Genomic DNA, 71,771 nt, shown 5'->3' with positions numbered 1-71,771 from the left:
AAAGTCACAGTCCGGTAAAACAATATCTCTATCATACGTAAAGGAGTTACGTGGCAGACGCAATTTAAATACTCCACGCGTAAAACGTTTCATATTTTGTTGCCTCCCAAACGTAATTCCATATTGAGGCTCCATTATGATTAATAATGCTGATCTTGCAGTATTAAGTGCAGAATAATGCATTGTGCTATTCACAAAGAGGTCAGTTAAGAAATTCCGGACCTTCAACAATATTATGATGATACGGATCAATTGACTTACACAGGCAATAGTTCATCTATTCCTGATATGTATTAGGTATTGATTCCTTGTACCATCACCTAGCGACGAGCTAATAATATTGTTGGCTGCATGAGAGAGATTGTTCACATATTTAGCTTTCCAGACACTATCCCAATTAATAGGTCAAGCTTTCCTGCATTGGGTATGTTTTTTCAGAACGTGACGGTAAAGTCAGATGGTGTTTCCTAGGGGAAATAAGGATAGGATCTCCAATTAGCATGTCTTGGTATTGAAAATATAAACACTGATATGACCAGTTTTGCACAACAATTACTCCAGTAGCTCTGTCAAAAAATATGTTTCGCAAGACTTTCGGTATCAGTGAAAATGGTGGGAACGTATAGAATTTAAAATCTTTTCAATCAAATAAAAATGCATTAACACCCCCAAGCATCTGGGTCTGGCAGGAAATAAATAAATTTTTCCATTTGACAATTCGTCCTCGAAGCAAACACATCAATTGATAGAGGAATGTAGTACTTTGGAATCTAATTTCCATTCAATCAAACTTTCACTCTTTCTAGATTCTCTATCTGCAATGTGTTTTTCTTTTCCAGGCATATATGAAACAGATATCCATACATTTGCCAGAGTGCTGATTTCGAAAACTATGTCGTTGCAAATTAATGGATGAGAGGTACCCATCTTATTATTGCAAAAAACTGCTGTAGTGTTATCAGATTGCTTTAGTTCAAGAGCATTTATGCGTAAATCTCTTTCATTTTTGTCTCAAAATCCATTTATTTTGATGGATTCAGACACAGCACTCCATTCAGTATTTGATGCATCAGTTTCAATAACTAAGTCAGGGTTTGTATAACCAATTGTGCTAAAACCAATTGTGTTAAAACTAGTCAATATATTATCTACCCACCACTGCAGTTCCTTTCTTGATCTTGTTGCAATCTGCATTTTAGAATCAAATTTTCGTGAATTACTTATCATGCTTCAGAGTTCTGTAAAATAGTTTTCCAAATTTTTCTCCTGGAAAGCAACTGACCAGAGTACCAATGACAGATGGAGATATACATTGAATCAATTCTGTACATATTTTGATAATATTTTCTTTCTTTTCTTTATCTAAGTAAATTATCATTCTTTTAGAATCAATAATAAGGCCAAAAAGTGTAATCACTTGTTCTGGAATTAATTGAGATTTTGTAACATTTATAACAAATCCAATTTTGTCGAATATAATTTAATAATCTCAAGAAAGCTATTGGAGATTTTAGTAATTTTGTGAATTTTCTTGTACCAGAACATAACCCATTTGGTAAAGCTAAGTACTTTAAAGAACATCATTAAAAACAAATTTTAAGTATTTTTGTGCTTCACTCATTGGTACTGTGTAATAAGCATCTTTAAGATCTACTGTGGTAATATAACAAACAACCAGGTCTGATTAGCTTAAAAATAGTATTTAATGTATCCATTTTAAATTGCACATAGGAAAGGCAATTATTTCATTGTTTAAGATTAAGTATTAATATTAAGCTGTCCCCATCCTTGGTACTATTTTTTAATGCACCTGCCTGAAATCGCTTTATTTTGTGATTATAGTAATCAAAAAGATTATCCAAATTTTCTGAAAAATTACTTACATATTTTTTAGCGGGGCCTAAAAAAGGCTTTTTATATAAGTTAGGTGAGGGGTACTGGTTTTTCTTTACATAATTATTTTCATACTGGTTACTGATGTTTAATTAGTTTAGAGAAATCCTCATCTCCAAAAAGAGATTTAGATGTTGAAGGCTTATCAGCATCACAAATGCTCCTTACTTCATATTTTAGGGAAGGGCGTACATTATCCTTCCTTATTTTGTTTAAATTTTGATTTGCTTATGAAAAGAAATTTGCATCCAAACAGGCTTTGGCAATGAAAGAGTTTTTCTCTGCTGAAATTGAATTGAATCACATTTTTGTCAGCAGGTTCAGTTTGCTCAGCAGCGAGTACGTGCTGAGATAGCATTGCTATAGCAGTCATTGCCATCATGACATTCTTTTGAATATCGCTGCCTTTAAAAGTTTGTAAGGAAACTTTTTTTGGCAATGGCAGAACTATAGTCCACCTAACTTCTCTGATAGCAAATATTTCTCAGCTAAAGAATTTAAAGTTTCTTTTTTATTTATTGCCATATTCCATCGAGATATAATTTCATCACCCAACTTTTGATAAATGGCATGTCCCCATTGCAGCGAAAGTCTATCTTATTCTGCATATTTTCGTCACAAAGAATTATATTACCGAGATGAAGGCTCAGTGTTGGAGAAAAAATTAGCATAATACAAGCATAACTGAAAGTCCTTATTTTGCTGCATAGTTTTAGCATAACTAGCATACAGTACACGTCCGTAAATTTGAATACCGCTTAATTCGAACTTTCCGTAATTTCTTTCAATTTATCGATTAAGTTGACATTTCCAATAAAATAAAGTTTACAAGAAATTTGGAGGCCTTGCCCATCTCCAATTTCGTTAATTCGAACAAATAATTTAGTCCCTAGCATGTCAATTAACGGACGTCTACTGTATTTTCAGCACATTGCATCATTTTACATGTGTTTGATTGCTTTGGTCATTTTTGTTTGTTAATGTTTTAAAAATGTGACAGTTAAAAATGTGAAACTTCTTTATTATGGTTATTGGGTTTGGAACGGTAACGGAAATTTTGAGCATCTTTTGTAATTAATGCTAAATCCTGATTTCAAAAAGTCATATGCTAATAAACATGTATTTTTTTGCTTAATTTCGTCATGATTTGCTACCTTTTGTGCTTTTCCATTTAGAACTTCAGCCTTTATCTTCGAAAACCAAATAATACAAACAACAGATGATAACGACGTGCAACATACAGATGTTAATCTAGATTCTCAGGTTAGGCTTGTATATTTGTTAATGGTGCCATGTTAATAGCTGAGTTGTAAATTACCCTAAAATTGTGAACTAATGTAGAAAAAATGTAAATATATGCATTGCCTTAATTTAGGATAAAACATTTCTGCCTATTGATCACACACTAATTGAGAGTGATGTTTCAATCGAGAGTGATGAATCAATGATCCTGATGACAATTGTGTGGTGCCAACGCTTAGCTATGTTGCACTTGATTTACAGAATGAAAAAAATGCAACGGAATTGTGGGAAGATCCAGAAGCAGAACCAGAGGACGGCTTTAATGTTGTTGGTCAACATGCTAACCACCCTGGTACTGCAAGCAATGTTCATTTTGCAAGTTCATATTTTTCTCTCTGATAACACATTGGAAAGTATTTTAGGTTTTTCAAAACTGATTTGTTTATTGCTCAACAAAATGTTTGGTTTACACATTCTTGATGAAATATTGGAAAAATTTCCAAATTCATTATACATGGCTCGACAATATCTGGCTCTGAATCGGGATTCTTTTACAAAGTTTGTTGTGTGCACGTCATGTCAATCTCTGTATTCTTATAATTAATGCTGGAAAAAAGAAATTACTGTTGGAAAGACAAGCAGCAAAAGTAGTCATGTGAAATTCCCTAATCACCCGTTTTTTTGAAAAAAATATAAACTTATACCCAACGAAGGTTTATGCTTATCGGAGTATAAAGACTGGCCTAGAAGTGTTGCTAGCACGTCCAGGTTTCTTGGAATTATTATTTTCTAAACCTGATGAACATGTGAAAATGTCAGATATTTTTGATGGACAGATTTGGAAAAGTTTTCAGGACAGCATAAGGGAATTATATTTTGCAGATAAAAGAAATTTAATCCGTTCTGAATGCACAGTTTGACTTTCTTTGGTCAAAAGACAAATTCATGTATATAAATTCCATCATTAATAATGATTATAATTTTATTCTAGCCGACGATTAGAAGTCACAAGCTGCACATTTTTGTTTTGGTGCAAATAATGATAGTTATGGTAAGTTTACATTGAAGCATACTGGCACTACACAAAGTTGAAACTTGAACATACGGGTAAAGAAGCTACATTGAATTGCGCACAATATCGTTGTAACGTTGGCCCTCAATGGGGATATCATTCTTATGAAAAACAGTCGATTAAACCCGCTTAATTTTACTCATCGAAATTCGCCATATCTTCAATTTGATGATCTAAAGATAACTGAATGATATGGCGATGAGCTAGAGTCTCATGGAGGAAGGTCATGTGCTGACGTATATGATGTGTTTTACGATTAACTTAAATGTTTGCACAAAATTTAATTCACATGTAGCCTCTTCCGTTTATAGAAACTTGGAAATTTATTTAAAGGACAAATGAATTCCCGCCATTCTTTCGTTTGTTGTAAATTTGGATTTATGAGCTTTAACGTGCAAACATACAGAAGAGACAACAGGCGCAGAGAACGAGGTAGCGTCCATACATTTTTTTTTTTTTTTGAACATCAAGATTTTTTCAAACTCAACTTTTTAGGTTCTAAATATTTCTTAAAGTGATTTTTAAAACGCGGCTATTATAGGTAAAAAAAAGCGATCGCAAGTAGTTATGGACAAATTGCGAAGGCTCAAATATACTTTTTTAAACTAAAAGAAACGAAGCTAATCTTGCCATAAAATCAAATCCAGGGTTTCCATTATCTTGATAATTCTTCTTGTTTGCTATCTGCGTAAATACTCATATCGACTTAATTGATCAATTTTTTCATAAACACAAAGAGAACAAAATCAGTCAGAATTCCGGAGTTCTGGTCTTACTATTAATAACAAACTAAGACAAAGTCTGGAAATTTATCGTTTATAAGTGGGGTTAATAAAGTAACATAACTATCTGTTTTACCATTTAGTGAGTCTAGATGACGAATGGCTAGTGCACTCCGTTTGGTCTAATAATTTTCTCAAATTTTTTAGATCATTATTGCTTGTTACTTTAGCTAACTAGACAAATTTGTTCATGAATGAACTAATTAGAACTTGTTTCCGTACCGTTTTTCAAAAGAGTTACAGCTCTTCGGGGGGGCGTTTATTCGAACCATTACGGTATTATTAAATTTTGAAGGGTTATGGAAAGAGACATTAATATATAATGTTTAGTTAGTTCCCCGCAATTATATTCTAGAGGAAAAGAAAAATTATGAAACTTGACATTTTTCTCCAAAAGGATGTAAAGTAGAAAGTTAATGTGTGAAGGGCTGCAACTTTAGCACCATGAATAAATGACAACTTTCCTTCCCTTATCACTGAAAAACAGCAGGCAAGCTTACCTTTATTGTGGTCTCGTGCAGCCAAAACTTAGTCGCCGTCTGTTGACACATATTGTGGAAAATGTAAAAAATGATAAGGAGCGAAAACATCTTCTTAAAGCACTACGCTTAAAGGGGGACTTTTACCACAGCGTAAAAGTCCTAAGGACCAGTGGTGAAATGATAGTGGCTCGACGTCCCCCCAACGGAGTAAAATCCATACGAAGTGAATATTTGCCATGCAAATATTGCTATGCTTTTTTGCACCAAGTACAATTGTCAGGGCTAAAACAATACTTTTAAAGATATGAAAAGTTACGAACAGGAAAACCTAATAAAACAGTCAGAACTGTTGTTCTACCCTAAGAAGGCTAGTTTAGATTTGAAAGAGTTTGTAAACAGAAAAAGGAAGAAGGATAAGTTAACTGAGCTTGTCAAAAAAATTTCATCATCGTTACTTATGGATAATTTTTGACAAGGAAGAAAAGCAACAGGGAAAGTTTCGCAAAATCTTGAAGAAGGGCAAGAGCATGGGATTTTCTCCTATATATAATCTATATATAATCTCAACACTTTTTGCTTCAATGAGAATAACCAAGTAGTTTCTTCTTAATTGGCAAATGCTGATATATTGCAGAAGAGGTTCATGGTTAAGAGAACAACGGTCTCGGCCAAATAATGAAGCCACCTCTTTGTTTCTAATATAGCTTTTCCAGCTTGCTTCCCTATAATATAATTTTGGCAATGTTTCTACTTTCAAGAGTAATAGGGCTGGGTGATGAGTTATGGTATGGTACAACTGTTGAAAACATAGGAAGCTCCCCTACTGGTAGTGCTTTCATCTTTTGGAGTAGCAGAAAATACTCGACGCAGTTAAGGTGGGGTTCCGTAAAATACACGTTTTGGGGGGTTTTTCAAAACCTAAACTTTAAATCTGAAAAAAATGTTTAATAATGTGTCTCAGGCCTTGGAAGTGATATTATATCTGGTCTGCAAGCTTTCAACTTCTGAAAGAAGGCCTGGTTTAGATCAATGAAACGTTTTTGAAGGAGTTTTCCGTCTCAGAGGAGGGTACACTTTTGGGGGGTTTTTTAAAGATCGCACGCTTATATTAAAATATCCTGATACACCTAGCTTCTTTTTATGTCGACAACAAAGGTGGCTATTCGTTTCAAAAAAGTCTAGGGTTTTTTATGGCTTATATAAAGAGATAATTATGAAAAACATGCATGTTTTATTGCTATTTGGTACTAAAATGGTTCACAAATCTCTATATGCGCATGTAACCTAAATAGACTTGGTACCAAACGTTGCACTAATGCATGCCCTTTCTAAATATCACATAAATGTTATATGTTTAGTGTGAAATAAGCATGCGATAATTTGATAAAGACACCCAGTAGCTAGCTACATAAACAAACAGACAAAAACAGAAAAGTTTTGCTAAAATTATAATTTCCAGACCAGATCGGACATGCGTTTTTTGTCCAATCAAATCGCTGAACGTCATCGGACAAGGTGAATAATAATGGCGGTTTGGCGGCAATAATAATACGAGGAGGTACATGGAAATATAGTCAAACTTCTAAAAGCAAGGTATAGTATATCTGAATATTTCTTAATACTAAAACTTGTGTTATCAGCCAGGATTTTTTTCAGGAATATTCAGCAGTTAATTTGACGAGGTTAGCCAAAACTCTTAAAAACAAGAAGTTAAGCTAGCTAGCTTGTAGTTTAGCTTGTGAAATTTATTTAAAAAGAGATGTTTAGTGTTTTTTCTGAGCAATATAGCTAGCTATATTTTGTATTTATTTTGTTGAAAAAACAACAATAAATTTTCTCTGCGGAGCTATATATGTGTGTTTGCCTGCAAAGCAAAAATGGTCAATAAAAATAAGACAATATGAGGAGAGTGATGATATCATTCAGCACGTCGAATAAATAAATGCTAAAGGTCAACATTTACTCCCTTGGTTAAAAAATATATAGTCCAGGTTCAGGAATTTTATTCGCCTATCTCGCTTTTATCAAGGTAACATTATTATACAACTGAACTGATATATATATATATATATATATATATATATATATATATATATATATATATATATATATATATATATATATATATATATATATATATATATATATATATATATATATATATATATATATATATATATATATATATATATATATATATATATATATATATATATATATATATATATATATATATATATATATATATATTTATTTATTTATTTTTAGCTGTTAGTTACGATGTTGTTAGATCCATTGACTTGCGGATTTGCAAAAGTTATAGACTTGGGAAAAATGTTAGCAAGTCAGATACTGCAGTTTGTTATCACGAACATTTTAACAACTTCATAGTTTTATTTAAAGATGGAAATGGATTTGTTGATTTTTCGTATGAACAGTACAAAAAATCGGCATTGAAACTGAAACAGATGTTTGTAAATATTGGAAAATCTTCTGTATCTCGAAAAAATGCCATTTTAACAGAATTTTCCCTCGATGCATGGAGAAAATTGAAGCTGAAAGATGAAGAAAGCCACTCGTTCCTTGTTTGCAAGGCCTGCATACGTAACGAAAAATTTAGGCTGCCACTTTCTTTCTTTCAAACTAAATCCAAATGTGGGAAAAGGAAAGCAGAGGATGCGGGTTTGTATAAGCCTCACAAACAAAAAATAATAGAGGTGGCCTCTGATACTGTGGCATCTTTAAATCAACAGTTTAAGAAGGATCACAGTATCACTTTTACGAAAGCCATAACTCTGTCAAATTGTGTTAAGGAAAAAGAAACGAAGAGAGATTTATGTAGGGCCATAAAATCTGATATGGAAAAGCAGTGGAAAGAAACATCTGTTGCCAGGTATTTGAAAAGGGTATTACAGTAACTGAAACAGTATATACTTAGCTAGATATAGATTATTACTTTATTCCTCGAAACCTATGAGAAAAACTTTCAAAATTTTTGAAAATCTGTTTGAAATCTGTTTTGGAATTGGAGAAGTTCATAGATCTGTTATCTAAAAAGTGTAATGAAAATATAAGCTTCAAGTTACACATTTTTTTTTTTAAGAAACTGGTTTTGCAAGGCAGGCTCAATGTTTCTTAAAAAATGCATTTGAGCATGAAATGTTTCTTAAACTCTCTTTTTTTCTTTTTAATAAACTTTGATTCTTTCTATTTCTTCTGTTTTTATGATATGTTATTCATTAAAGTTATGTTGCATTCGCCCTTAAATTAAGACTTGTTTTTACAACAAATATGAACATTATGAAAATAAAATAAGAAATTCAAATGGGTATAAAGAAGTAATTATTTACCACCATTGTTTGATTTTTTGTTATTTTATTCAGGTTATATGAATCCACAACCTCAAAACGCCAACACAATAGAAATCGTATTTCAAAATCATTTGAAACTTACAAAAGTGCAATATGTAGATCCGTCAACAACAAAGATGACATTGCTGCTGGGTTAAAGCAACCGCATGATCATGTAGGTAATCCTGCTAATTATAGTTGGGATTCAGTTGGCTGTCTTGCTAAAGTTGGCAGCTTGCCTGATGGTCATGCAGTTAATTACACCCAGCTTGCCAATGAATTCACATTGTTAAATGCAAAAGGGGATACACCCAAGAATGCTGGCCAAGTGATTAAGACATTTTTAAATGATAGTGGTTGTGATTTGAACCGACTCAAACCATTCAGTGCAAAGCCAAGGGTTAGAAGGATGAAGAGAAGGTATACAACTTTAGAACTTCTTTTACATGTACCTTTTCGTATGAAATGCGCTTCTAAGGTTTGCATAGGTAGTTTTCCTCCTTACTTAAATCATGTGTATAGCCCAGTGTCCTGTCAGTAAAATATTTTTTTAAGTTCTTTAAAGTTTACAATTTCTTTAAGTGACACTAATAGTGCCCTAATAATACAAGTATAACTTTTTCGTATTTATCATTGTAGACTGCTTGGTACTAATATCACTATGCCGACCGAAGAAAGAAGTGAGGAAAAAGAAGCAAAAATGAAAGAACTTGTGGCAAAGGTAATTGTTTTAATTAAGAAATTGCATTTTTTAAGACTTAAAGACGCTTACTCAAAAAAGTTTTTTTAAGGGTGTATATTCAGTTGGAGAGTTGTTGGTCCCGCAAGAGTTTGAAAGTTTGTCCCTTGTCGATGGAGAAATTAAATTTTTAGGGTCTATATTTCGGTTAAGTCTGTACTTATTTTGTTGACAAAAATTAGGCCGAAGTTAGCATTATGTTGTAAAAAGCAAAACTAGTATTTTTACTGTCATGACAGATGCTCATTGTTTGACTTATTTTGTGTAATAGGCAGAAAAACGATATCACAACAATATGTCAGTCTTTGGCGAAAAAGCACAAACCGTATTACCGATTACACCCAGATTCTTTTTACGACAAAATCGATAATGAAACACTGGTTATCGAATTAAACAGATTGGACCTGTGCGTTGATGACCAAGACTTCGACGCGTCTGTAGCACTTTTGAAGAAGCTGCAACGGCAACGTCATTTCGGGAATTGGCATGATACATCGTCATCTTCTAATCACTCGCATCTACTTATTACAATGTTCTGTTTATTTGACAAAGCTGTTTTTTACACTGATGAAGAATATTTTGAGAAGACAGGTAAGGTTTTAGACGTTTTAGGTACTATTTAGGAGCGAAAAAAGTTCTTAACTGTATGTTCCTCGTATTTTCGAAATACATATTATAACTGGATAATATCCGGTTGATAAATAAAATTGTTATTTATTCTTTTCTTGAGTTAAAGACCCCCCCTCCTCCCCCAAAGCGGACACCTACAGTTTTTAATGAAATCATCCTCAAAAGTTTCGGTAGAAGGATTTTCAGGCAGAGTTTCAAAATTTGTTTTTTGACTAACTAAACACTATAAAGAAATACATTAGAACTAGAACTAACATTTGTACTGAATTTCACATAACTTCTGAAATAAACGGTCTGGTCACAATCAAGAAACGGCACAGGCTCTATAAATAAGGACGTTCCGTATACTGGTATTACGAAACAAAACAGTGTATTAAACAAGATATAAGTCATTTACATTTGGACAATTTGTTAATGGGCCTGCAGTCTGATTACACAACAAACAGGGAGAAATATCACAGAATGTTGTTCAACAACTGCAGCAGAAAGTAACTAAATATAAAAAAGCGAAAACAGGAATAGCTACTGAGAGAAACCTCGATGCGAGATCCCGATCATGCGCACCCGAGATCTCGGTAAACGGGTAAATGTTTTTCCTTGTATAAACGCAATTAAAATTTCAATTAAAACAACCCGACATCTTAACTTGAAATCAGAAACTAAACCAGTTCCCGAGGCGGTCAAAAAGTTAAGGAAGTCCTAAACAAAAATGTTTAATAAACGCGTGCGGAAATTGCAACGGAAACTTTACCAACATCGTCCCAAATGTAATACAAGTCGTTTTTTGCCCGAGTAATACTACGGAACATTTTTTCAACCGGATGCTAATTGCCGTTTAAGTGGCGCGACATTGCCGTAAATGGCCGATTAGGCGCCCTGGACGCAGGGGCGAGCGCTTAATGGATTAAAAGACCAATTGTTTGCGTGTAAAAACTGGTATTGTCATGTCATTTGCAAATTTATCTAGTTCTCTCTTATACTTGATTCTCCAAATATAGCGGTCACATTTTTCTGTAATTAGCGCACAAAGAAAAAAATCCATTTTATCTTACATTTTATGCACTCAATAGCTTTTCCATGCCTCTCTAAGTGCAATTTACGGTTTCTAAACAGACTTTTATAATTTTTGCTTTCTTAGGTTTACACGTCGACGTACAAAGTACTGTAGAAACCCCCGAGTTATACATGTTAGCTCGATGTCCTTCCAACGATCAACAAATAATGTACAGCGAAGTTCGCATGGATGACATACGAAATTTGACCACGACAAATGTGGAAGGCATCGAAATTTCGAATATACTGCGAATATTTAAGGGTAAGAAAAACGTCAGTGTTTAGCTACGTTGTCAGTTTCCTGGAAAAAAATTATAATTATCAATATTTATCATAAAAAAGCACTAAAATCCCGAAATTTTCTACAAAAGCAAAACAAATTTAGCTTTATCAACGCTTGCAAAAATGCCCTTTTCCTTTTACACATGGACGTTGTTCATTCGATCCACAGTATAATTAATTCATAATTTGTATAAAATTATTTTTTAGGTGATGCTCCCGCTTGTCAGTTTGAGGCTGGCCATCAAAAGGGTGGGCACTACTTTTGTTGGGCATGCGGAATGCACGCCGAGAGATCTAAGGAGTTAGTGCATATATTTAATTTATCGCATACGTCATTACAACAGAAGCTGCAATCATTATCAGCTACGATATACGGTCGAAATGCGCTGAACAAAAAATATTTACATTACACAGATAATATATCTAAGGTAGATATTATAGCAGATTTACACGAACGCGAGGTAAAACTTGGATGCGAAAATAAAAAGGATGCCCTCCTGAAGATGCTTGACAGAGAATTGAAAGGGAGTCAACGTGCTCCAGCACTGTTGTATGCATCACCAAATTGTTCTTTGTCGCAGTCTGGTCTCGCCAATTACGAAATCCTTCCTTGCGAGCCGTTACATTGTATTGCTGGCCATTTAAAAAATTTATACCATGAATTGCCATTCCACCTAAACAAGAACGATAGGAAGTTATTTGAAACAACGGTTGCAGCCTCCTTCAGCGGTAAAGAAGCTAAACGTGCTGCTGATTATAGATTAAGCTTGGTAGACTGCACAAACCACTTACACGGGAAGGTAGATCAAAAGGTTTTTGAAGTTCTGGAAACAGCTTGTGAAATTCAGGAAATCATGTACAGTCCAGAGCAGTGCCGCACACCTACATCCATATTGCGACTGCACAATACCACCTTCTTACATGCGTTGGCACTGAACGAAGTGATTAAAAGCCCAAAATCATTAACCAAACGCAAACTGTATGGTCAGTATTACCACTCATTGATTGCACATGCACCAGAACAATACCGTATCTTCTCTGGACCTACAACAAATACAGAAAATGAGGAAAGAAGCTTCAACTTCCTTAAAGTAATTTCTTCGCAGACCTCAAATCACCACCCTGCAAATGTGATCCTAAATGCATTTTTGAGACTGCAAGTTAAAGAGGAAAACTCCAATCATACCATCTTATCTGGTATTGAAAGCAAAATAAGTAAACACAGTAATGGAATTTTAAGTAGAAGAAGAAATACAATTATACCTTACCATGTAATTGAAAAACATCCGTGGACATACCAAGCCCACCTCGAGCGCATTGCTGATTATTTGGTAACACCTCAATTTTGGAAAGAAGCAGACAGTGGCATTGAATTTTTCGACACCAACGAGGCACTAAACACAACCAAAAAAACTCATCACTTTCGGCAACACACAATAGAAACAGAAAAGGAATTTTTAAAGTTGTGCTGGGAAAAATGTTTAAGCCATCCAGAAAATATACCAGCCTTTAAAATAAAAATTGAAAACAAGAGTGATGCCACATTAATTAAGTTTCTGGACACCATAAGCTTTGCTTCCACTATGAGAGAAGAAACAACACTTACAGAACCAGCCACTAGCATTGATGCAGTATTAGCATCGTCACCAATGAACACCTCAATACTGGATTTTTCAAGCCATCATTCTGCAACACCAATGACTCCTCTGACAAGCACTCCAAAAGCAGCACCAACAATACCAAAAGAGTTGCCATCAAATCATATGATCTCCTTAAAAAAAGTGCATACAACAGAAATGAGCAAGACAGCAAATTTGCTTGTAAAGATATTAGGAGATTGCAAGTTAGTCAGTGAATACGACAACATTAGAAAGTGTTTCAAAACCCACCCCAACATGTACAGACAACAATTATGTCAATTATCAGCCCAAATAGAAGTAAAGTTAGTGGTAGCAAGAAACAATATTAAAAAACAACTTAAGGAGACTGAAATGAAACTGCTGCAATCACAAAAGGGGATTGACATTGTGTCTAAAAACGAAGAAGATCAAATGGTTTATAACAAAAATGTTAAAAAATTGTCAATAATTACACAATTAAAATCACAGTTTAATTTGTAAATAACTTTTGACACTTAATTTTTGTTGTTCTTAAAAAGGAAAATCCGAGGTGGTAAATGCCGGATTTCCACTTGAAGTAAAACATATGTAACACAACGTATTATTTTGGTGTCAATGCTTCGGATCAAAACTTTGCATCGATTTATTAAATCTTTTGCATTTTAATACATTCTTTTTCGTATCACTAAAATTATAAAGTTCGTGTAAAGTTCGTATAATTTGAAATGAAGTTTGTATGTAATTTGTATATACAAAGAATAATAAAGTTTGTTTCGTTATACGGAATTTGGTGACAGGCCTTATAAAAAACTTTGTTTAAGTTCTAAAGATAATTTGTTTATAAAGTTTTTATATATGAACATCGGTTAAAATTTGAAGCACTTTGTATGGCTTTCGTTTAACGAAACGAAATAGTTCATAAAATATTGACAGGCAATTGGAAAAACAGGAAATATAATGCAGAATTTAAGTATAGAAAGTCGTACTATGGTTAAAAACTTGCGCTGTGCCTAGTAGCATCATTTTACTGACATATGTTCTAACTGTAAATCCAAGGTCTGGGAATATAAACAACACAACATCACACAGGAATTCATCTATATAGACTATTTTGGAGTAAAAACATTAGCTCTGCTATTGGACACTATGAACAAGCAATATTCAGTGTATTTTCTGATAGCCAGCTACAGCTTTAAAAAATTAGTATATGTCTGTACTGGATAGGTAGCTGTGACTAGGTAGCTATATGGAGTATAGTTATAGGTATAGCTATAGTTATTTTGTGGTAGCTATTTAGCTAGCTAGCTATAGAAATCGTATCATGTAAATATATATAGAACTTTACTATTCCCGAAAACCTTATGTCACTGTAAAGAATATTATTATCAGTAAATACGAAAATGAACTAGATTAGCTAGATATATATACCTGTTTTCTTGAATCTTTGTCACTGCTTGCACGTATTCCCTTGCCCTTGACTTCTTGCTGAGCTTTGGAAAAACGTGGCGAAGACGTCGCTCATAATTTTCCGGACCGAAATACAATGGCTTCACGCACGAAAAAAGAAAGTTAATATGTTGTGGTAAGTATAGTCCACGGCATATGATCGAGCATCGCAGAACATGACGTAATTTAATTTGCTTTTTTATTATTATCCAATGGAGACACGTGGTACACAAAAAAGCTGCGATGTCTTCCTTAATTGCGTCAAGCAGTTACTTCACTCAAGAACCATTATTTTGTAACCATGTTTTAATACTGTTTTTTATGACTCTGACGTGAATTGAACACACAACCTTCTGATCTGGAGTCAGACGCGCTACCATTGCGCCACAGAGTCCGTAGCCATTCACAACAGTCACAACCTGGAGCAAGATTTTCTTCTTACAATTACTTCACATAAGAACCATTATTTTGTAACCATGTTTTAATACTGCTTTTTATGACTCTGACGTGAATTAAACGCGCAACCTTCTGATCTGGAGTCAGACGCGCCACCATTGCACCACAGAGTCCGTAGCTATACAACTGCGTAAGACTGGGACACAGAGTAGTTAAGTTATTACTACATGTGTCCCGAATCCAAAAGGCTTTAGATACACTTCAACAATGGGCTCAACTGGGATTTGAATCTAAAGCAAGAATCATGCCACTAGACCATTGAGCCTCTATGTCACGTGCTCTTTATTATATCCTTAGAGACGACGAAGACAGTCCTTATCTTTAACATTAGTTACACTTCAACAATGGGCTCAACCTGGGACGTGTCCCACCCAAATCGAGAATCATGCCACTAGACCATTGAGCCACTATGTCACGTGCAACATGTCCCAATGTTGAAAGACCTAGTAAGAGTGTATTAGGAAATATAGGGACTGTCTCCGTCGGCTCTAAGGATGTAATAAAAAGCTTCAGTTCGCAATTGTGAAGTCACAACCTGGAGCATGACTTTTCCTTACAATTGATTGACTTATAACACATTATTTTGTCAGCATGATCTAATACTGTTTTTTATGACTCTGACGTGAATTGAACACGCAACCTTCTGATCTGGAGTCAACGCGCTGCCATTGCGCCACAGAGTCCGTAGCTATTCAACAGCGTAAGACTGGGACACAGAGTAGTTAAGTTATTACTACATGTGTCCGAATCAAAAAGGCTTTAGATACACTTCAACAATGGCCTCAACTGGGATTTGAATCTAAAGCAAGAATCATGCCACTAGACCATTGAGCCTCTATGTCACGTGCTTTTTATTATATCCTTAGAGACGACGAAGACAGTCCTTCTCTTTAACATTATTTACACTTCAACAATGGGCTCAACCTGGGGACGTGTCCCACCCAAGTCGAGACTCATGCCACTAGACCACTGAGCCTCCATTTCACATGCAACATGTCACAATGTTGAAAGACCTAGTAAGAATAGATTAGGAAATATAGGGACTGTCTTCGTCGTCTCTAAGGATGTAATAAACCGCTTCACTACGCAATGGTAAGGTCACAACCTGGAGCATGAGTTTTTCCTTACAATTAATTGACTCATAACACATTATTTTGTGAGCATGCTTTGATACTGTTTTTTATCACTCTCACGTGAATTGAACACGCAACCTTCTGATCTGGAGTCAGACGCGCTACCATTGCGCAACAGAGTCCTTAGCTATTCAACTGCGTCAGACTGGGACCCAGAGTAGTTAATTTATTACTACATGTGTACCTGTCCTGAATCCAAAAGGCACGTTAGGGATGTTAGGCGCATGTGATAACACCTACAATAAGGGGCACTCTTAACTTCAGGGCAAAACTTGTGTTTCAGTCGAGTTTGGTTTGTTCTCTGCAGTAAATAGCATTACGAATGTGTTATTTCGAGTGTCTTTGTAAAAAGCAAAACAAACGGAAATTGCACTTACAACATTAGTTACATTTCAACAATGGGCTCAACCGGGATTTGAACCTAAAGCAAGAATCATGCCACTAGACCATTGAGCCTCTATGTCACATGCATTTTATTATATCCATGGAGACGAAGAAGACAGTCCCTATCTTTAACATTAGTTACACTTTAATAATAGGCTCAACCGGGATGTGAGCCCGGGACCTCTCGCACCCAAAGCGAGAATCATGCCACTAGACCATTGAGCCTCCAAGTCGCGTGCAACATGTCACAATGTTAAAAGACCTATTAAGAATGAATTTGGAAAGATAGGGACTGTCTTCAGGGTGTCTAAGGATATAATAAAACGCTTCATTACACAATAGTGAAGTCACAACCGGGAGCATGATTTTCTTCTTACAATCATTATGGTAACTAAGTTAGTTAATAAAGTCTAGTTAGTAAGAAAGTACAGTTGAACTCAACCGACGACATTCATTGTGATGCGGTGTATTGTCTGAAGTTTCAAGATGTACTGATGTAGATGTACTTTCTGAATGCACACTACTTTAATTATTTTTTTAAAAAAGGGTACATTCATTGAGTTACGATCCAGATGTCTCTTTGGAAAAACACCAGAAAGGCAAGCAGGTTTAACTCCTGCCTGGATCTGATCACGTTTTATGCGGATATTATAAATCATTTTGTCAAAATTCATTGCAAAAAGCATGAAACACTGTGTAGTAATTTCTAGTTAAATTTTTCATTTAAAAACTTTATTCAGCTCAATTTTTCCTTGCGCACTTGACAAGTAGTTCTCCATGTTTGTTGTGTTTTTCAGAGAAAAAGAGAATTTCAGCCTCATTGTTCCTATAAAATTGTTACAGAAAAAGGTGTAAATATTGTTACGAGCCACGTCTATGACTTTCATGTATTTTATGTTTTATTTTAGTTTCAAACAGCATGTCTTTGTTAGATCCACTCACCTGTTGATTTGCAAAAGTGTATGTGTATGAGTTGTTGATGAAGGATAGTGATAGACTGGGGAAGAACTTTAGAACAGACGAGCAAAAAACATTTCATCAAAATAAAAGACCATGTATTTGCACTTGGGAAAACATCTGCTGAAAAGAAAAAACATGTTTTAGAGTCGTTTTTATCACGAGGTTGGAATAAGCTAACTTCTGGAGATAAACAAAAACATTGTCTTTTGGATTGTAAAGCATGTTTAACAAATGAAAAATATAGGATACCACTGTCTTATTTCCCAGTAAAAGTAAGCTATCTGAAAAAAAGAGCGATAGAGGCTGGACCCTATAAATCAGCAAAAAGTTTTGTTAGACATCACCAAATCTACCATCAAATCATTAGACCAGAAGTTTGAGGAGCAACACAGTGTAACATTTGCAAAGGCTGTTAGTTTATGTTGCAGCACAAAGAGAGCTGAGAAACAAATAGACATTTGAAAGATATAGAAAATCAGTGGAAAGAAACATCTGTATCAAGGTATTTTTTCACTGTGACTAAAGTTATTAGGATATATTATAGCAAAAAAAATTGTATTGAAAGTGTTCAGGCAGCATAAGTAAAAAATAAATTATTCAATGTTGTATTTATATTTTGTATAACATTACCACTCAATATTGATTATTATTTGTTAATTATTTTTTAATATTTTTCTCAGACTGTTTGGTTCAACATTGTCAAAAAGGCAATACAATGAACAAAGAATGACTAAATCGTTTGAAAGTCGTGAATGTGCCCTCCAACGCACATTGAATGAAAAAGAAGATATAGCTGCTAGAAGAGACCTCATGACCATGTTGACAACCTTGATAACTACAGTTGGGATTCAGCTGGCTGTCTCACTAAAGTTACCAATTTGCCAGATGGTGATGAGGTTAATTTCACTCAGTTAGCTAAGGATTTTAACTTACTCAACTCAAAAGGTGAAACTCCTAAAAATGCTGGACAAATTGTCAAGAAATTTTTAAATAACAGTGGTTGTGACTTAAACCGATTTGCTACATTCTCGTCAAAGCCACAAATTAGAAAAATGAAAAGGAGGTATATATTATACGATGCTTTAAACCCATCAAATTTCTAGTAGAGAAATGTAGGAGGAATTGAATTTTTTATTTACATGAAAAAATAAATATAGAGACTTTAAATTTATCTGGATTCATGAGTAAGTTACTAAAAATAGAAATTTATACGGATAGCGTTTACACTATATTTTGCAAATTTATACGGATTCAGCATGAAAACGATAAAAAATAACAACTGAAAAGTTTCAGAATTTTTTTTCCCAGACTTGTTTAAATCCGTAATAATTGCTTGAATTCATATAAATTTCTAATTTAAACCTATATATACAATAACCAATATATCTGAATAACGGAGTGAAAACGAATAAAATATGTCTGTTTTCTAAATATTACGTTTTCGTTTAAATCTGAATACTTTCTTTGAATCCGTGTAAGTGCTCGAGTGTAAACGCAAAATTTATTGACTAGAAGTTTTAGTAAAGATGTTTTCATACAGGAGGTGTAATTAATAGAAAACACGACAATATTAAACCTACGGAGTTTGCCGCGTCATCTCCGCGGCTTTTCTATTTTCCGATCAAGCTTATTAAATTAATTTTTCTATATTTTGATCTTGGAGCAGGGGGTGTATTTAATAGAAAACACGATAATATTAAAACTACGGAGTTTATATTTTTTACGAAGAAATACACCAGGTTTACGGAGCAAAAATTATGTGGAAAGCGTATCGTACCTGATTTTTCAAAATACTCTTGATCTGTGTAGAATATTGCCTGGTCATACATGCAAAATAACATAATCAACAAATGTGAATGATTGGAAATACAAGATGTATCATGCCAATTGCCAAGGTGGCGTGACGTTGCAACTCTTTTAACGCAACAACGGATTCTTATCTTGTATCAATACGAAAAATCGCAAGTACATGACACTCGTCACTTTGAAATGCCTCGTTTAACAATTTTACAACTAAAATATATAGAACCTTTAACAGGGTTGTCGTCTTTAAATGACAATTACCCTGAATCATTGCGAAAAATCGCAAATACATAACACTCGTCACTTTGAATTGCCTGAATTGTCAAACTTACGGCTAAAATATATAGAACCTGAGACAAGGTTGTTGTCCCTAAATGAGAATTATCTTGAATCAATACGAAAAATCATAAATATAAAACACTCGTCACTTTGAAATGCCTCGTTCATTAATTTTACGGCTATAATATATAGAAGCTGAGACAAGGTTGTCGTCCCTAAATGAGAATTATCTTGTATCAATACGAAAAATCGCGAATATATGAAACACTTGTCTCTTTAAAATGCTGATTTATCAATTTTATGACTAAATTATATAAAACCTTTAACGGGGTTGTCGTCCCTAAATGACAATTATCTTGAATCAATACGAAAAATAGCAAGTACATGACACTCGTCACTTTGAAATGCCTCGTTTATCAATTCAACGACTAAAATACATAGAACCTGAGACGAGATTGTCGTCCCTAAATGACAATTATCTTGAATCAATACGAAAAATCACAAATATATAACACTCGTCACGTTGAAATGCCTCGTTTATCAATTTTACGACTAAAATATATAGAACCTCTAACGGGGTTGTCGTCCCTAAATGAGTATTATCTTAAATCAATACAAAAAATCGCAAATATATAACACTCCTCACTTTGAATTGCCTTATTTGTCAAACTTACGGCTAAAATATATAGAACCTGAAACGAGGTTCTCGTCTTTCAATGACCTTTTATCTTGTATCAGTACGAAAATTGCAAATACATGACACTCTTTACGTGGAAATGCCTCGTTTATCAATTTTGCGACTAAAATATATAGAACCTGAAACGAGGTTGTCGTCCCTGAATGACAATCATCTTATATCAATACGAAAAATTGCAAATACATGACACTCGTCACTTTGAAATGCCTTATTTGCCAATTTTGCGGCTAAAATATATAGAACCTGAAACGAGGTTGTCGACCCTGAATGAAAATTATCTTGTATCAATACGAAAAATTGCAACTACATAACACTTGTCTCCTTTAAATGCCTCGTTTATCAATGTTACGACTAAAATATATAGAACCTTTAACGAGGTTGTCGTCCCTAAATGACAATTATCTTTTATCAATACGAAAAATCGCAAATATGTAACACTCGTCTCTTTTAAATGCCTCGTTTTCAATTTTACGGCTTAAATATAAAGAACTTGAAACGAGGTTATCGTCCCCAAATCACAATTATCTTGTATCAATACGAAAACCGCGAATATGTAACGCTCGTCTCCTTTAACTGCCTCGTTTATCAATTTTACGACTAAAATATATAAAACCTTTAACGGGGTTGTCGTCCCTAAATGACAATTACCTTGAATCAATACGAAAAATCGCAAATACATTATACTCGTCACTTTGAATTGCCTTATTTGTCAATTTTGCGGCTAAAATATATAGAACCTGAAACGAGGTTCTCGACCCTGAATGACAATTATCTTATATCAATACGAAAAATTGCAAATACATGACACTCGTCACGTTGAAATGCCTCGTTTATCAATTTTACGATTAAAATAGATAGAACCTTTAACGGGGTTGTCGTCCCTAAATGAGAATTATCTTGAATCAATACGAAAAATCACAAATATATAACACTCGTCACTTTGAATTGCCTGAATTGTCAAACTTACGGCTAAAATATATAGAACCTGAGACAAGGTTGTTGTCCCTAAATGAGAATTATCTTGAATCAATACGAAAAATCACAAATATAAAACACTCGTCACTTTGAATTGCCTTAATTGTCGAACTTACGGCTAAAATATATAGATCCTGAGACAAGGTTGTTGTCCCTAAATGACAATTATCTTGTATCAATACGAAAAATCGCAAATATAAAACACTCGACCTTTTGAAATGCCTCGTTCATCAATTTTACGTTATAATATATAGAACCTGAGACGAGGTTGTGGTCCCTAAATGACATTTATCTGGTATCAATTCGAAAAATCGCAAATACATGACACTCGTCACTTTGAAATGCTTCGTTTAACCATTTTACCACTAAAATATATAGAACCTGAAACGAGGTTGTCGTCGCTAAATGACCATTATCTTGTATCAATACGAAAAATCGCAAATATGTAACACTCGTCTCTTTTAAATGCCTCGTTTTCAATTTTACGGCTAAAACATAGAGAACTTGAAACGTGGTTTTCGTCCCTGAATGACAATCATCTTATATCAATACGAAAAATTGCAAATACATGACACTCGTCACGTTGAAATGCCTCGTTTATCAATTTTACGACTAAAATAGATAGAACCTTTAACAGGGTTGTCGTCCCTAAATGAGAATTATCTTGAATCAATACGAAAAATCACAAATATATAACACTCGTCACTTTGAATTGCCTCAATTGTCAAACTTACGGCTAAAATAGACAGAACCTGAGACGAGATTGTCGTCCCTAAATGACAATTATCTTGAATCAATACGAAAAATCACAAATATATAACACTCGTCACGTTGAAATGCCTCGTTTATCAATTTTACGACTAAAATATATAGAACCTGAAACGAGGAATAACAAACATCTTATATCAATACGAAAAATTGCAAATACATGACACTCGTCACGTTGAAATGCCTCGTTTATCAATTTTACCACTAAAATAGATAGAACCTGAGACGAGATTGTCGTCCCTAAATGACATTTATCTTGTATCAATACGAAAAATCGCAAATACATGATACTCGTCACTTTGAAATGACTTATTTGCCAATTTTGCCGCTAAAATATATAGAACCTGAAACGAGGTTGTCGACCCTGAATGACAATTATCTTGTATCAATACGAAAAATCGCAAATATGTAACACTCGTCTCTTTTATATGCCTCGTTTTCAATTCTACGGCTAAAATATAGAGAACTTGAAACGAGGTTATCGTCCCTAAATCACAATTATCTTGTATTAATACGAAAAATCGCAAATATATGAAACACTTGTCTCTTTAAAATGCTGATTTATCAATTTTATGACTAAAATATATAGAACCTTTAACGCGGTTGTCGTCCCTGAATGACAATTATCTTGTATCAATACGAAAAATTGCAAATACATAACGCTCGTCTCCTTTAACTGCCTCTTTCATCAATTCAACGACTAAAATGCATAGAACATGAGACGAGATTGTCGCCGTAAATGACAATTATCTTGTATCAATACGAAAAATCGCAAATATAAAACACTCGTCCTTTTGAAATGCCTCGTTTATCAATTTTCCGACTACAATATATAGAACTTGAAACGAGGTTGTCGTTTCTAAATGACAATAACCCTGAATCAATGCGAAAAATCGCAAATATATCACACTCGTCACTTTGAAATGCCTCGTTTATCAATTTTACGGCTATAATATATATAACCTGAAACCACACTGTTAACCCTAAATGACAATTATCTTGTATCAATACAAAAAATCGCAAATATATAACACTAGTCCCTTTGAAATGCTTCGTTTAACCATTTTACCACTAAAATATATAGAACGTGAAACGAGGTTGTCGTCCCTGAATGACAATCGTCTTATATCAATACGAAATATTGCAAATACATGACACTCGTCACGTTGAAATGCCTCGTTTATCAATTTTACGACTAAAATAGATAGAACCTGAGACGAAATTGTCGTCCCTGAATGACATTTATCTTGTATCAATACGAAAAATCGCAAATACATTATACTCGTCACTTTGAATTGCCTTATTTGTCAATTTTGCGGCTAAAATATATAGAACCTGAAAAGAGGTTCTCGACCCTGAATGACAATTATCTTATATCAATACGAAAAATTGCAAATACATGACACTCGTCACGTTGAAATGCCTCGTTTATCAATTTTACGACTAAAATAGATAGAACCTTTAACGGGGTTGTCGTCCCTAAATGAGAATTATCTTGAATCAATACGAAAAATCACAAATATATAACACTCGTCACTTTGAAATACCTCGTTTATCAATTTTACGGCTAAAATATATAGAACCTGAGACAAGGTTGTTGTCCCTAAATGACAATTATCTTGTATCAATACGAAAAATCACAAATATATAACACTCGTCACTTTGAATTGCCTTAATTGTCAAACTTACAGCTAAAATATATAGATCCTGAGACAAGGTTGTTGTCCCTAAATGACAATTATCTTGTATCAATACGAAAAATCGCAAATATAAAACACTCGACCTTTTGAAATGCCTCGTTCATCAATTTTACGTTATAATATATAGAACCTGAGACGAGGTTGTGGTCCCTAAATGACATTTATCTTGTATCAATTCGAAAAATTGCAAATACATGACACTCGTCACTTTGAAATGCTTCGTTTAACCATTTTACCACTAAAATATATAGAACCTGAAACGAGGTTGTCGTCCCTAAATGACCATTATCTTGTATCAATACGAAAAATCGCAAATATGTAACACTCGTCTCTTTTAAATGCCTCGTTTTCAATTTTACGGCTAAAACATAGAGAACTTGAAACGTGGTTTTCGTCCCTGAATGACAATCATCTTATATCATGATTGAATTGGTGTGTATGTTCAGACTTTTGGAACTAAAAACGAACACAACTCTTTAACGACGTTTCGACCGTACGACGGCCATTTTCAAGTATAGCTATTTACAATTGACAAATTCAACACTATATACAAAATATCGTACGATATATCATCGTACGATCAAATATTCCGTAGGGGCAAGTCAATTATCTGAAAATAGAAATAATGGCATTGATGCAATATTTCTATTAAGAATTGGCTTATCCCTACGGATTAACAAGCTTTCCTTCAATTCCAAATCAAAATTATTAGATGCGGAGGAGATAATAGAAAAATTATCTAAAGATGGTCTATTTTTACAGAAAACAACATGCTCCAAAACCGCACTAGGGTTAATAGATTTGACGGATTTTCCAGTCAAGGCAGAAACGGCCATGTGTTCGCAGGCTCTAACTTTCAAATGTCGCATAGTTTTCCCATAATAGATGGCATTGCAGCCATCGCACTGATATTTATATACGACTTTTGAACGCAGAGCCTTTGAAACACGGTCCTTAAACCGGAAAAAATTGCCAATTCTACAACCCGATTTGAAAATAACCCTAAGCTTACAGCACGGAAGATGCTTATCAAATGTTTTAACTAAGTGAGTTCGCAGTTTCAACGATATATTACCCAAATATGGCAAAATAATAAGAACTTCTAACTTAGGCACGGTACTGAAAACTTTCTTATCTGGAAACATTCTGTCGAGAAAAGACTTAATGCATTGATCAATCAAACTTGACGGGTAGCCATTTCTTAACAGAATGTTTCTAAGATCTTGCATTTCTAAGTGAAACCTAGAAAAAAGATAGATGTAACAAACTTCGATTCATTGCGAGAAACAGATACGTCAAGAAACGGAAGAGTTTTATCGGCCTCGCACTCAGACGTGAAAGATATGTTGATGTGTTGCCTATTAAGATAGTCCTTAAGTAGAGGCAAATGGCTAGGAGATGAGAACAACACAAAAACATCATCAACATATCTTCTATAATACACTGGCTTAAAGGATGATGGACAATTATCCAACCAAGTCTTTTCGTGGTGCGAAAGAAAAGCATTAGCAAGGCTGGGGCCAAGAGGTGATCCCATAGCTACCCCATCGACTTGCTTGAATAGTTGACCGTCAAACGTGAAATAAGAATTTTCTGTGGCCAGAGAGAGGAGTTTACGAAAATCACTTTTGCAAAAATTACTGACTGGGTCAGTCTCTGAAAATAAAGAATCAGTACAAATATCTATAGTTTCTTGCAAAGGAATATTTGTAAATAAAGAATCAACATCTAGGCTAGCCATAAACAAACATCTTATATCAATACGAAAAATTGCAAATACATGACACTCGTCACGTTGAAATGCCTCGTTTATCAATTTTACGACTAAAATAGATAGAACCTTTAACGGGGTTGTCGTCCCTAAATGAGAATTATCTTGAATCAATACGAAAAATCACAAATATATAACACTCGTCACTTTGAATTGCCTCAATTGTCAAACTTACGGCCAAAATATATAAATCCTGAGACAAGGTTGTTGTCCCTAAATGACAATTATCTTGTATCAATACGAAAAATCGCAAATATAAAACACTCGACCTTTTGAAATGCCTCGTTCATCAATTTTACGTTATAATATATAGAGCCTGAGACGAGGTTGTGGTCCCTAAATGACATTTATCTTGTATCAATTCGAAAAATCGCAAATACATGACACTCGTCACTTTGAAATGCTTCGTTTAACCATTTTACCACTAAAATATATAGAACCTGAAACGAGGTTGTCGTCCCTAAATGACCATTATCTTGTATCAATACGAAAAATCGCAAATATGTAACACTCGTCTCTTTTAAATGCCTCGTTTTCAATTTTACGGCTAAAACATAGAGAACTTGAAACGTGGTTTTCGTCCCTGAATGACAATCATCTTATATCAATACGAAAAATTGCAAATACATGACACTCGTCACGTTGAAATGCCTCGTTTATCAATTTTACGACTAAAATAGATAGAACCTTTAACAGGGTTGTCGTCCCTAAATGAGAATTATCTTGAATCAATACGAAAAATCACAAATATATAACACTCGTCACTTTGAATTGCCTTAATTGTCAAACTTACGGCTAAAATAGACAGAACCTGAGACGAGATTGTCGTCCCTAAATGACAATTATCTTGAATCAATACGAAAAATCACAAATATATAACACTCGTCACGTTGAAATGCCTCGTTTATCAATTTTACGACTAAAATAGATAGAACCTGAGACGAAATTGTCGTCCCTGAATGACATTTATCTTGTATCAATACGAAAAATCGCAAATACATTATACTCGTCACTTTGAATTGCCTTATTTGTCAATTTTGCGGCTAAAATATATAGAACCTGAAAAGAGGTTCTCGACCCTGAATGACAATTATCTTATATCAATACGAAAAATTGCAAATACATGACACTCGTCACGTTGAAATGCCTCGTTTATCAATTTTACGACTAAAATAGATAGAACCTTTAACGGGGTTGTCGTCCCTAAATGAGAATTATCTTGAATCAATACGAAAAATCACAAATATATAACACTCGTCACTTTGAAATACCTCGTTTATCAATTTTACGGCTAAAATATATAGAACCTGAGACAAGGTTGTTGTCCCTAAATGACAATTATCTTGTATCAATACGAAAAATCACAAATATATAACACTCGTCACTTTGAATTGCCTTAATTGTCAAACTTACAGCTAAAATATATAGATCCTGAGACAAGGTTGTTGTCCCTAAATGACAATTATCTTGTATCAATACGAAAAATCGCAAATATAAAACACTCGACCTTTTGAAATGCCTCGTTCATCAATTTTACGTTATAATATATAGAACCTGAGACGAGGTTGTGGTCCCTAAATGACATTTATCTTGTATCAATTCGAAAAATTGCAAATACATGACACTCGTCACTTTGAAATGCTTCGTTTAACCATTTTACCACTAAAATATATAGAACCTGAAACGAGGTTGTCGTCCCTAAATGACCATTATCTTGTATCAATACGAAAAATCGCAAATATGTAACACTCGTCTCTTTTAAATGCCTCGTTTTCAATTTTACGGCTAAAACATAGAGAACTTGAAACGTGGTTTTCGTCCCTGAATGACAATCATCTTATATCATGATTGAATTGGTGTGTATGTTCAGACTTTTGGAACTAAAAACGAACACAACTCTTTAACGACGTTTCGACCGTACGACGGCCATTTTCAAGTATAGCTATTTACAATTGACAAATTCAACACTATATACAAAATATCGTACGATATATCATCGTACGATCAAATATTCCGTAGGGGCAAGTCAATTATCTGAAAATAGAAATAATGGCATTGATGCAATATTTCTATTAAGAATTGGCTTATCCCTACGGATTAACAAGCTTTCCTTCAATTCCAAATCAAAATTATTAGATGCGGAGGAGATAATAGAAAAATTATCTAAAGATGGTCTATTTTTACAGAAAACAACATGCTCCAAAACCGCACTAGGGTTAATAGATTTGACGGATTTTCCAGTCAAGGCAGAAACGGCCATGTGTTCGCAGGCTCTAACTTTCAAATGTCGCATAGTTTTCCCATAATAGATGGCATTGCAGCCATCGCACTGATATTTATATACGACTTTTGAACGCAGAGCCTTTGAAACACGGTCCTTAAACCGGAAAAAATTGCCAATTCTACAACCCGATTTGAAAATAACCCTAAGCTTACAGCACGGAAGATGCTTATCAAATGTTTTAACTAAGTGAGTTCGCAGTTTCAACGATATATTACCCAAATATGGCAAAATAATAAGAACTTCTAACTTAGGCACGGTACTGAAAACTTTCTTATCTGGAAACATTCTGTCGAGAAAAGACTTAATGCATTGATCAATCAAACTTGACGGGTAGCCATTTCTTAACAGAATGTTTCTAAGATCTTGCATTTCTAAGTGAAACCTAGAAAAAAGATAGATGTAACAAACTTCGATTCATTGCGAGAAACAGATACGTCAAGAAACGGAAGAGTTTTATCGGCCTCGCACTCAGACGTGAAAGATATGTTGATGTGTTGCCTATTAAGATAGTCCTTAAGTAGAGGCAAATGGCTAGGAGATGAGAACAACACAAAAACATCATCAACATATCTTCTATAATACACTGGCTTAAAGGATGATGGACAATTATCCAACCAAGTCTTTTCGTGGTGCGAAAGAAAAGCATTAGCAAGGCTGGGGCCAAGAGGTGATCCCATAGCTACCCCATCGACTTGCTTGAATAGTTGACCGTCAAACGTGAAATAAGAATTTTCTGTGGCCAGAGAGAGGAGTTTACGAAAATCACTTTTGCAAAAATTACTGACTGGGTCAGTCTCTGAAAATAAAGAATCAGTACAAATATCTATAGTTTCTTGCAAAGGAATATTTGTAAATAAAGAATCAACATCTAGGCTAGCCATAAACAAACATCTTATATCAATACGAAAAATTGCAAATACATGACACTCGTCACGTTGAAATGCCTCGTTTATCAATTTTACGACTAAAATAGATAGAACCTTTAACGGGGTTGTCGTCCCTAAATGAGAATTATCTTGAATCAATACGAAAAATCACAAATATATAACACTCGTCACTTTGAATTGCCTCAATTGTCAAACTTACGGCCAAAATATATAAATCCTGAGACAAGGTTGTTGTCCCTAAATGACAATTATCTTGTATCAATACGAAAAATCGCAAATATAAAACACTCGACCTTTTGAAATGCCTCGTTCATCAATTTTACGTTATAATATATAGAGCCTGAGACGAGGTTGTGGTCCCTAAATGACATTTATCTTGTATCAATTCGAAAAATCGCAAATACATGACACTCGTCACTTTGAAATGCTTCGTTTAACCATTTTACCACTAAAATATATAGAACCTGAAACGAGGTTGTCGTCCCTAAATGACCATTATCTTGTATCAATACGAAAAATCGCAAATATGTAACACTCGTCTCTTTTAAATGCCTCGTTTTCAATTTTACGGCTAAAACATAGAGAACTTGAAACGTGGTTTTCGTCCCTGAATGACAATCATCTTATATCAATACGAAAAATTGCAAATACATGACACTCGTCACGTTGAAATGCCTCGTTTATCAATTTTACGACTAAAATAGATAGAACCTTTAACAGGGTTGTCGTCCCTAAATGAGAATTATCTTGAATCAATACGAAAAATCACAAATATATAACACTCGTCACTTTGAATTGCCTTAATTGTCAAACTTACGGCTAAAATAGACAGAACCTGAGACGAGATTGTCGTCCCTAAATGACAATTATCTTGAATCAATACGAAAAATCACAAATATATAACACTCGTCACGTTGAAATGCCTCGTTTATCAATTTTACGACTAAAATATATAGAACCTGAGACGAGATTGTCGTCCCTAAATGCATTTATCTTGTATCAATACGAAAAATCGCAAATATATGATACTCGTCACTTTGAAATGACTTATTTGCCAATTTTGCCGCTAAAATATATAGAACCTGAAACGAGGTTGTCGACCCTGAATGACAATTATCTTGTATCAATACGAAAAATCGCAAATATGTAACACTCGTCTCTTTTATATGCCTCGTTTTCAATTCTACGGCTAAAATATAGAGAACTTGAAACGAGGTTATCGTCCCTAAATCACAATTATCTTGTATTAATACGAAAAATCGCAAATATATGAAACACTTGTCTCTTTAAAATGCTGATTTATCAATTTTATGACTAAAATATATAGAACCTTTAACGCGGTTGCCGTCCCTGAATGACAATTATCTTGTATCAATACGAAAAATTGCAAATACATAACGCTCGTCTCCTTTAACTGCCTCTTTCATCAATTCAACGACTAAAATGCATAGAACATGAGACGAGATTGTCGCCGTAAATGACAATTATCTTGTATCAATACGAAAAATCGCAAATATATGAGACACTTGTCTCTTTGAAATGCCTGGTTTATCAATTTTCCTACTACAATATATAGAACTTGAAACGACACTGTTGACCCTAAATGACAATTATCTTGTATCAATACGAAAAATCGCAAATATATAACACTAGTCCCTTTGAAATGCCTCGTTTATCAATTTTACGGCTATAATATATAGAACCTGAGACAAGGTTGTCGTCCCTAAATGACATTTATCTTGTATCCATACGAAAAATCGCAAATATAAAACACTCGTCCTTTTCAAATGCCTCGTTTATCAATTTTCCGACTACAATATATAGAACTTGAAACGAGGTTGTCGTCTCTAAATGACAATTACCCTGAATCAATGCGAAAAATCGCAAATATATAACACTCGTCACTTTGAAATGCCTCGTTTATCAATTTTACGGCTATAATATATATAACCTGAAACGACACTGTTAACCCTAAATGACAATTATCTTGTATCAATACAAAAAATCGCAAATATATAACACTAGTCCCTTTGAAATGCTTCGTTTAACCATTTTACCACTAAAATACATAAAACGTGAAACGAGGTTGTCGTCCCGGAATGACAATCGTCTTATATCAATACGAAAAATTGCAAATACATGACACTCGTCACGTTGAAATGCCTCGTTTATCAATTTTACGACTAAAATAGATAGAACCTGAGACGAAATTGTCGTACCTGAATGACATTTATCTTGTATCAATACGAAAAATCGCAAATACATTATACTCGTCACTTTGAATTGCCTTATTTGTCAATTTTGCGGCTAAAATATATAGAACCTGAAACGAGGTTCTCGACCCTGAATGACAATTATCTTATATCAATACGAAAAATTGCAACTACATAACACTCGTCTCCTTTAAATGGCTCGTTTATCAATGTTACGACTAAAACAAAGAGAACTTCAAACGAAGTTGTCGTCTCTATATGACAATTATCTTGTATCAAAACGAAAAATCGCAAATATGTAACACTCGTCTCTTTTAAATGCCTCGTTTTCAATTTTACGGCTAAAACATAGAGAACTTGAAACGTGGTTTTCCTCCCTAAATGACAATCATCTTATATCAATACGAAAAATTGCAAATACATGACACTCGTCACGTTGAAATGCCTCGTTTATCAATTTTACGACTAAAATAGATAGAACCTTTAACGGGGTTGTCGTCCCTAAATGAGAATTATCTTGAATCAATACGAAAAATCACAAATATATAACACTCGTCACTTTGAAATGCCTGGTTTATCAATTTTCCGACTATAATATATAGAACTTGAAACGAGGTTGTCGTCTCTAAATGACAATTACCCTGAATCAATGCGAAAAATCGCAAATATATAACACTCGTCACTTTGAAATGCCTCGTTTATCAATTTTACGGCTATAATATATATAACCTGGAACGACACTGTTAACCCTAAATGACAATTATCTTGTATCAATACAAAAAATCGCAAATATATAACACTAGTCCCTTTGAAATGCCTCGTTTATCAATTTTACGACTAAAATAGATAGAACCTGAGACGAAATTGTCGTCACTGAATGACATTTATCTTGTATCAATACGAAAAATCGCAAATACATGATACTCGTCACTTTGAATTGTCTTATTTGTCAATTTTGCGGCTAAAATATATAGAACCTGAAACGAGGTTCTCGACCCTGAATGACAATTATCTTATATCAATACGAAAAATTGCAACTACATAACACTCGTCTCCTTTAAATGGCTCGTTTATCAATGTTACGAATAAAACAAAGAGAACTTCAAACGAAGTTGTCGTCTCTATATGACAATTATCTTGTATCAAAACGAAAAATCGCAAATATGTAACACTCGTCTCTTTTAAATGCCTCGTTTTCAATTTTACGGCTAAAACATAGAGATCTTGAAACGTGGTTTTCGTCCCTGAATGACAATTATCTTATATCAATACGAAAAATTGCAAATACATGACACTCGTCACGTTGAAATGCCTCGTTTATCAATTTTACGACTAAAATAGATAGAACCTTTAACGGGGTTGTCGTCCCTAAATGAGAATTATCTTGAATCAATACGAAAAATCACAAATATATAACACTCGTCACTTTGAATTGCCTCAATTGTCAAACTTACGGCTAAAATATATAGAACCTGAGACAAGGTTGTTGTCCCTAAATGACAATTATCTTGTATCAATACGAAAAATCGCAAATATAAAACACTCGACCCTTTGAAATGCCTCGTTCATTAATTTTACGTTATAAGATATAGAGCCTGAGACGAGGTTGTGGTCCCTAAATGACATTTATCTTGTATCAATTCGAAAAATCGCAAATACATGACACTCGTCACTTTGAAATGCTTCGTTTAACCATTTTACCACTAAAATATATAGAACCTGAAACGAGGTTGTCGTCCCTAAATGACCATTATCTTGTATCAATACGAAAAATCGCAAATATGTAACACTCGTCTCTTTTAAATGCCTCGTTTTCAATTTTACGGCTAAAACATAGAGAACTTGAAACGTGGTTTTCGTCCCTGAATGACAATCATCTTATATCAATACGAAAAATTGCAAATATAGACACTCGTCACGTTGAAATGCCTCGTTTATCAATTTTACGAGTAAAATAGATAGAACCTAAAACGAGGAATGACAAAGATCTTATATCAATACGAAAAATTGCAAATACATGACACTCGTCACGTTGAAATGCCTCGTTTATCAATTTTACCACTAAAATAGATAGAACCTGAGACGAGATTGTCGTCCCTAAATGACATTTATCTTGTATCAATACGAAAAATCGCAAATACATGACACTAGTCACGTTGAAATGCCTCGTTAATCAATTTTACGAGTAAAATAGACAGAACCTGAGACGAGATTGTCGTCCCTAAATGACAATTATCTTGTATCAATACGAAAAATCGCAAGTACATGACACTCGTCACATTGAAATGCCTCGTTTAACAATTTTACGGCTATAATATAAAAAACCTGAAACAACACTGTTGACCCTAAATGACAATTATCTTGTATCAATACGAAAAATCGCAAATATATAACACTAGTCCCTTTGAAATGCCTCGTTTATCAATTTTACGACTTAATTATATAGAACCTGAGACGAGGTTGCCGTCCCCAAAAGACAATTATCTTGTAATAATACGAAAAATCGCAAATACATGATGCTCGTCACTTTGAAATGCCTCGTTTTCAATTTTACGGCTAAAACATAGAGAACTTGAAACGAGGTTGTCGTCCCTAAATGACAATTATCTTGTATCAATACGAAAAATCGCAAATATGTAACACTCGTCTCTTTTAAATGCCTCGTTTTCAATATTACGGCTAAAACATGGAGAACTTGAAACGAGGTTGTCGTCCCTAAATTACAATTATCTTGTATTAATACGAAAAATCGCAAATATATGAAACACTTGTCTCTTTAAAATGCTGATTTATCAATTTTATGACTAAAATATATAAAACCTTTAACGAGGTTGTCGTCCCTGAATGACAATCATCTTATTTCAATACGAAAAATTGCAACTACATAACGCTCGTCACGTTGAAATGCCTCGTTTATCAGTTTTACGACTAAAATATATAGAACCTGAAACGAGGTTGTCTTCCCTGAATGACAATCATCTTATATCAATACGAGAAATTGCAAATACATGACACTCGTCACGTTGAAATGCCTCGTTTATTAATTTTACCATTAAAATAGATAGAACCTGAGACGAGATTGTCGTCCCTAAATGACATTTATCATGTATCAATACGAAAAATCGCAAATACATGATACTCGTCACTTTGAAATGCCTCGTTTATCAATTTTGCGGCTAAAATATATAGAACCTGAAACGTGGTTGTCGTCCCTAAATGACAATTATCTTGTATCAATACGTAAAATTGCAACTACATAACACTCGTCTTCTTTAAATGGCTCGTTTATCAATGTTACGACTAAAATAAAGAGAACTTGAAGCGAAGTTGTCGTCTCTAAATGACAATTATCTTGTATCAATACGAAAAATCGCAAATATACAACACTCGTCCTTTTAAAATACCTCGTTTATCAATTTTACGTTATAATATATAGAACCTGAGACGAGGTAAAAGGTAGGTTGTATGAGGCCTGTGTAAGAAGTGTTATGTTGTACGGTAGTTAGACATGGGCAGTGAAGCAGGAAGATCTTGACCGTTTAGAAAGGAATGATATGAGAATGGTTAGGTGGATGTGTAATGCCAGTCTGAGAGACAGAAAGAGTTCAGATGAGCTAAGAAGCAGGCTAAGTCTCCGTAGAATTAAAGATGTTATCCAGATAAGAAGATTGAATTGGCTGGGGCACTTGGAAAGAATGGAGGAGGATAATTGGGTAAGAAAGTGTAGAGACTTGATAGTTCCTGGGGCAAAGCCCAGAGGCAGACCGAGAAAGACTTGGCAGGAGGTTATAAGGACAGACTTGATAGAGAGGAAGTTGAGTTTAGATCTAACACAGTCTAGATCAGATTGGAAGAGGGTCATTAATATACCCCGTCCAACCCATGCTAGCATGGAAAACGGACGTTAAGCCGAGAATGATGATGATGATGATGATGATGATGAATACATTTTTAAGTTATTCACCCCCCCCCTTTAATTTGGACCCACCCGCTTTTTAAAATTCTGGTATTTTGCAAACCGCACCAACTACAAGATTCCCCCTTTTATTTGGTATTCGAGAGTACATAACAAATGTTTATTTACATGTAAATGAAGCAGACGTACAAATGGATGCAAGGAAGAATGTTTTTGCGACGAAATTTGCTTCAAGGACAAAGAGACACTTTCTTCTCGTTCTGATTTTATCAATGAATACGACTAATTACAATTTTTGAATATTGTCCACGATCTACCCATGCAAAGAAAGCAGTCTTATTAGAATCGTTGTCACTGGATGTGATTGACGACATTGATGCAGAGTTTAGATTTATTGAGAATTTGGCTTGTTGCATATGCCAATGAACTATTTTGTTCTTAACTTTTTAGAAGAAAATCCAAAACGTTACAAAACTGTAATATCAGCCATCGACTCAGTGTCAAGATAAGAAAATTACCATTCAATTAGTTGGTGTTCGTTCTACTGTTCGCAGTTGAAATGCAAAATTTACAGTGATTGAAGCGATTGCAGCGATTATATAAAACACGGACAAGAGAACGAGATCACTTGTCGTTGCTTAGACCATTGATCGGGACATTGGAATAAAATTATGATAATCTAGCAACAAAATATACTTGATACATATTTATATAAGTATATAGTTAATACATGTATTTATAAATATCCATTCTATGTTCTGGCAAGTTATACATATTCGCCAATTAAACTGCTTGAGAATTATTTTTAGGACACACTAAACAACTAATGCAATTTCAGGGATTTTTTCATGTAACAATTAACATGAAAATTTACGCATTCGCAATTTTTTATTCTTCATATTGAATAATTCTTGGCGTCATATTCCAAAACCTTAAGGAAGTCGAAAAATAACTTAATTTGTTGATTCCTGCAAAATAGTATAGGTTAGCGTATCGACCTTGCAAGCTGAGTTTATACTGATGACAATATAATATTTTCGTCATAAATAAACAAAAAAGATTATATTATTAATGGTCAATAAAGTAAAATGTCAAATATATGAAATATAGTGTATTTATGTGAGGAGGTCTATAGTGAACATTTGTTTCAGAGCATGCCAATTTTTTGCCCGTTAGTATCGGTATAGGGCTAAAATTCATTAGAGAATCCAACTTTAATTCCAAACTCCTCTCTAGTTGTTTCAAAAGCCGTCAATTAAAAAAGAATAAATATAAATGCGTTGTCAAAAATATTTCATGCTAAACACTTTTTTCGCATTTTGTAGGCATATTAGTTTAACTCTGAAAGAACCTGAGTAAGTATTATTCCTGGTGTAATTTCAATTCCGACTAATGTTCCATGGAACGGAAGATTTTTTTGCCATCATTTGTCTCCTCTGACAACTCAGATTAAAATATAACAAAATTGTAAACAAAAAATTAAAACCGTTGCAACAATTCACAGTAAATACATTTCTACAGCGTAATTCTTTCGTTTTTTGGTATATTGCATGTGGTCCGTTTCCACAACAGTTAACAACAATTTAAAAAAAAACAGCGGTTTGCAACACAAAACTTTAATTCAGAATGTCAACAACAAAAAAGTCAACAAACCTTATAATTTACACCAAAAAACAATCCTATTGGTATTAAACAAGGAGGAAATGTCAAAAACGCCGGAATTTATAACATATATTACTTTAAGAATTTTCAGTGGTGTTTTTCTGGAAATGGGAGTCTGCTTGACAATTTGTGCCACATAAAAACGTAACTCGTAGCTTTAGCTTACATAAAAACTTAACGTCTAAAAATATCAAAATTCTTACTTTTTCAAATCTTAAACCCACTTCAAACTCCCGCCTTCAAGTTCTGCTTGCAACACTAATTTCACTTTTCTACTTCTACCTTTGATCTTTTTAAAATGCTTTTTAACTTTACCTGTCTGCTTTAACTTTCCTTGCTTATATTTTTTGCATTTTTTTCATGACGAAGAGGGATCGTTGCATTTGTTTGCCGTTTGAAAGTCAGCCTTTAAAATAGTTTCAGCAAATCGTAGAAATTTTAAATTTGCATGATTCTACAAGTGATTTTAAAATTAAAATAATCGTTCAAGAAATGGCTACTATTTTCATTGAAACTTTAAAAGAAGGCGAAACTTTAAAACGAATGAATATATAACGCAACAAGAAGTGAATATTTTAAACTTAAATTTCGCTAAAAATTTATATTAAATTCAGTATTTGAACCGTGATGATTATTATAAAATACTATAAAAATACTATAAAAAATGTCTATTTTGCGTTGTTTTGTTATGTAAGAAATATCATAACTAGACGAATCTATAAACTTTTAAGTCGTGTTTAAAACAATAAAAAAACAATTAAAACTTTATTGTATTATTAACTGCTTTTTGCAAGCATTCTTCGTTATCAAAATACTCGTTGCTATAGAGATAAGTAGAAAAACCACACGTCGTCATTTAAATTTAATTAGACGAGGTGGCCGAGTGGTTAAGGCGATGGACTGCTAATCCATTGGGCTCTGCCCGCGTGGGTTCGAATCCCATCCTCGTCGGAGCTTTTCGGTTTCTCAATTAACGATTGAATATAGCTCAAAGAAGTATAAAATATCAGTATTTTAATTAAAATGTTAGTTCCTATATTAAATAAACTTTCATAATTGTCTGTTTGATTAAGCCATGCAGTGTTGTTTTTACGCAAACACATTGAACTTATTTGGATGTGTATATCATGTTACTTACACTTCCAAATTTAAATTCCAACGCAAACCATAAGATAACTACGAAGAGAGTCAATCAATAAATTAAATGTCAAATTCATTTTCGACCAATTTCTTTGAACCCTTAGGGCTGGAAGATGTAGTGCTAGTAGATGGACAAGAAGTTGAGCATGAAAAGAGCTCAAAATTACCGCTCTATAACCGAAATTTATGGAAACGATTTTTAATGTTATACGTTGTTTCTGCAAATGTTAAACGGTGGTAATGATGTTTCTTTCTACAAACATGAGATATGTCCAGGCCTGTAAAACTCCATTAAACATTACTCCATTAAACGTTATAATTCCTAAAAAAGCAGTAAGGCAAATAGCATTTTACGTCATCATATGCAAAAAATAATTCGAATTAAAATATAGATACTTGCCTTTTAGAGCGTATTTTTGAACCAGAGTACTGAACTTTCAGCTAGTTATCCCTGACTGCATAAAACCTAGCGTTCTGATAAGTCGCAAAACCTACATATATATTTGCGTGACTTTTAAATTATAATTTGAGGCTTTCTTCAAAAGCTCCCACACTCATGAATTTGCCCGAAGCACTTCAAAATGCAAAGTTTGAAAGGCAGCTGTTTTTTACTTTTAAAAAAATGCTTAATCTTCCTACACTTTTTACATTGTAGGTAGCAGCATTGGTTGTATCATGTGATATGTAATTAAGCTAAACGGTGCAACCTGATTCACTTGCTACCTCTGTATAGATAGCTATCCTATTTCTACACACCTTTAAATTAGTTGCATTATGAAATATAATGTTTTTATATAAAACAACCAAGGCATTATGTCGCAAGTGGAACAGCAAGGTAACGTATCTATCTCCATTTTACCGAATGTACAAATTAACTTCTTTTTGACCTCAACATAACCTTAAGCTGCCAATGACATTTTATCGTGGTTTCTAGCATGTGCCTAATTGATGTTTAGGCCTTAGGTGTCCTTCTGAAATAAAGTGTCAAAAATCAGGATATAAATCCACTGGGGAAAACCTTAAATAATTCTTCGGATTTCGGGACAGTCACACAAGTTCTTAGTGTTTATGATTCATATATAAACAGTTTCTAATTGTTTGTAGGGCCAAACGCAGCCTTCAATATAATACGCCCGGAATTGCAAGGCTGGGTAATAAAAATTTTTTAAATTTTAAGGGGTTTTAAAATGAATTGTAATTAGAGTTTCATATATTTCTCCGGCTTTTGTGATTTTTTTACGCGAAGTTTAAAAAACGAACACTAAAAACATGAACTTCCCACTTTACTGAGAAGACGAAGGAGTGCCAAGGTAAATAAATCAACTAATAAAATAGAGAACGAAGAAAAAATCAGTAATATATAATGATTAATGCCTCCGAGGTTTTTTGGCGTCTATCCTTTGACTTTTTAATTTGCATCGGCTAGAAATGAAAGGGCAAGAAAATTGCGCGCTCGATCAATTACGCCATATTTTGCAAGGGCGGTAAAAGTGATGCACATATCACAATTTTTTGAATTTTTGCTAGCGTCAGCAATTAACCATCTAACGAAACATCAAATTAAATATACATAGTAGGATTTTTTGTTTTCTTTCCAAACTAGTGAAAAAGACTTTTTATTAATTAATACTACTAAAACAAGGTGCTGTAACAAATAGCTGCGCACTAAAATCTCATTTTTTCAAAGCAAGGCGCAATGATGACATTTTTGCACTCAATTTTAAGATTTTCTAAGTCGTTTTGATCCCTAGGTTGCCTAGATATATTGAAAATGGCGGAAATGTTCAAGTCACAGGGCTTCATGTTTTGTTTATAGTGGCAGTTTCTAATTTTCAAACCAGTGTTTACCTGAATTAGTATCGCGGTGATAAAGCATCAAGATTTTTGTATCAACTTTTGTATAATATTCTGAAGATGACTTTGGTAAAGTCTAAACATGTTAAAAATAAAACGTGTCGTAATTTTTATGAAAATACTTTGCAATCTTGTGTTGCTACGAAGTTTTGGAAATATAATATTTGATATTGCGGACAAGTATAACGGACAGCTTACAGTCGGAGACTTACGTAAGTACGAAAAGTTATCATACAAAGTTGAAAAGAAGAATTTGGATTTAACTTTTTTAAGAAACTGTCAGTCATTTAATGTTACACCGAAGTTTTTATGTTTTAATTTACCACACACCAATTTTAATGATGGGCGATTAATACGTAAACGCTTACTGAAAAGTGCCATTCACAAAGGAGAAAAAGAACGAATCAAGTTAGGAAAAGATTATGTAAATCACGGCCAATCTCTTAGTGATACCTTGAATTCTATAGATTTCTATGTTTTACGGAAAGCAGCCGAGAAAAGTGTCGAAAAAAGTATTAGAAAATACATTTTTACCCATGAGAAGAAACTTAGAAGTCTAACTAAAAACGTCGCACAACCGTTTACAGCAGACGAAATTGTCACCAATTTATCTCCGTACAATTTGCTTGATGATGAGAGTGAAATTTTAAAAAATGGTCTGTCTTTTGCCATTCCACCATCAATACTTAGGGAAACAGATGTGTTTGTTTCGCTTGAAATGATTTATCGATTTATGTTCTCAAATTTGAAAGATAAAAATGATGATAATCTTTTAAAGTCCAGCCTATCACATATTGCGAACAGTTATTACCACGATTACCGACCCAGTGGCGAAGTTATCAAAAAACATGGTATCCTGAAAAAGTTGAAGAAAAACAATATTGTTATTTTAAAGCCGGACAAGGGAAATGGGGTAGTAATCTTAGACAGAAAGGATTATGAAAAAGGCATCTTGGATATCATTTTAGACACTACTAAATTTAAAAAACTCGACAAAAATCCAACATTGAAGAGAGAAGGACAGTTACAACGTTTTCTTAGGAATTTAAAGAAAAAAGGTTTTTTTAGTGACAAAGTGTACAACGATATATATCCCAGTGGTTCTCAATCGGCCAGAATATACGGCCTTCCTAAAATGCATAAATCTTTGGAAAATTTACCTAAATTTAGGCCTATTATATCTTCTATAGGCACATGTAACTATCAACTTGCGAAGTTTTTAGGTGGTTTATTATCTGCTGTAATTCCCAAGGATTACTGTACTGCAGATACTTTCACTTTCGTTGAGGAATTAAAAAAGGTGAGTAAATCCGACAAGTTTATGGTTTCTTTTGATGTTTGTAGTCTTTTCACGAACATACCATTGAATGAAACATTAGATCTTGCAGTTCAACTTGTAATTGCCTGAAATCGTAAACTCAACATCACAAAATCTGAACTAAAACAATTATTCGTTTTTGCAACGTCATCCTCGAATTTTTTGTTCAATAATGAAATGTATGAACAGGTCGATGGTGTTGCCATGGGCTCGCCGCTGGCACCTGTTTTAGCGAATCTTTTCATGGGCGTTAGGGAAAAGGAATGGATAAAAAATTACTCGGGTTGTGGCCCAACATACTACCGTAGATATGTGGATGACATCTTTGCTTTATTTAACGATGAAAGTGAAGCGTTGGCCTTTTTTGAATACTTGAATCAGAGACACCCTAATATAAAATTTACCTTAGAAAAACAAGTTGATGGTAGGCTTCCTTATCTTGACATTTTAATTGAGAACACCAGTGACAAATTTTATACTTCTGTGTTCCATAAGTTCCATAAGTCAACCTATACTGGCCTTTTAACTAATTATTTTAGTTTCACTCCCAAAATCTATAAAATAGGTCTCATTAAAACACTAATTGACAGGACTTTCAAAATTTACAACAGTTGGAAACACTTTGACATTAATATTAAGGCTCCGACTGAAATTTTGAGAAAAAACTTTTTTCCTACAAAACTGGTAAACCGCCATATTTCAAATTACCTTGATAAGAATTTTTCTACAGCTGTCAGTACAGAAACAACTAATGTATTAGAAAAGAGGTATTTTAAATTGCCTTTTATTGGCAAGTACTCTAATACTGCCAAAGAAAAAGTCAATCAACTTGTCAATAAGATGTGTAAAGAAATCAATGTGTGCCTCGTTTTTAAGTTGTGTAAAATTAAAGATTATTTTTCTTGCAATGACTTGCAATCTAAACTTGTGTATAAATTTGTTTGTGCTAGTTGTAATGCTAGCTATGTGGGTGAAACCACCAGGCACATTTCTAGTAGAGTTAAAGAACATTTGAATACTGAAAAAAACTTACAAATATTTAAGCATATGCAGTCAAATCTTAACTGTAAATTACTATGTAACGAAAATTGTTTTTCTATTTTGGATTATGCAGACACTGATTGGCAGAGGAAACTCAAAGAGGGTATACATATTTCTTGGTTGAAACCAGACCTCAATAAACAAGTTAAGCATTGCATCATCAATTTATCCGTTTAATTTTATGTTCTGTATTAGCCGCTTGTTCAATATCGTTTTTGTTACTTAGATATTGATTTAGCATGTGTAAATTCATTTAATAAAATTAAAAATTGTACTTTTGGGAAATATTTATTGTCTTAAACAAATTGTGTATATAAATTTTATTTAACTAACTTTTGTTAGTTTATCTAATATTATTTTGTCAATATGGATTAGCTTGTGTATAATTCATATAAAATTGTACTTTTGGGAAATATTTAAATAACTTTCGAAAAAATTTTTGTATAAAGAGTGTATGTATCAACTTTTGTATAATATTCTGAAGATGACTTTGGTAAAGTCGAAACATGTTAAAAAAAAACGTGTCGTAATTTTTTATGAAAATACTTTGCAATCTTGTGTTGCTACGAAGTTTTGGAAATCAAGATTTTAACATGGAAATCATCTCAGCATGTTATTTCAATTTTTCTCAATAACGAAAATGAGCCGCAGCAGGACACATTGTACTAGAAAAACGGCGCTCCATAAAAACGGGTATTTTTGAAGAAAAAGCCAAAAAAGATCTTACCATGTCCGAAGCGTTACCTAAATATTACGCCTTGTTTAATGGAATACAAAAACTTATTCCACGCCCTAGGAAGTTTTCAAAACATATTGAAATTTAACTTGAGGAGCTCTTCTTTTCAATTTTCAGTATTAATTGAATGTTTGTATAATCTGTAGCATAAACTGATAGATATTTTATATCTAAGTAGCTATAATATAAACACAATTCTATCTAGGTCAAAAAACGTTAACAAACCTAAAAAACGGTAAAAAAAATAAATTAATAAAAAGAAGATTCGATTTTAGTTTCTTTTTCTTTCAGCAGCTGTACTATCAGCATATGTTGAAAAGTTATCTGCAACTCCATATTTTTTGTTTTATTAGCATTTGAAATTCTTTCAAATTATCACAATATTCTTTTGGCTGTTCGTAACAATAATAGTCCCTGTTTTTACCTATATAAAACGCACAGTGAGAGATTTTATCTCTAAAATAACAGCTCCCGTCAAGGTTGTAGTACTTGTAGCTGCTGCTACATGAAACGTGGATGTTGCCTGAAACAATAAACAACATCAACGAAAGAACCGCACCCTAAAAGAAATGGAAAGCTTGAAATTACTCGGACAAAATATTTCTCGAAGTAATTAGAAAGTATCATATGACTGTTAATCTGCAGTTGATAGACAAGCTTTTCTTTATTTCTTTCGGTGACAGGACAATTCCTACATCCTCCCTGGATGATTGCTCTCTGAAAACTTCGAGGAAATGTGAAAGTAAATTATTAGAACGTAAATTAAAAAAAAATAATTATTATTACTTCACAACATTTTTTCTCTAACTTTTAATCGCTTTCCAGACTCATTTATTTTCCTAATATGAAGCCTGTTGGTAGAAATAACGGGGAGTGTGGGTAATTAGTCAAAATTAGTCATTATTAGTGAAAATGATTGGAATTGTCGTAGAAGCAGATAAATAATAAAAGACTTATGCTATACCTTTATTGTTCACTCCAACGTGTGCCATCATGGATTCTTTTCTCTTAAATAGATTGGTTTGAGTTGGAATAACAAAAATTAAATTTTACAACTACAATTTTTCTGCACATTTTTTTCAAAAGGCCGTTCTTCGGCTATATCTTGAAGAATTTTCTCTTGGGAAGTACTCAATGGATGCCAAAGTGTACATGATTAATACAAAGGAAGATATAACTGGCAAAACCCCAGCGTCAATGTTCTTGGACAAATTCACTATTTGTCTGGAATTTTTTATTTATTTTTGCGAAGCAAAATTGTGGAGCACGTTTGCTACGAGAAGTATACCAAGAGAATTATTAAGATTCTCAAAATTTCGATAGAAAAAAAATCATATAAAATCAGCGTAAGGAAATATGACTGATACTTTTTCACGAAAAGGTGGGTTATTTTTTTGTCTAATAGAACAAATAAGTTTGCACCGAGTAGCTGCAATAAACGTTAGCTAAAAATGCCAATAAATAGGCTTTGTAGCACCTACCCCCCCCCCCCCCCCCCCCCGTCTTTCGTACCCCCCCCTGTTATTTCCCGATTTTCCGTTTGCCGGAAGCGAAAGACTAGGAAGTACACTCAAGCAATCAGAAAACGGCTATCGGCTAATTTGAACTATCGTGTATTTTACAGACCTAACACAAATACATAGTTTATACCAAGTCTTGATAATAATTGGCTTGGCTGGCGCTATTCGAGTTGAAAAGCTTATATATATACCTTTTCTTTGAAGGCACATTATAGTAATTTGAACGTTTATAATGCGCAAAAGCGTGTTATAATTATGGCTTCGTTTAAAAGAAGATTTTAAAGTACCAAGTTATCAGCTTGAATTGGCATGTTTGTGGTATCCTTTTCATACAGCAGAAGAAAAGTGAGTTGCGAAGGTATGGGTGATTTGAAAGTTATTTTTACGTTTTTTCCTTGGTTTGATGTAGCTAGCTAACTAAATTACTTTTTGGTGCCTGTGGCCACCATGGAAAATATTTTTTGCTGTCATCCTTCAATCGAATTATCATTAGCTAGCTATCTCTAGCTGTACAGTCAGAAGAAGAATATTCAATCCATAAAGTATTACCAAAACTCTTTCTTTTTAAATTTTATTATGCAATTTTTAAATATTTCCTAAAACTCAAGTTGCTTCAGGGGAAAATATACCTCTTCATTCTTTAAGGTAATTTGGTCATTTGTGGTTAAAAACTTTTGTACTGTTGCTAAGGGTCTTTTTACTGATATATGTTCTAAATCTGAACTGTTTTATCAAACGGTACCTTCACCTAGAAGTTTTACTTTGTTTACATACTTTCGCATGTTGTTAAATTCTTCAACACTCAAACCTCGCAATAAATTTTTCAAGTGAGCTATGTATGACGCGTGAAGTCACGAATGACCGAATGGACTTTTTTCGATAATGGTGGCGACCGTTAATGTAAATATTGTTTTTGGGAGATTAAGTTTGGACATATATAAAAATATTTCACCATTTTCTTTACAACCCTATGTTTTTGCATTGTGTTTCATGAGCTTACAATAATGTGGTGTAGCTAAGTTATGATACGTAAAAACTACTCTTGAATGACCCTTTGGGAATGTGAAACCACATAATAGACCTTAATCAAATTTCGTGTATTTTGTAAGTTTTGTGTTCAATTGTAGATTAGTATGCGTGTCAACTGGCCACAAAAGCCAAAAGTATGAGGGCAAGCTTTGGCAGATTTTAAATACAATTTGTACTTTCCAAATGAAAAACAGTGCTTTCAATTCTGTTGTCTTGGCCACAAAAAGTAGTGATCTATATTTTATGTGGTTAGCCTCATTAATTCCAATAAATTTACCCTGTCAATTTTTTTGAACTACAGAAACCTTTTAAATTTCTGCTCAAAAAGCAACAACTGTTATGTGGGATTGAACCCATATGAATATGAAGTGAACGCTCTACCGACTGAACTACCAATCCCCAAAAGAAGACAACCCTCAAAGTAAACAGAGTTGCATGACTTTATTAATTATATCAAGCATATTGTATCTAGTAAACACTTTTTGAGCTCTCTGTCCCAAAAATGATATATATTTGTAGTTTAGAAATTTAGCTCTAAATGTCGTCTCTCAAAGGCACTGGATTTTAAAGATTTAGAGACTTTACTATATATATAATATAATATAATATAATATAATATATAAAAATGTTTTCTGTTTCTTTTTAGATTGCGTACAATGAGAGCGAGAGATGTTATCTTTCAATACGTGAGATAAAAAGAAGAAAGCGAAACCTCACACCGCGTTGTTATTGTTTTTCTGTCAAAAATTTGAAGCTGTTTTGTAAATCTTGATAAAGTTAATAAATTGTTTCTGTTTCTGTAGATTGTTTGTTTTTGTTTATTGTTTCCCGTGAGTTTTCGAAATTCATTGCAACAGATTCCGTGGCTTCAAGAAATCGGTTTTCATAACTAGTGCCGTTACTTTTACGTGATAAAAAACCCACTAGAAAATATTCTCATCTCCGAAGTTGTTAACGCGAAAGTCTCTATTATTATGTGCGCTCCGAGTGTTATTTTCCTGTTGAAATAGTGTACCTTACGACGCGCATCCCCTTAATTCGTGACATTTTCGCACACTACGGATTGTAAAACTCGATGTATTGCATTTCTTTCAGAATAAGGGTTTTAACTTAATAAAAGTATAACTTTGCATAGATTTTTGGCGCTAAAAACTTTATTAATGTTGGATTTACGTTGGCCAACACTGACAATATTGGGATTATTATTAATATTTAATTTTATAATTCTGTGGAAAGAGGTTTTACGAAATTTCTCAGTAATCGTTTCTGTTTAGTTTCGCGCAAACTAAATTTCTCGTACCTTCTGAAAAGAAATATTCCGCATATATATATTGTATTTTTGCCAAAAAATCACTACTTTGCGCAACGAGTTGTTGTTGTATTGCGGTGAGTTTATTTTACAACCTCGTCCCCAGGGTTTTCTACGTCTATGATAGTCAGTTTTCGTGATTTCCCAGATATCAGCTGCAATCAGATGTAAGCATCTCGCCGTATTATATCAAAGAGAAACAAAAAACACTAGGGACAACATTGGTTAGTTTCAGTTTTGCTTGCAACTTGCGTTATGCTTCGCAACCTTTTTTTAATGTCTAGTTTTACCATCTTCTTATACCGACTTTATCTTTTGATGGTGCTAAACTAAAAGTTTTCACATGTGAATTGGGGTTACAGACGGAAAGGTATGTCTCCATTGACTCCTAGTATAAGGCGAACCTGGTTCACCAGTGTTCTGTCATTCTGCATTGTTAATTTTACAAATGTGTTAGTGACTTATGACTAATAGTCAACACTACAATAATTTGACCAACACAATAGACTGCCTAAGCTTGCTACTGAGGCCGTAGGTCCAAACCACAAGCAGGGGGTTATAAATATGAAGTAATACGAAGTAAGCTTCTTGCTCTTGAACAGTTCAGACGTTTGGCAGAATACATTCAGAAAGTCGTTGCTTGTTAACATTGGACTGAAATTGCTCAATCTACATAATACTTAATGGTTCTAAAAAAGCAAAAAGCAAAGGTAAAACTTTTTTAACATACGATGAAATGATGCCTTGTCTCAGTACTGTTGACGAGTGGTCAGAGTTAGGCTTTGAAACTCTAACTATAATTGCGAAATCCTTTCAAGTTTCAACTGAAGGCAAAACATTGCAAGATATCGCATTTGTTGTTTCAAAAAAATTTCAGGAGACAGAAAGCCTACCAGAATACAATATCGAAAACCTTGAACAGAATTACAACGAGTACGAGGCGAATTCTGCAGCAAAACGCGCTGACAAAGACATCAGTTTCATATCACACGGCTTCTCTTCAGGAACAAAGAAAAAATCTTTAAAAGCTAAATTTAAGAAGAAAAAGACTTTGGCACACGAACTCAAATCTTTTTTGAAGAATGAGATTCAAAGCGAATTTAAAAAACAAAAAATGCTAGCACAGCAGGAAGCTCAGACTTACTGTCCACAGTCAAGCCAGCCATCTTTTCGTGTTTCCTCCCAGCGATCTTTAACAGCCGGTTTTGTGTAACATGCCAATCTTAAAAAAGATGGCGTGTCAGTCGCAGGTCGTTCAGTTGCTGGCTTCACTACTAATGCTTTAACTTTTGCTATATCGGGTTTTTCTGCAGGGGTGGTAGGGTCAACTTCATCAATCTCTCTCTCTCTCCAGTTCCTAAGCGAATTTTGGAAAAGATTAAGGCCAGTGAGTATGTAAATTTTGACTATTTATTCCCTCTATCACTCAATGCCTCGATATCCTTGTCGTCCTTGCACATGAACGATGGAGGTGAGTACGAGATGAGGATGCGCACCGTGGTTGGCACGCCCACATTAGCTACGTGTAGAAAAAACGTAACTAAGTCCCGTATTAAGGATTATGCTTCGTGGAGTTTGGCTTGGAGCTATTATCTTAGTTGTATGCTCCAGTACTCACCACACTTAACTCAGCGGTTAGTCAGATATCAGAGGTACATCGCCCGATTTGCCATGGTTAATACACCTCCATTTGGGTATGTGATGAATAAAAAATAAATCAGTATCTACTTCAAATATAATTCAAATATTTTTATCACCAGTTTTTTACTCGTTTTTAAGTTTCGTATAAAATCCTGTGAAATCTGTATTTAGTGCACAGACGCGGCACATTTCAGGCATTACAAATACACAAATCACTTTTTGTCATGCAATGAAGTATTATTGTTGCTAATCATCTTAGAACCATATATAGGCGTACAGGTTAAAATGTTCAAGTCAGATCTACAACTTCAATAGGATCTTACCAGACACAGAATACATTGCACAATAAATATTTTACAACGTATCAGCATTTAAAAACCAACGTTTTATCATCGAAGGAAACAACTTTCCGATGGTGTTTAGAAAATAGTGTTATAAGTGGAATACAATATTGCCCTAAATATTACAGCCTAACGGAAATATGTAAATCTAGTAAAACTTCAGAGGGACACCGTTGAACTTAACAATAGACCTTTTTACGGCTGCTCAAAACATCCTGAGTAATCAGGGCAAACAAAAACAAAAAACAACAGAGCGGATAGCGATAAGAAGTTTATGTGGAGGCGTTTGTTATTAATGTGAGGTGAATACAAGTTAAATGTAAATATTTAAAAAAAAACAAAAAAAACTATTATTAAAAGTATATAGTCATATGAAGCAATGGTGATGGCTACGTCTGAAGATATTGAATGTTTGGAGAATTTTTTAGAGCTATCTGAAGCTGAACTTCAATTTTTCCTTCCCCAACGTGGACTACCAACATTTGGATCCCATGGTACGTTAGCTGCAAGAGTCCTAATTGCTTATGAACAGAAAGCTGAAATAAAAAACCATTGCCAAGCAGCTTGCTAGGAAGCTAAAAAAGACTATAACGTCTACTTCATAAGCAAGAGCTGGAAGATCCATATACTTTTATATTCTTCCAACCAAATCCTTCGAGACAGAATATATCGGACATTCTAAAGTTCGAAAAGCTTACTCTTTTTGCAAATCTGGCTGGGTTGATAAAGTTTACATTGGTGAAATCAGTTCGAAAAAAGTAGTTAAATGTGCTGTTACGCTATCTCAACGTATTAACGAGAATAAACATAAACTATGGATTTTATTTGATGACAATAGTGACATTTTGTCGTCATTGTGCACACGTACAGCGAGCTATAGTAGTTGTTGCAATCATGATGTGGCTACTTTGTATAAAATTGTATTTGCGAATGCTAAGGGTTTGTCAGATACCACCTGTACTTAAAAATTGTGCTACTGGAATAGTGTTTCTAGGAAAATAAAACCAATGAAAGTATGTCACATAAATACTGTTGAACACAATCAGAAAAAGCAACAAAAGCAAAGAACGATTAACTACAGTGACAAAACTTTTTTGACTTAAAACCTGAGACAGCGCATTGTAACTAAAAAAAGAAAAGAAAACTTCATGGAAAAAATAAGAAGGACATTACCCAATCCAATGCAGTAATTAATACTTGTTTTTTACCGCCCATTGATATGGATGTTCTGTTACCCCTGGATGTAATAGCACAGCAGGTCCTTTTCAGGTTGCCTGCAGCCAGTAATACTGAATTATAGGAAGAATTTAACTAATCGTTATCATTCAACGATAGCCAGCTAACAAAGTTAGAGCAGAAACAATTCGTCGTCTAATTCTTGGTAGGCACAACAAAAAGGTTGTATTACTGCTTTAAAATTTCTTTATAAATGCAGAGAGAAAGAAGTAAAATATTGTGTTACCCCATTAACTTTGGGATTTGTTGAGGCTAAAGAAAGAACTAATGTTCCAGTACTTACATTGGGTAGAAATAACGAAGCTAAAGCAGCAGAGGCATTTTTGAGAGCTAAAGGCGGTAAGCACCAAAAATTTTATCACGTGGTATTTTTGTGCTGAAATTGCATCCATATTTAGGAGCAACACCTGACAATATTTTTGCATGTAACTGCTGTGATAAAAAGTATTGTGTAGAATACAAATGTCCGTATTCAATTTTTTCTGAAGAAATAACAGTTTGCATATAAGAAACCACATCTTTAGAAATGGTTAATGGCAGATGGCAGCTTAAAAGAAACCACATTACACACAGGTTTAAGGTCAAAAGAAAATAATTTACAAAGAGGTGGCTAGCCACCGCAATGATGAACTCAACCTGTTAGGTCTTTGGAAAAAAGCTAGAGGTTGTACTCTTCTAAAGAAAATGCCTCTAAAAGCACAAATCTCCCTTTTTACAAGGAATTAATTAAAAAAATATATATATAAAAAATAAGTTTCAACCCATATTTCTGAACCTAAGTACCCTAGATGTCTAGCTGGGTAACCTCGAAGAGGTCCGCGGACGGTCATCAGCAGAAACTAGACATCCCTATCTTCCTAAAGTAAACTTTGACCACTTCTGTTCAACTGTGCTATTCTTTCTTTATAACTCAGATAATAAGTGGAGTCGTCACTCTCCAAAGACAAGATCATGTGTGATCAAACCCCCTTGCTAACTTAATTTTTATTTGATTTTGTTTAATTTTTGACTGGGGAAATAAGTGGAGTCGTCACTCTCCAAAGACAAGACTGAGTGTAGTCAATCCCCCTTGCTGACTCATTCTGTTTAAAATATTCTTACCTCAGCTCTTCTAAAAAGAAAACATATGACTCGTGACTGTTAATAAGGCGGTCATCACAGAAAATTACTGCTATATCGTTGCAATGTATCCACCTGTGAACCATTTGGTGGAAGGCTATGGTTGTGTAGTGACCATTATTTAAGTTGCCGCAATGGTTGTTAATATCCCTTAATTGAACATTTTTACGCAATTTCACTTCTCCATCTACGGTAAAAGGTATGGAAAGGGTACCAGGGTAAGCAGTAATACGAGAGGCAATTTTTGACACAAGGCCGTTGGCACTGGCAAAACGTTTTAGCTGTAAAATGAGATGGGAACCGCACGACACTACCTCCTTTTCAACTAGAGCAGTTTGACGAGCGTTGCAAACATGGCAGAAGTAGGCATTGGTGTCTGACAACTTCTCGCTTTCGAAGAAATTATCTAAGGAAGATTGTAACGTAGGGTGCAGAGAAAGTAGGATGCATAGTGCTATAACTTCTGAGGAGCTGGTAATATGACATGAATTGCAAGTGGTTGATGTCTTGATGTTAATACTAAAAAGACTTCCGAAAAATGGAAAGTCTAATGACATACCAGGTAGGAGATATTCAAGAACCTCGGGGACGTCGTGCTGAGCAAAAATATTAAATGCACTTCCCTTCGCAGTTGAGGTATAAAGAATGAAAATTACAAAGTGCACGCACAATGATAAACTCGACCAGTTAAGTCTTAAAATTTAAATTTAGAGGTTTTGCTCCTCTAAAGAGTATGCTCATATAAAGGAACACAATTCTTCCTTTTCCAAGGAGATAAATCGCACAAAAATTGAACAAACAAACAGACATAGAGAGTAGGACAAGACTTCTGTAAAGGATACAAGGGTTTCGATGTCTAGCTAAGTCACCTCAAAAGAGATCTGCGAACAGTCTTCAGGAGGAACTAGACATTTTTTTCATCCATAACTTTTCATCTGTCCTACTCTGTACTATCTTGAGTGACTGGGGTAAAAAGTGGAGTCGTCACTCTCAAAAGATAAGACCAGTGTAGTCAAACCCCCTTGCTGACATAATTTTTATTTTGTTTTTTGTTTTTTTCTTTTTGACTGGGGTAATAAGTGGAGTCGTCACTCTCCAAAGATAGGACCTGGTACAGTCAAACCCCCTTGCTGGCGTATTTTTTTGTTTTTCGCTTTTATTTTGACTGGGGTAATAGGTGGAGTTGTCACTCTTTAAGGACAAGACTACAAAAAAAAATTATAAAAAAAAAGAAAAAAAAAAAAGAATAATCAAACCCCCTTGCTGACATAAACCGGAAGTTTTGGTGCTGACTGTGATTTACCTGAGCTCTTCAAGGAAAAGGATGTAAGGTTGTACACCATTTAGCAAGCCTTGTTTGCAAGAGACCACTGCTCCGTCGTTGCAATAAAACCACTTACCATGCACTTGGTTATAAGCAACAGTGTGGAATGGCCATGGTTCAAATTTCCAGAGTGGTTAATTACAGCCCTTAAGTTGTAGTGCTTGCGACAAGAGACTTCACTGTCTACAGTGATAGGTATAGAAACGGTGCCCGGTAAGATGTGACAGGAGAACAAACCTTTGACACAAGACCTTTGGTATAGGCAAAGCGCGTTAATTGCAGAACCAAAATTGAACTGCATTCTGCAACCTCTTTTTCAACTGTTGCAGTTTGGTAACTATTGCAGTAGTGACAGATGTAGGAGTTGACACCTGACAATTCTTCGCTCTCCAAAAAGTTATCTATTGAAGATTGTACAGTCGATGTCAAGGGCAGTTTAAGAAATGGACTTACTTGCTCAGAGGTGCTAATATTATTGCAAGCGCCGCAAGTAGTGCATATTTTCACACGAGTGTTGAATAATATACCAAAGAAAGGAAAGGCTAAGGACAACTCTGGTATGAGATACTCAAGAATCTCTAGGGCATCTTGCTGAGAGAACGGATTAAAAGCAGCACCCCTTGCATTAGAAACATGGCCTTTTAATGCATTTAGAAATGAAGAAGTGTTTACTGTAACCTTGGAGGAGGATAGTTTGTGTAGAATACTCACAAAACTATTACCTATCGCCATATTGGAATCATTTGCAGAGATGGCTGTGGCGACTGCGGGTAACACATAAAAACATTGCAAGATGGAATTGATGTAACATGTGTTGCCCAAATTTAGCAAGCCGCTGTTGCTGCCTAGTGATTCCTGTGCAGGCAAAGTAGTGGAGCTCTTTGTTATGCCCTGGGGATTCGTGTCCTTAAAGCTAGTGGTCGAAGTTGCTTGTGACTTGGATGATTTCTTTGAAACAGTTGGTATCAATTGAGGGGTATGCTGTGGATCCCTACCAGGATGAATCTAAGACAAAGAATCTGGAGATAGCCAGATGTAAAACGACGATCGCATAGATGACTCAGGAAGAGATTTCAGAGTGGAACGCACAGACATGTTAGAAAAGCCGAGGCGACGGAGGCAGATTCTAACTGTTTCGGAACAAAATCCCCTAGCTCCTACTTCAACAGCAAAGAAATGTACAGACCAATTGTTTAATCTCATGACGGAACAAAGTGACGAGTATTTATCAACCTTAACTCCATGCCAAGTCTCCATGTTCTCTTCGCATGGGCAAGTTAATTCAAGGATAATTACAGTTTTGGTCATGGCAGAAGTTAAAAGTATGTCCGGACGAAGTTGAGTTACAGCAAGATAAGGTGGTACTATTAAGGCCGAATCTAAGTCTCACAATAATCTCCAATCAGAGGCCAGGTGAAGAATTCCCTGAATTTTTGAACGCTTTTTGGTGGGAAGACGTGTACCAGCTAGAAAAAAGCATATTTTATGACATCTAGATGGTTTTGCTGGCTCATAATTGGGTAAGAACTTCTGAATGGCTGTCACTAACACACGTAGAACAGTATGGTGGCGGTACGTAAATCTACCTTGTGAAAGGGCTAATTTACAAGCGCCAAAAATGTTGGACACGTTACAAGAGGGTTTTTTACATAGGGTGCAACTTTTGTCATTTTGAATTACCCACTTGACAAGATTTGTAGGAGAAGGAAGCGTGTCATAGGTTGCGCCGATGCAAAACGAAGATAAACTTTGCGGCAGAGACAGTAGTTCTTCCAAGAAATATTTATTTATTTAATAAACGTATTTAATAAACGAGCACCACTTAGTCCAGTTACCTTGGACATGAAGCTGTACGGCTCGAGCATAATAAATGTCTTCCTCATTGTCCTGCACAACATCTGATACAAGTTTGAGGTAAGAATGGGTACCAATTGGTGGGACACTCTTATGGCTTACCAGTCCTAAGCCTGCTCTACCAAACTGGTGGAAACCAAGTATTTTCTTGAACTCGAGTTGACTCTCTGCTGATTTTACTGTCTGATCTACCTTCCAGTGTCCAGCCTTTAAGTCTGGAGGAGAGTCTGAGACTAGAGGATCAGCCGAATCTCGCAGGAGAAGATGGCCTCTGATCTTAGCAGATTTTAGTACATAGGATAGGCTAATTAAAGGTAACGGGCATGGCGATAAAGCGGAATACAAACTTATGTTAGAAATAGAGTGATGGAGTCTCAGCCACTTTCTTATGAAGAAAGACAACTTTTGTTCAAGTGAAACAATACGAGATATCGGAACTTCGTAAATTAAAAAAGGCCATCGCATTCGGGGAATTAGAACACTTTCAGAAGGCCTCTATGGGAAGAATTATCTATGAGTTTGACTTGCTCTACAGCGTTAACAATAACCTGTTGGACAACAGCTGAATCTGACAATGTTGAATTTATCGTCCGACCAAGAAACTTAACTGGGTTTGCGTTAATAGATGGGATTGGTTCTTGCAGGACACAAAAAGGAGACTGATCTAAAACTTTTCCATTAGCTATAACAATGCTTCGTGATATTGAAGGTCTAAAGCCCATTCCAGCCCAATGAAGGGCTGTTACACAACGATCCAACAAGTTCTGAGTTTGACACTTGAACACATTAAAAATATGTCATCCATAAAGGCCTTAACCGGAGGATGGTCTGAATTGCCAGGCGAAACACAAATTTTTTAACTCTTCTTTGGCGCACACATATTCAACGATTACATTTATAGCTGTCAAAAATAGTATGATTGATAATTTACAACCAATAAAAATACCTCTAAAGTGTTGCTGCCAGCTGGATGAGGCTGTAAAAGAGAAAGACTTGCTCCAGAGTCTGCCATAGTAGGCGTTAATAAGCCTTATCCAAGACTCTGAAACACCATAGCAACGAAGGGCCATAAGAATGAGTTTATGCGGTAAAGCGGCATACGCATTCGCCACATCAAGCCATATTGCAGATAGTGTATTTTTTCTAGACTTGGCGTTTCTCAGAGCAGCCCAGACAAGAGACATATGCTCCCAGCAACCAGGGAGTTTTCCATACATCTATTTTGAATGGATTTGTTAATAAAGTGGCTTTTCTGAATGATGTGGTTTTCTAGGCACAAGACTGAAAAAAAGTTTTCCTTCCACATTTAGGAGAACAATTGGCCGAAAGTCCTTTACGGATGATGAAGATGGAGGCTTGTTTTTAGGGATATAAACTTCTGAAGTGACCCTCCACTGAACAGGAATGTAGGAATTCTTTAAACAAGGTTGGAAAAGATTGAAAAGAAAGGACGCAATTTTAGGACAATTCTTGTAAACAGTGTAAGGTATTTGGTTCAATCCGGGTGACGATGCATTCCGACGAGTATGAAGAATGGTTTAAAAGTCACTCTACATGGTTCTAGACTTTTTTTGTCTTTGTTTGTCTGTGTAACCTAGCGTTTCCCCAGGCCTGTCCTTGTTTGTTTCTGTCCACGGTGACTATCATAACCCTAGCATCTAGCTATTTTGGTAGCCTCCCTCCAACATACTCAGATATAGTTAACATATAGTATATAAAAAAATGAATTAATATTTCTAGACTTTATATATTCAGGGGCGGATCCAGTGTACGTCAGCGCCGTCACGCGACTGACATAATTTTGACTAAGAATCGTAAAAAATAATAGGGTACTGTGATCCCGCAGGCCCTGCGTCCGTTGAGCTTTATTTTACGGACCTTCCTCTTCTGTGACTGAGTTGATGGATACGGCAAAAAGCGACTGACATCCGAAGAATTTTCATGCAAATTGATTGGCTTGCCGGCCGAAATAACGTATTCTGATTGGTTTACAAAAAACTGACGACTTTGACCCATATTTACGGTATTCGAAGTGTGATTCAGCCTGTATTTTCTTATAATAATTAAAGCTTTCATAAACCGATACCGTGTAATTAAAATTTCGGACCAAACGAAAGCAATTAGGTGAGCTTTTTCGGACCAAATGAAAGCAATCAAAGGCTTTTCGGACCAAATGAAAGCATGCAGGACTTTATAATGGGTAATCAGGGCGTATTGTTTCTCTTTTCGAGAAAGCATGGCGACTTACGACATGTTTGACCGCATACGTGCTGAAATGAGAAGTAATAATTTTTTGTATATGCAAGAAATCTATGAGAAATCATTAAAAAAAATCAAATCTTTGTGTCACAAAGATCTTTACCAAAGCTTAAACGATGGAACAATATCTCGAAATCTTAATGCAGAGGTTTATTTTCCAAAGTTATTGTGGGGGAAAGACCCAGGGAGTTCTGCAATTGCTTTGTGGTGAGATAAATAATATTCTTTTGTTATCTTAAACACTTATATATTGAATAAATTATTTAATAGGCCATTCAAAGTTGTTTTCTTTGGCCATCTGCCAAATGATCTTTTGCATAATTGTTTTAATAGCTTTGATTCAAAAGAATTTCGGCAAAACAAAGTAGCTAGCTAGAGATTAAAAGGATCATGTTCATGCTGTTGTGTACAAGATTTTTTGTTATAATATTGCAATAATAACATATAATATTTAAATATATTTTTAAATTTGATTTAATAACTATAGCCTAGCTAGGTAGCTAAACTGTAAAAAAGTTGAACCAATGAAGTAAATATATATATATAGTAAATAAACCACAGGCTTTTAAGAACATTTAGAGTGTCACTTTGAAGTGTGGCTATGTATTCTTTAGTTAGATTAGCTTTTAAATTAATATTTGCATGAATGTGAAGTTGTTGACAATTTACTTTTTCGTTGAATAAAATAAGTTTGTAAATGGTTGTGACATTCTGGTTAATCATGCATGTAGTTTGCTATCTTGTTTTAGTTCTGAAGCCACTGGGAATTGTTTGTACAGCTCCATGTCCCTGCTTCTTGTTGGCGACAACACACTGGTTGACGAGCTGCGACATTTAACTTCGTTAGAACTTTTTCTTCACCCTGAGGTATATAGTAAGCATCCTGTTTTAGTTTCTTGCTATGAAAAATATCAAGGTAAGTCATTTAAATCTTTTAATTGTATTGTACATATGAGCATGTCTTTTTCTGCAACTGAAACTGGTGTAACACCAATAGACTTTGTGAGAAATGAAGCTGTTTTGAACTGTACTAACCAGACTTGGTGTAGTTTGCTCTGCATGTTTGCTTTGTCTACGGTAACATCAAAAAACATCTTTTCCTATTTCCCTGACTGTGGTGATGAGAGAGATAAACTTTTATTTAACTGCAAAATTGAACCCATGTTTACATCATTAAACGATAAAGTTACTGATGCTCATATTTTGTTTTGTCTGCAAGGTGTTCATGCAGAATGTGGTCAGACTTTTAAAGCCAACCATTTTGTGCCAGTATTATTTCTTCCTAATGGTACCAAAAGGAAACTAATTCAACATTCCAAAAAAATCTTGCCGCAGTCTAAAAAACCCTGTTTGTTCCCAAAAGATGGGAAGGTACAATCAAAGTTGTCGTTTTGGACAGACCAGTGCAGCGACAAACTTATTTTGCCTACTTGTAAGAAAAAAGACTTACCCCAAATAAAAGAGGAGCACAAAACTGTTGTTGATGTTTCTTCCATGCCTCCTTTTGCTGGTAGTAGTAAAGTTAATTCAGATACTGTTGTTTGTAATAGTGCCAGATGTTGATAAAGTTTTAAATAAATTTGCTAAAGATAAAAGAAGACTTGAATTAATATAAATTTTTCCACTATACAATCTAGAACAAATTAATGAATAAATAAATAAATAATTAAATCTTACCCACTCCTAATTGAAAAAAATAGTAACCATTTATATAAAATAAATTCCCTTTCCTCTTGTTTACGTTGTGTCGTTATCTTTCTGCAGGTTCAGCTTGCTCCGGCTGATAGTACCTGTTCTAGGAGCCCCCTGTCAGGGGCTTTAATAACTTTCTATTTTTATATCAATTCCTTTTCTTTAACCCCCCCCCCCCTTTTCCGAGTTCGGCTTGCTCCAGCTGATAGCACTCGGTTGATTGGAGCAGACTGTCCATGTCTCGAATAGCTAATATTACGTTATTAGCTGTTTCCTAGGCATGCTGACGAGCCCTGATATTGGGCGAAACAGTCTTAAAATATATGAATTTAAACTGTTGTTTTTATTTTTCCTACACTTTTTTGCAACCCTTTACAAGATTGTTTGTTATTTTGCTGACCATTCGAAACAAAAAACGTCTCTAACAAAGCTAATAATTTGGACATTAATTAGGCCGTTTATAGTGCGTAGAGGCTCAAAATAGCGAAAGTTTCCGGGGCTGCGCCCCGGATCCCCCATGGTGGGCTTACAGCGCCCCCCATGACCCCCAGCTGTTCTGGGCGCAGCAAACTGCTGCACTGTTTTTTGCTTCGCAAAAAAAGTGACTGACATGTTACAAATGCTGGATCCGCCTCTGATATTTACTGGATACTCGTAACTGTAGATTGTTGGTAAAAATATATTATTATCTATCATTGCAGTCAATTGCGTACGCTATCCCTTACTCAAATACAAACAATCGTGTAGCAAAACTATATACTAATAAGAGCAGCGAAGTGTGTCTATCAATTTTTATAGTGACCCTTATTCTGAAAAGATGCCTTAAAATATGTCAATACGAACAAGTTTAAATTATTATATTTGACAGGGCATTCTTTAGGTCTACGAATAATCTGTTTGCCTATTTATAAATAAAATTGCGAGAATGTATTAGTGGATATATCTTATTCGTATGTTTTTTTTCAGTATTCTTACCTATGTTATCGTTTAATTTACCATTTTAGTCTTTTCTACCTTTAAGCTGTTTATGTTTTATTTTTAACCTTATAACAGGTCAAACACTGATAACAGTTTCTTTATAAAATATTTTGTCCTGTATAAATATAAGTTTTATATCCTGTATAAATATTTGCGAATAAATAAATAATAAATTTTCTTATTACAAACCCTTCCAAATCTAAACTTGCCCCAGGAATAACCCTGTTAGGATAGATCAGCAGTTCTGACTGTTTCATTAGGTTTTCCTGCTCGCAACGTTCCATATCTTTAAAAGTACTGTTTTGGCAGTGCCCTGACAATTGTACTTGGTGCAAAAAAGCAAAGCAATATTTACATTGCAAATATTCACTTGGTATGGATTTTACTCCATTAGGACATCGCTCGTCCTTTATTATATCACATTTCGTGCTTCAGAGAATAACAACTTTCCTAACAGCAACCACTCTATTTTCAACCCAAGGTGTCCACGTTTTTTCTTTCACTTTTATCCAGCAAAGTGCCACTTCCAAATAACTTCAAGAAAAACAATCATCTATCCTAATTCTATAACCCAACACATACTTTGTTTTTCGGCTTTCCTCAACGGTGGAGAGAAAATCAAGGTTTCAGTTTTGTGCATATTTTCTTTGTCGTTGAACAAGAAAAACGTACTTACGTAATATTTCCAATCAAAAAAAATATTTCTAATTGTATCTTAATTATCGGAAAAAGAAATTCTGTTAAAAGCAAGTAAAAATGGAATCAATTCCACAATTGATTCATTGACAAAAATAAAAAATTTCAAGTTCAACGGCAAACATTTTTAGTCGATACATTTAAACAAGCTTAGTGACATAAACAAGTTCAGCTATTTGTACTCCTTTCTTTGCGATGAAGCTAAAAACTTCATTTCAGGATTATCACTTACGTCAGCAAACTTTGAAACAGCTGTAACTCCTTTGAAAATCGGTACGGAAACAAGTTAAGTTCATTCATGAACAAATTTGTCTAGTTAGCTAAAGTAACAAGCAATAATGATCTTAAAAAATTGAGAAATTTATTAGATCAAACGGAGCCCACTATTTGTCATCTAGACCCACTAAATGTTAAAACAGATAGTTATGTTACTTTATTAACCCCACTTATAAACGATAAATTTCCAGTCTTTGTCTTAGTTTGTTATTAATAGTAAGACCAGAACTCCCAAATTCTGACTGATTTTGTTCTTTTTATGAATTTTTTTTAGAAATTTCTTCGAAATTGACGTGCTTATAAAAAATTAATCAATTAAGTCGATATGAGTATTTACGCAGATAGCAATTAAGAATAATTATCAAAGATAATGGAAACCCTAAATTTGATTTTATGACAAGACTAGCTTCGTTTCTTTTAGTTTGAAAAAGTATATTTGAGCCCGAAGTAGTTCTAGCCAATAAATTTTCTTCAATTCATTCTCAATTTGTCCATAACTGCTTGCGATCGCTTTTTTTGCCTATAATAGCTGCGTTGTAAAAGTCACTTTAAGAAATATTTAAAACTTAAAAAGTCGAGTTTGAAAAAACCTGAAGGGTCAAAAAAAATAAAGATGTATGGACGCAACCTCGTTCTCAGCGCCTGTTGATTCTTCTGCATGTTTGCACGTTAAAGCTCACAAATCAAAATTTACAACAAACAAAATTTACACACTTTTAGAATGTTCGGAATTCATTTGTCCTTTAAATAAATTTCCAAGCTTCTTTAAACGGAAGAAGCTGTATGTGAATTAAATTTTGTTGCAAACATTTAAGTTAATCGAAAACACAGCATATACGTCAGCACATGACCTTCCTCCGTAATAAGACTTAAAACGATCTCATAAATCTGTAAAGTACAAGATTCTTGCTCATCGCCATATCTTTCAGTTATCTTTAGATCATCAAATTGAAGATATGGCGAGTTTCCCTGATATCCAGGAAGATAGTAAAAATAAAGTGGGTTTCAATTTGGATTTATGATTGTGTTGTTGTTTTTTGTCAGTGATTGTAGTCAAAATCGACTCTTTGTCATGAGAATGATATCCCCATCGAAAGCCAACGTTACCACGGTAATGTGTGCAATTCAATGTAGCTTCTTTATCTGTATGCTCAAGTTTCAACTTTGTGATGGTGCCGGCATGCTTTAATGTAAACTTATCATTATTTGCACCAAAAAAAAAAAAAATATGTAGCTCGTAACTTCCAATCGTTGGCTAGAATAAAATTATAATCATTATTAATGAATATTTTAGCTATATTGGAATTTATATACATAATTTTGTTTTTTAACCAAAGAAAATCAAACTGTTCATGCAGGAAAAAAAATATTGTGTCAAAATTAAGTTATGAAACGATTTCTTCTAAAACGTAAAATTCGATCACAATGGAGACAAGTCAATCGGATTGCTGAGATCTCGCTTTGCTAAAATGAGATCTCTGTTCAATGAACTTAAAATTTTTGATGTAATTGCTTCGGCCCGGCTAACCAAACTATTTTTTTTTTCTGTGCATGATTTGCAGTATGAAAAAAAAATAGATTTCGAAATCCCAAAATTTTCTTTAATATCTATATATTTTCCTTGAAAAATTAGTATAGAATTTTTATGGCAGTATGGGGTGAAGATGAGTAGATTTTAGATAAACTAACATAAATAAAATTCCCAATCTTTTGTGCTAATAGACAAATTACATAAACATGTGGATTATCTTCAGTTCCTTTACAATACTTGCAGTTTTTTTAAATTTGCTCCTATACCTTTTCCATTTGTTTAGCATGTCATTTGTCGGTAGAATTTTATGTAAAATCCTAAAACTAATGTTTTTACTTGCTGGTATATTGTAGGAATTGAAATCGTTTGGCCAGATATTTTCCCATCTAATTTTTTACCGGCAGTTTCTTCCCATTTTACTTGCGCTTTAACTGGAGATGGTATGTCTTTATGCAGTACTTGGTAGAGTTTTTCAACAGTCGGTTGTTCATGTTTTAGAATTTCTTTATTTTGTTGGAAAATACTGTCAGATTGAAATTCCGTTTTAGTTGTTCCACCATATATTGCAATAACACAACTACTCCCAGACGTGTTATTAATATCCAGTTCTTCCGAAACTGTAATTATGGTAGAATTGATTTGTCCATGTGAAGAGAACACGAAATATAGGCACAAACGAAAGCTTAAAAAATATTCTTCACTTGTTATGCTATGAAAAACAATGGATGGATCGTGCATTTCTTTGCCATTGAGGTGGGTGCGAAGGGTTTCTGTTCATAATCAGTAAGGACCTGTTTTCGTCGCCTTGGTTTCCCTAACAAGCCATTACGTTCCCTATTAAAATCCCTAACTTTTACCTCCATGAGTGCTTCTTTTTACATCTGGATGTTTCGAAATTCTACCACTTGGGTTGAGCCTAAAAAGGCCCCAATCATTCCTGAAGTTTCTTCTGTTACAAATATGGAATTTAAGAAATCAAGAACCCCTCAGAAATCTTCCGCAAGTCACACAAAATCTTGTAAAATAAAAAAAAAAACCAAAAACTTGCTACAAGGTCTTCCAAAACAACAGTCGCATTGCCATCTAACCTTGATTTTAGGAATAGCGGTCTTAAAAAACTTGGGAAACACATGTTATGCAAACTTAATCTTACAATGTTTTTACAACCTTCCAAAAGTTAAAGAAGCCATTTCTGTCAGCAAAACAACCTCAAAGTTAGGCGAAGCATTGTAGGTGTTCTTTAAAGTCTGGCTGTTTCTAGAAGTCCAGTTGATCCTCCCATTTTTTGTGTGCTATGAAACATCATATCTCAGCTGCGAAGGGAAGTGCATTTAATATCTTTGCTCAGCACGACGTCCCCGAGTTTCTTGAATATCTCCTACCTGGTCTGTCATTAGACTTTCCATTTCTTGGAAGTCTTTTTAGTATTGGCATCAAGACATCAACCACTTACAACTCATGTCATATTACCAGCTCCTCAGAAGTTATAGCACCATGCATCCAACTTTCTCTGCACCCTACGTTACAATCTTCCTTAGATAATTTCTTTGAAAGCGAGGAGTTGTCAGACACCAATGCTTACCTCTGCCATCTTTGTAACGCCCATCAAACTGCTCTAGTCGAAAAAGAGGTAGTGTCGTGCGGTTTCCATCTCATTTTACAGTTAAAACGTCTTGGCAGTACCAACGGCCTTGTGTCAAAAATTGCCTCTCGTATTACAGCTTACCCTGGTACCCTATCCATACCTTTTACCGTAGATGGAGAAGTGAAATTTCGTAAAAATTTTCAATTAAGGGTTATTATCAACCATTGCGGCAACTTAAATAATGGTCACTACACAACCATAGCCTTCCACCAAATGGTTCACAGGTGGATACATTGCAACGATAGAGCAGTAATTTTCTGTGATGACCGGCTTATTAACAGTCACGAGTCGTGTGTTTTCTTTTTAGAAGAGCTGAGGTAAGAATATTTTAACCAGAATGAGTCAGCAAGGGGGCTTGACTACACACAGTCTTGTCTTTGGCGACTCCACTTATTACCCCAGTTAAAACAAAAAAAAATAGCAGGGAGGTTTGATCACACATGATCTTGTCTTTGGAGAGTAACGACTCCACTTATTACCTGAGTTGAAAACAAAGAATAGCACAGTTGAACAGAAATTTCAAAGTTGACTATTCTGTTCTGTAAAAGAAGTCCCCATTTGTCTTTTTAGCTAAGAAATACCAGTTTTGTTTACATCATTCAGTGCTGAATATTATTTATCTTAAACTTACTTATTTTTTCTCAACACAGTCATGAATTTTCAGTAAAATGTTAAAAATATATAGATATCAATTTGTGGAACATACTTATTTATTTGTTGTCAAAGTAGTCATTTTAAGACTTAAACATAAAATAGTTTCATGTTCAACTTTTCTTTAAAATACAGCAAAACATTATATTTTTTAATATGTTTTGCGTGTGTTTTAGAAATGATCCGAACATTTCCAAAAAAGGACACAATGTACAATCTGCAGCATATTCTCTTCAAAAAGTCATAAATGTAATAAATAAAAAATAAAATTTTAGGGTGTATTAAATCTGTACTATGTAGAGACATGAGTGATATTTTTGAAAAGTAGGTTTTAAAGTCTTTTTGTGCTTTTTTTGCTTAGTGTTGTGACGTCATTATGTTGCTCTCAGTTGCTCTGCGTAGGCAAAACGGCTGGGTTTTTTTCAGCCTCTATACACCCGTCTATGCTCTTAGCGACTTTATTTCGGATGGATGTACAAATCCAGAGTCAAAACTCAATATTTTACCAATTTGTTGATGACTTGAAAACGTTACTTTAAGTTCCGTAACAACATTTTGTCGCTGAGCAACATAATGGCGTAAATATAACATTCATGTTTCCTGCGGGAGTTCGTTTTCAAGATGGCGATCGGTTTTGCAAGCAAATTGCTTTTCCTTTATAATTGTATTTTTCATAAATGGTAATTTATATTCATGTTCTAAATTTTAAGTTGCTTCAAGTAAACTTTAAACAACGTTCGCAGTATTCAACTGATCAGTAATAATTTAGTTCTCCAGGTATGGGGATAACTTTGAAATTGTACATGAGCGTTTTTTCACGGAACTTAAACACTCTAGGATTTTCGATTTTCTCTAGAGCGCGACTGTTGAAAATAGGAGCGAGAGGTTTATGGCCGACTGTTACGATTAATGAAGGGCAGCCGAGGACGAACATTCTGCAGTTGTGAAGTCCGAACATAAGGGCTAATGCTTCACTCTCGATAGGGGCTTATCGGCTTTCCGAGTCTCTCGTGAATCGGGAACCAGCGTAAATTGTTTTCCAATGATCGGGGCCGCAGAAGACGTCTTCTTTATTTGGGCAATGGCAATGTTTTTGAAACAGGGTGAAACCTATACCGGTTTTCAACCAATCTGTCGATAACCAGGTCTGGCGGTTGAGCTGAAAAGATTTAACCCCGTCTTTGATAGCGTCAATGATTGCTACCTTCGATCGTTGAAATACAGTTTCTAGGGTATCGTTCCAATAAAATTTCTTACCCTTCTCTAATAATTCTCGAAAGGGTGCCATTACTGGGGCTTGGGCAAAGGCGTATGTAGTTTGGTTGATTAAGCTGAACCAGGAACGTATATCTTTAATGTTTTTCGGTGTTGGGAATTCCTGAATGGCTTGTAATATTCGAGCTGGTGGTCGGTAACCATCCTCAGTTATATCAAAACCGGCAAACTCTACAACGTCCCCAGCAAAGTGAAATTTTTCTGGATTAAAGATGATACCGTTTGTTGCACACAGGTTGATGTATCTAACGCAATGCCAAAACGATTTGGTAATGTCATTATCCCAAAGGATGGAATCGTCAATACATCGAGCTACTCTAGGAAAGTCTTTGGTGATATCATCAAAGCGCTTGGTGTATCCGTCCCCGGAAGCATTGAAACCTTGAGGTGCGCGAACCTCGCGAAGGTATCTATAGCGTCCCCACTTGGTGATGAAAGTTGTTGCATCACGGGCTTCTTCGGACAAGGCGACACTGTGATATCCGTTCCAAGCGTCTAACTCTTGGGGGTATGGCGCTAACAATATTGAACGGCGTTTGGGTGTGGTGCGTCTCTCGACGAGTAGCTTTATTCAGTCCTGGAGGTCGACGGTTCGCCTGGGTGTTCCGTCCTTTTTGGGGACAACGACCATACGAGAACACCATGTTGTTGGGTGACCAGGAGGAATGGGTTCAATGATCCCAAGCGCCACGTCGGAATCGAGTTGGGATTTCACGGTGTATTTCCAATGATGTGGAATCGAGATTGGGGTGTGTACGGCCTTGGGTGGATGGTCTGGTAGGAACGATATGCGAAGAGGTTCACCAGTCATTACTCGGAGTTTCTGGTGTTTACATACATTAAACGCGCTACTGGCGTAATAGTCTTTAATCCATTTCTCAATATTTGTTGGCGGAAATGGTAGCTTGTCAGGTAATGGTGGGCATTCTGTTCTAATCTTACAACCACACGGTGCGATGGAGGTGTCTGGTGTGCTGGGTTTAGTTATAGCGGCGTTAACGGAAGGATCGTTGGGAAACGAATCGCGTAAAATGTCTAAGGGTTTCAGGGTGGTTTGTGAGAGGTAGGTGGTGCTAACCCCCTCACATATGTATAACAGTTCTGTAGTTTCGCCGTTGGCTGTGATAATATCGACGAGGAGGGTTCCGATAATTGTTAGTTTGTTATTACCCACTCCCCTCAGGCGATTTTTTGTGGGTAGAAGCCATCGCTTGGCTTGCGTAATGTTCTTAAGTATATGTGGTCCGGTAGTGCATATCTGTGCACCGGTGTCGGCAACAGCTTTCTCGTTGACTAGTTGTGGGATTTCAGGCCAGTGTTCATTAGGCCGTAGGTTCATATAAGCTTTCTTGTCTATTTTAACTTCAATATCTAACGTAGGTGATTTTTCTGGTGTGCTTGGGATAAAACGATGTGGGAGTCCATCTAGTCACAATGGGGATGCGGTATCTACTGCTGACAATAGGAATTCGGCAGATTCAGCGGGTGGGACTTCAATCGCCGAGGTCTTGGGGCTACGGCAGACGTGAGCGAAGTGGTTCAACTTATTACAGTTTCTACAAGTCTTACCATAGGCAGGGCAAGTTGAACGACCCTTTGGGTGGAAGGGCTTTCCGCATCCGATGCAAGTTTTGTTGTTGTTGTTGTTGGTGGGTGGACGGGATGATGGCTTTGATTTCAAGGCGGATACGTCAGATATCGACTGGTGTGGTGATTGAAATTCGGATGAAGCGCGTTCAGTTGATTCCAATGTCAAAAGACGGGTTGTAAGCTGGCTCAATGTTGTTAATATTTCCATTTCAGAAAGTACTTTCGATTGATGGGACGGATTTCGGAGACCGGCAATCAGCTGGGATCGAATCATTTCGTCAGCGTATGAAGGGGTGCATCCGTTGTCTCCACAGGTTCCAGAGCAACTAAATCTACAAAGCATAGCTTGGGCTTTCAAACGGGAAATAAATGACGTAACTGTTTCACCATCACTTTGTTTTAATTTGTAAAAGTGTTGGAGATAAACTTCGGGGTGAACGGCTTTTACGGATACTGACTTTATGAATCCAAGCAAGTCATTCTCAGACACAGTAAGCAGAGTGTCAGGACCGATAAAATTAAACAACATTTCGTTTACCTTTTGAGAGCATGCAGCTCTGAGTTCGTTTCTGATGTCCTGCTCACTCGACAAGCCGGCCATCTCCTTATAGCGGCTCCATTCGTCCTTGAAGATGATCCAACGGTTATCGGTGGAATCGGCGTCAATAATGGGTCTCGTAAGCTTTGCACGTGATCTTCCTCCGACAGATGGGTTGGCGGCGGGTAGCAGTGACGGGAGTTGGGCGAACAGTGTGGTCATTGTTTTTTGCATCTCGAGGTGTTGCTGCTGCATTTGAATTATCATCTCGGCTTGACTAGGGGACGGAGCGTCGGGTAACGGGGCGGTGGGCGGTATGCCGTTATCTTGTGACATGGTCAAAACAAAATGGCGGTGTGACCACGGATGAAAATCGGATGAAAACGATTTAGAATGTTTTGTAACCCCTTTGCAACAATTATGAGCAAAAGAGATGTGAAAAGTATGCTGAAGTGAGTTTGTGTGTTTTATACAATATACAACGTTTCAATAATTAATGTAAATGTTCAAGGTGCGTTCGATGTGACGTGAAGAGACTTCGTTTAGAAGATACAGAATGTTTGTTATGTTTTTGTTGTTGAACGTGTAAACGAGCGTGGAATGTGTTGAATGTCTCTTTCTGATGTGTTCAGTTTCCACTTACGATGTTTTTTGTTGATAAGAGAGTGCTTGCTTGCGTGCAATCTCACCAATTGATAGAAAAATATCCAGGAGTCAAAGGCTCACTTCTGACACCATGTATATTCGTTGATAACTGAATGTTATTCTCTGACCTAACATACTAAGATAAAATACAAATCGGGTTAACTATCGGATAAATATAAACGGGATACATATACATTCTCTTTGTGTTCTATCTGTAACTAGTCCCGTTTATTTTGTTAGTTACGTCGTGTGTCGTATTGTTTGTGATAAAAAAGATTATTTTCTCTATAAACATTTTGTCAAGGAATAGTTATGGGTCTATGTTGGACAGTACTCATGCTTGTAAGAAGACAAAAAGTGTATTTAGCACTTTTTTTGGGAGCTAAATCCCAATTTTATTATTCCCAATATGTAAACAAAACTTCGCCGTCGATTTTGTGTAATCAATCTATTTTGCTTTTCAGATGTTGACAGTATTTGCCTCTGTAATTTTTGTTTGTCATTTAAAAAAAATGTCGTGACATGTTGTGACACGTTGATTTTACTACGAAAACCCTGTCAAAATGTATATAATGTTTGTGACATGTCTCTATATTTTATTATAAACAAAATCTGAAGTGCTAAAAGCTATAGGTAAAAAATCAAAGTGCTGGTCTCTGCATAAATTAGTCTTCATCAGCTCCATGAAGTACTAATTCACTAAAACAACGTGGGCATGGTTCAATGTGTTTGATGTTTTCCTTCGGAATTTGTGAGAAGAACTCGAACTTGTGCCATCTCGACGCCATCATGTCAGTCTCCCTTTCATCTCTGACATTGAACTTGCCGACATATTCAATGGGGCCTTTGCTAGTAGCGAATATTGGAATATCGTTCTCTCGGCTTATGCATAGGTCGGTGGCGAATTGATTTTTCGGTCGAGGTAGATGTACTGTTTGGCCCTCGAGGAGTAACAAGAAGTCGTTCCACGCAATGGTTTCTGAGTTCCAGCGATAATCATTGAGGTAAACGACTTCGCACTCGTCGAGGCCCACCCATGCATACTTCCCGGTTGCTGGATTTGCAAAGGTTTTGAATATTAGCTCCAGTGGATTCAGTAGGAAAGACTTGCCGCAGTTCGTTGGCCCAACTATCAAAATGTTTGTATGTTTCTGACGCCCTTTGATAAAACTTTGGCGGAGTGAAAAAGCAAAGTTGAAAATGTTCATCTTGTTGTTTTTTAAAACTTCCTTGGCAAAAACTATCCACTGCCCTTCGCAGCCTGACACGCAGTTTTCTTCGGCACATTGTTTAATGATAGAAATGCGATTTTTATGGGACCTTTCTTTTTTAATGCTGTAGGTGCCTCCTGCATTTTCCAGGTATCAGCAATCAGATCGGCCCTCGATTTAGGAGTACGGCTCAGCACAAATCTTTTCAAATCGTTTTCTCCTCTCTCACTACGTTTCAACGCCTCTGACATCAGGCCAGCCTCAGTGCGTATGTTTTTTTTCACAAGGAAATCTGATACATCGCAAACATCCAATCTTTTTGTTTTGTTACTGCATACTTTCTTAGATGAAGTTGATGCAGTGCTTCTATTTAATACAGCCTTCCCCTCAGATAAAGTCGATGCGGTGTTTGATACAGCTTTACTCTCAGATCGACGCTGCCTTGCCTTTTCTGATTGTCGGCGCATGGCATTCTTTGTTTTTGGCGACGAAATGTGATCGAGGTCAGCATGACCCTTGAAGTGGAGGACGTTTCGCTTCTGTTTATTTTTACATACGTAGCGGTAGGCTGCTACATAGCCACAATTTTCTAATGCAAAGTCAACAGATATTCCATGTTTGTTATAAATGGAACGCCATATCGGCTTCCACCGTCGAGTTCCGCTGAATTGAAGGGCCATGTGGTAGTGCTTCCCACCATCAGCATGACTTTCTCTAAAGCAAGCCCAATCTGTGCACACTGTCTTGCTATTACCTGCACCAATTTCTGACAACACGCACTTGCTAAACTCAATGGAAGTTGGAAATCTATTAAGATCTGCTTGTGAATATGTGAGTAAAAATGAACGACGGCTGTCGTCATAATCCTCGCCTTCTGTGTTTCCTCCAACGAACGTCAAATTTTCCATCACAGCTAAGTATATTTACTATCTAAACAAAGAAAAACAACATGCTGAATGGTGCTAAGTGCTATTGGGTGGTCCTCTTTTTGTTTATGTTTTGTTTATGACTTGGTGCTGTATCTATCTATTATCAGACTAAGTCTAAGCTTTGTATATATGTTTTAGAGCTACAACTGTTCATGTTTTGGTTTTCCCGCCCTTTTCAGATTTGTTTTGATTCCATGTAAAATTGTCACGAATTTTTAGAAGCCCTGTGGTCATGTGACTGTGGTCATGTGACATGCCCATGCTGCATGACCATGTGACAGAACAGAAAAAATATTCAAGATGGAACTTGGCTGATGGTCTTAGATTATTTTTGAAGAAGTTCTAACCAAATCTAAGGCAGATCCCTGTTCAATTTTTTTTCCTGATTTTCAGACAATCCCAGACAAAATATATGTCAAAATTGTGAATTTGCCCCCCTCCCCCCAATATCAGTGCTGTGACAGTGTTGTGAGCCCGGAATAAGCTTTGATATAGGGGGAGGGGGGGATGTTATGATAGTTGTGTACTTGTTCTGAGTTTTGACGACATATTTTGTCTGGGATTGTAGTTATATCTGCATTGCGATGTAGTTAATCCTATTCTCTTTACTCAATTTTAGAGTAAGTCAATCTATTGGAGGAACACTTTCTTGCTTTCTATAAAGTGCCATTTTGACAACAAAAGTATTAATTTTGATACACTTGGAAATCTTAAGAGGTTCATATGATACCAAAAACTCTTTTGTCACTCTCCAAAGATAAGACCAGTGCAGTCAAACCACCTTGCTCATATATTTTTTTTGGTTCTTTCCTTTTTGACTGGGTTAATAAGTGGAGTTGTCACTCTCCAAAGGTAGGACCTGATACAGTCAAACCCCCTCGCTGGCATGGAAGTTTTTCAAGAACCTTATGTTGCAATTTATGTGACCCTTGATGATATGACAGTTAATTTAAATAAAATTGTCAATAATGAAACTGCCACCAAAGCACACTCTTTTTTTAATGAAATTTCTACCTTTGAGTTCATTGTATCTGTTGTTGTGACCAGAAATGTTTTGGCACTAACACATCGTGTTACAACTTTGCTTTGCAGGAACAATGTAGATTTTTTTCACAACACATGGTACAAGGAGGCATTAGATATTGTGGAAAGTGTAGGAGTTGAGGAGAAAATAAAACGGGTTATCAGAAGGCAAACATTAAGGGACAACCAACCTAAGCCTTAACCATACCAATCTTGGACCATTTAAACAGTGAACTTAATTCGAGGTTTAATTTTGAAAACTTTGTAGTGTATAATGGATTGTGCATTGTACCAGCCAAAGTAGTTTCAATGGTTTACTCCAATAAAGATTGGAAGAGCAAATTCAAAAGGTTTGTAGATTTTTACTGTGGGAAAAGTTTGCTTTGGATTATCAGGGTACAAGACCTGAAACCATTGCTCAAACTTTATATAAATGTTGCTATTCGCATTCTTGCTACTATCCCTATTACTTCATGTGAATGTGAAAGAAGTTTTTCATCATTGAGACGATCAAAAGATTATTGCGGTAGTACCATGACAGAAGATCGTCTTAATGGCCTTTCTTTAATGTACATTCATCAAGAAATTATTCCAAAGGTAGATGATGTACTTAATATTTTTGCCCGAGATCCTAGAAGATTACAGTTAATTTAAATTCGCTTAAAACTTAATACATATTTAAACAATTTACTTACTCATCTTTTGCTAAGTCTTACTTTTAAGTTGGTAATTATACACTTAACATCTTAGGTTCACCCTAAAAGTTGAATTTTCTGAAGTCCTATCTCCTCTTTTATAACATACATTTATTAAAATGCTTTGAGCACAACCCCTGATTTCTATGTTAATGCTGCTTTTTAGCAAGAGTCCTTTCAGTTTATAAAATTACTTT

The 71,771-nt window shown here is 35.0% G+C and overlaps 7 protein-coding genes and 2 non-coding genes across 10 annotated transcripts; 4 read left to right on the top strand and 5 right to left on the bottom strand.

Moving 5' to 3' along the window:
• The first annotated feature begins 5,775 nt into the window (after nt 1-5,775).
• Nucleotides 5,776-10,267, top strand: LOC130629222 (uncharacterized). The gene is made up of 4 exons (XM_057442394.1): nt 5,776-5,921; nt 6,230-6,346; nt 7,762-9,241; nt 9,461-10,267. Exons 1-3 carry the CDS (start codon nt 5,776-5,778, stop codon nt 8,387-8,389), a joined length of 891 nt encoding a protein of 296 aa, XP_057298377.1. The 3' UTR covers nt 8,390-9,241; nt 9,461-10,267.
• Nucleotides 10,268-14,912: 4,645 nt separating this feature from the next.
• On the bottom strand, nt 14,913-14,984 carry Trnaw-cca (transfer RNA tryptophan (anticodon CCA)). The gene has a single exon. It is a non-coding gene; the product is annotated as a tRNA-Trp (tRNA).
• Nucleotides 14,985-24,976: 9,992 nt separating this feature from the next.
• Nucleotides 24,977-25,486, bottom strand: LOC130629139 (uncharacterized). Its single transcript, XM_057442285.1, has one exon. It carries the CDS (start codon nt 25,484-25,486, stop codon nt 24,977-24,979), a length of 510 nt encoding a protein of 169 aa, XP_057298268.1.
• A 2,685-nt stretch (nt 25,487-28,171) lies between these two features.
• LOC130629046 (uncharacterized) lies at nt 28,172-28,681 on the bottom strand. Its single transcript, XM_057442172.1, has one exon. The coding sequence runs from the start codon at nt 28,679-28,681 to the stop codon at nt 28,172-28,174; it is 510 nt and encodes a 169-aa protein (XP_057298155.1).
• An 8,666-nt stretch (nt 28,682-37,347) lies between these two features.
• Trnas-gcu (transfer RNA serine (anticodon GCU)) lies at nt 37,348-37,429 on the top strand. Its single transcript has one exon. It is a non-coding gene; the product is annotated as a tRNA-Ser (tRNA).
• A 1,002-nt stretch (nt 37,430-38,431) lies between these two features.
• LOC130628959 (uncharacterized) lies at nt 38,432-42,655 on the top strand. The gene is made up of 5 exons (XM_057442063.1): nt 38,432-38,453; nt 38,723-38,769; nt 39,654-40,772; nt 40,980-41,934; nt 42,501-42,655. The coding sequence occupies exons 1-5, from the start codon at nt 38,432-38,434 to the stop codon at nt 42,653-42,655; spliced, it is 2,298 nt and encodes a 765-aa protein (XP_057298046.1).
• Nucleotides 42,656-51,948: 9,293 nt separating this feature from the next.
• LOC130628876 (ubiquitin carboxyl-terminal hydrolase 17-like protein 6) lies at nt 51,949-53,394 on the bottom strand. The gene is made up of 4 exons (XM_057441955.1): nt 53,218-53,394; nt 52,324-53,091; nt 52,066-52,157; nt 51,949-51,967 (listed from the first exon to the last, which is right to left on the bottom strand). The coding sequence occupies exons 1-4, from the start codon at nt 53,392-53,394 to the stop codon at nt 51,949-51,951; spliced, it is 1,056 nt and encodes a 351-aa protein (XP_057297938.1).
• A 78-nt stretch (nt 53,395-53,472) lies between these two features.
• LOC130628789 (uncharacterized) lies at nt 53,473-55,124 on the bottom strand. The gene is made up of 4 exons (XM_057441836.1): nt 54,834-55,124; nt 54,474-54,716; nt 53,922-54,216; nt 53,473-53,855 (listed from the first exon to the last, which is right to left on the bottom strand). Exons 1-4 carry the CDS (start codon nt 55,122-55,124, stop codon nt 53,473-53,475), a joined length of 1,212 nt encoding a protein of 403 aa, XP_057297819.1.
• A 597-nt stretch (nt 55,125-55,721) lies between these two features.
• LOC130639937 (uncharacterized) lies at nt 55,722-58,112 on the top strand. 2 transcript variants are annotated; one of them, XM_057447116.1, is made up of 2 exons: nt 55,722-56,406; nt 56,949-58,112. In XM_057447116.1, exons 1-2 carry the CDS (start codon nt 56,177-56,179, stop codon nt 57,760-57,762), a joined length of 1,044 nt encoding a protein of 347 aa, XP_057303099.1. In that variant the 5' UTR covers nt 55,722-56,176; the 3' UTR covers nt 57,763-58,112. The 2 variants fall into 2 exon arrangements, with proteins under 2 accessions (XP_057303099.1, XP_057303108.1); XM_057447125.1 differs by lacking the exon at nt 55,722-56,406 and adding an exon at nt 56,413-56,728.
• The last annotated feature ends 13,659 nt before the right edge of the window (nt 58,113-71,771 follow it).

Source organism: Hydractinia symbiolongicarpus, chromosome 1 (assembly GCF_029227915.1).
Source record: "Hydractinia symbiolongicarpus strain clone_291-10 chromosome 1, HSymV2.1, whole genome shotgun sequence".
Classification (NCBI taxonomy): Eukaryota; Metazoa; Cnidaria; class Hydrozoa; order Anthoathecata; family Hydractiniidae; genus Hydractinia; species Hydractinia symbiolongicarpus.
The sequence above is the reverse complement of the archived record's forward strand: the minus strand, read 5'-3'. Positions and strand labels throughout refer to the sequence as shown.

What these genes read in the sequence shown, in the direction of transcription:
- LOC130629046 (XM_057442172.1), bottom strand. Translation starts at nt 28,681, where the DNA reads ATGGCTAGCCTAGATGTTGATTCTTTATTTACAAATATTCCTTTGCAA.
- LOC130628789 (XM_057441836.1), bottom strand. Translation starts at nt 55,124, where the DNA reads ATGTCTCTTGTCTGGGCTGCTCTGAGAAACGCCAAGTCTAGAAAAAAT. An exon ending in AACAGGTTATTGTTAACGCT is followed by an intron (nt 54,217 to 54,473) that starts GTAGAGCAAGTC and finishes AAATCTGCTAAG; the next exon opens with ATCAGAGGCCATCTTCTCCT. An exon ending in CGTACAGCTTCATGTCCAAG is followed by an intron (nt 53,856 to 53,921) that starts GTAACTGGACTA and finishes ATTTCTTGGAAG; the next exon opens with AACTACTGTCTCTGCCGCAA.
- LOC130628959 (XM_057442063.1), top strand. Translation starts at nt 38,432, where the DNA reads ATGTCGCAAGTGGAACAGCAAG. An exon ending in GCCCGGAATTGCAAGGCTGG is followed by an intron (nt 38,770 to 39,653) that starts GTAATAAAAATT and finishes ATTGCGGACAAG; the next exon opens with TATAACGGACAGCTTACAGT. An exon ending in TCGTTGAGGAATTAAAAAAG is followed by an intron (nt 40,773 to 40,979) that starts GTGAGTAAATCC and finishes ATGTATGAACAG; the next exon opens with GTCGATGGTGTTGCCATGGG.
- LOC130639937 (XM_057447116.1), top strand. Translation starts at nt 56,177, where the DNA reads ATGGCGACTTACGACATGTTTGACCGCATACGTGCTGAAATGAGAAGT. An exon ending in AGTTCTGCAATTGCTTTGTG is followed by an intron (nt 56,407 to 56,948) that starts GTGAGATAAATA and finishes ATCTTGTTTTAG; the next exon opens with TTCTGAAGCCACTGGGAATT.
- LOC130629139 (XM_057442285.1), bottom strand. Translation starts at nt 25,486, where the DNA reads ATGGCTAGCCTAGATGTTGATTCTTTATTTACAAATATTCCTTTGCAA.
- LOC130629222 (XM_057442394.1), top strand. Translation starts at nt 5,776, where the DNA reads ATGAAAAGTTACGAACAGGAAAACCTAATAAAACAGTCAGAACTGTTG. An exon ending in GTCAAAAAAATTTCATCATC is followed by an intron (nt 5,922 to 6,229) that starts GTTACTTATGGA and finishes TCTACTTTCAAG; the next exon opens with AGTAATAGGGCTGGGTGATG. An exon ending in AAATACTCGACGCAGTTAAG is followed by an intron (nt 6,347 to 7,761) that starts GTGGGGTTCCGT and finishes CGATGTTGTTAG; the next exon opens with ATCCATTGACTTGCGGATTT.
- LOC130628876 (XM_057441955.1), bottom strand. Translation starts at nt 53,394, where the DNA reads ATGACCAAAACTGTAATTATCCTTGAATTAACTTGCCCATGCGAAGAG. An exon ending in GGGGATTTTGTTCCGAAACA is followed by an intron (nt 53,092 to 53,217) that starts GTTAGAATCTGC and finishes TCTTTGTCTTAG; the next exon opens with ATTCATCCTGGTAGGGATCC. An exon ending in CCAAAGGTCTTGTGTCAAAG is followed by an intron (nt 52,158 to 52,323) that starts GTTTGTTCTCCT and finishes GTGCATGGTAAG; the next exon opens with TGGTTTTATTGCAACGACGG.